At 37.5% G+C, this 60,948-nt stretch overlaps 2 long non-coding RNA genes across 4 annotated transcripts; one reads left to right on the forward strand and one right to left on the reverse strand.

Annotated features, from left to right (window-relative positions):
- The first annotated feature begins 9,610 nt into the window (after positions 1-9,610).
- Positions 9,611-12,671, forward strand: LOC138921832 (uncharacterized). Its single transcript, XR_011434720.1, has 2 exons — positions 9,611-9,754; positions 11,002-12,671. It is a non-coding gene; the product is annotated as an uncharacterized lncRNA (long non-coding RNA).
- Positions 12,672-25,925: 13,254 nt separating this feature from the next.
- Positions 25,926-58,236, reverse strand: LOC111771467 (uncharacterized). Of its 3 annotated transcripts, XR_011434719.1 has the most exons (3): positions 58,092-58,236; positions 46,436-46,541; positions 25,926-26,628 (listed from the first exon to the last, which is right to left on the reverse strand). It is a non-coding gene; the product is annotated as an uncharacterized lncRNA (long non-coding RNA). The 3 variants fall into 3 exon arrangements; XR_002805331.2 differs by lacking the exon at positions 58,092-58,236 and having other exon boundaries at positions 46,436-51,480; XR_011434718.1 differs by lacking the exons at positions 46,436-46,541; positions 58,092-58,236 and adding an exon at positions 31,126-36,209.
- Between the last annotated feature and the right edge of the window lie 2,712 nt (positions 58,237-60,948).

Here is a 60,948-nt window from a genome sequence, read left to right on the forward strand (position 1 = left end):
TTCCAGTTTCCAGTCCAACACTGAAGAAGCTTGAGGTTGTCATTTCTGTCCTCACAACAAGAAAAAGTCTGAACTGAAAATCAAAAATTCTTAGATCCATCAGAGAACTGAGGTCACAGGGCAAACCACTACCCCTAAAATTGGAGAGACAGGCAAATACAGAGAACCACAGCTTAATGGAGCAGAAGCCCACCATTACAGCCAGTACCAGGTTCCTTTTACCCAGTATATCATGTCCAGCTTTTAACAAAAAGCTACAAATCATACTAAAAGACAAAACACAGTTTGAAAGTAAAAAGACAAAACAGTGTGAAGAAACAGAGCAAGCATTAAAATCTAAGATATGGCAGAGATTCTGGAATTATTAGACTAGGAATTTAAAATAACTATGACTAATACGCTAAGGGCTCTAACGGAAAAAGTGGATAACATGCAAGAACAGATGAATGATGTAAGCAGAGAGAGGGAAACTCTAAAAAAATCAAAAGGAAATAGTAGAAATCATAAACACTGCAAGAGAAATAAAGGATGACTTTTTGAGGGGCTGGCTCATCAATAAACTGGACACAGCTGAGGAAAGAATCAGTGGGCTTGATGGTATATTAGTAGAAACTCCCCAAACTGAAACACAAAGAGAAAAAAGAATAAAAAAGATAAAACAGAAAATCCATGAACTGTAGAACAATTACAAAAAGTGTAACATATGCATAATGGAAATACCAAAAAGAGAAGAAAGAGATAAAGGAACAGAAGAAATATTTGAAGTAATAATGGCTGAGAATTTCCCAAAATTAATGAGAGATACCAAACCATATACCCAGGAAGATACTGTAAAGAGAATGAAAAAAAAGCCACAGGTTGGGAGAAAACATTTGTAAAATAAATCTGATAAAGGGCTTGTATCCAAAATATACAAAGAACTCTTACAACTCAACAATAAGAAAACAAGCAACCCAATTAAAAATTGGACAAAAGATCTGAACAGACAACTCATCAAGGAAGACATACAGATGGCAAATAAATATATAAAAATATGCTCAACACCCTATGTCATTATATGTCATTAGGGAATTACACATTAAAATACAAAAAACACGAACTCTCATTCATTGCTGGTGGGAATGTAAAATGGTACAGCCACTTTGGAGGACAGTTTGGCAATTTCTTACCAAATTAAACATACTCTTACCATACAACCCAGAAATTGTGTTTCTTGGTATTTACCCAAATGTGTTAAAAACCTATGTTTATGCAAAAACATGCACACAAATATTTATGGCAGCTTTATTCATGATTGCCAAAATTCAGAAGCAACCAAGATGCCCCTCAGTAGGTGAATGGATAAACCCTGGTATGTCCACAGAATGGAATGCTATGCGTCAAAAAAAAGAAAGGAGCTCTCAAGCCACAAAAAGACATGAAGGAATCTTAAATACATATTGCTAAGTGAAAGAAGCCTCTGAGAAGGCTACATACTGTATGATTCCAACTATATGATATTCTGGAAAAAGCAAAACTATGGAGACAGTAAAAAGATCAACGGTCGCCAAGATTTTGAGGGGAGAGAAGGCAGGATGTATAGGTGAAGCACATGGGATCTGGGGACAGTGAAAACATTTTGAATGATGCTGTTATGGTTGATACATCTTGTACATTTATCAAAACCCACAGAATATATAATACAAAGAGTAAACCCCATTGTAATCTATAGAGTTCAGCTAAAAATAATGTATCATTATTGGTTCAATTCTAAGAAATACACCACACTAATGCAAGATGTTAATGATAGGGGAAACTGGTGGGGAGTGAGGAGTTGGAGTATATGAGAACCCTCTATATCTTCCACTCAATTCTTCTGTAAACCTCAAACTGCTTTACAAAAAAGCCTATTAATTTTAAAATAATAAATAGTAATATAAGCATGTTATATAGAAATATAGACATAATATGTGGGGTAGCAGCTAGAACTGGGATTGTTGACTTTGGAGGGAAGGATGGGGATGTGGAATGGTAGGAAGAAGGCTGGGTTTTTTAATTATGAGCCTTTAATACTGTAGTAATTACTCATAAATAATATAATTGACTTTTTAAAAGACAAACAAAATCATAGAATGGCCATCACTTCTAATTTCCTAGTAAATTCCACTGTAGTTTATTTAAATGGTCAACTTGGATTAAACACTATGTGCTAACATCTCCACATTTATGATTAGTGGTGTTTATTCTCACAGATACCCAGAGTATATAAAATCCCTCGGAAACCATCAAATGCAGCAAAGAAGCACGGAAGGCGGGGGACGGGTGACTGCACTAACTGGAGTCCTCTAATATTAGCACATCTTCAGTCTTGAATGGTCAGGGACTTCCTAAAACAGTTTGGAAAATGCATGGGCTCCCAACAAAGTTCACATGTAAGAAAACCACAAACCAATCTTACTAATATTGGTACAAAACAAATAAAATATTAACAAGTAGAATCCAGTAGTAAGTTGAAAGACTGAAAAATGTGGCGTAAGTGCAAGAATTACTCAATATTAGGAAGTATATATAATTCACGATGTTAATAGGCCAAGTGAGAAAACTCACATGATCATCTCAATACATGTCCAAAAAATGCATTTAACAAAATTCAACATTTATGCCTGATTTAGTTATCTAGGAATGGATACTTGATTGACAATTTTTATAATATGTGCTTCTAACCAAAAGCCAGTATCATGCTGAAATGTGAGAATTTCCACTAAATTTAGGGAAAAGGTACACATCCCCATTATCAACATTAGAACTGTTCTCTAAAGCACTACCTAATACAATTAGAAGAGAATTAAATGAGGCATAAACCCTGGACAGCTAGGAGCAAAATAATCTCTATTGTTGACAACATAGCTGTATAACTTGAAAATCTGAGGAAAACCCATTAGAAACAATAATAAGATTTAGTAAAGTACTGGTAATTGCCTTCCCACAGGAACCAGTTCAAAAAGATAAGGGAAAAAATATCCCTTCACAATAGCAACCAAAAATAAGAATAAACCCAAACTGGAATATATAGAACACAGAATATATGGAATATAAAGAAAACTTTAAAATTCGATGAAGCAACATAAAAGACTTGAACAAATAGAAATCCCTACCTTGTTCTGCAATAGAAAGATTCAATACTATAATGACATTCATTTTCTCTAAATTAACCTATAAACTCAACACAATCCTTATCAAAATATCAATATAGGTTATTTTGGATTTTTTTACCTTGAGAAAACGATGTTAAGGTTCACCTGGAAGGATAAATATGTAAGAATAGGCAGAAATTTTCTGAAAAAGATAACGAGAGAGGCATTGCCCCATAAGATATGAAAATATATTATGAAGTTACATTCGTGAAAATGGGATGGCACTGGTGCAGGCATAGACATTCAGATCAATGGAACAGAACAGGAAGTGCAGAAATAAACCCAAGCACATGTGAAAACTTCATATATGATAAAAGTGACATTAAAAATCAATGGATCAAAAATTATTATTCAACAGATTGTACTGAGACAGCTGACAGCATTTGAGAGGAAAAGAAGGCTAGATCCCTGTCATAAACCCTCCCCTAAAATTAACACCAGACACATCAAAGATTTAACTCTAAAACTGCAACCATGAAAGTACTAGCAGAAAACATAGATGAACCATGTTTAACATATAATTTGGGAGTGGGGAAGGTCTTTGTAAAGCAGAAAACAAAACACAGAGGCCATAAAAGAAATGATTGATAAATTTGACCATATAAGTTTAAACAAAATTTCTCTTTGTATATATCACAAGCAAAGTCAAAATACAACAAATGGGTGTGGGGAACATTTGAGCAAATACACATATAATATTTATTTATCTCCACATTACTTCTTATAATAACAAAAAATTGGAGAAAACAGTCATTAAGAGGGGCCTAGTTAAAAAAATTTCATACAATGCAATACTATGAATTTGGTTTTTTAAATAAAGTAATTATGTACTGACATGGGAAGATGTTAATGATAAATTATGTGAAAAAAGTAACTTGCAGAACTTCCATTGGTGTAACACAAAAGAATATATGCATATTTATCTTTATATATAAAGAGAGATGTCTGTATATGCATAGAAAATGTCTGGGAAGATGTAGACCAGTTTGGTAACAGTTAGTGTTTCTGGGAATTGGTACTGGGAAAGAAGAGGGTTGGATACGGACTTCTTTTTTTAGTTTATACATTCACTCATTCAACAAATACTGATTGAACTTCTGTTATATGGCAGCAGTGTTTTAGGTCCTGGGAACACAGATGGGGCCTCTGCCCTCAGTGTTGAAGTAGAGCCAGACAATAAACAGTGACATAAATGAATGGCACAATTTCAGACGCAATGTCAACACAGTAAGGTCTATGCAGAAAAACAAACGAGGTGACAGAGAGAAGTAGGGGGAAAGAGTTGGGTGGGCTATTTGACACTGTGTGGTCAGGCAGGGCCTCTCTGAGGAGGTGACAATTGAGCTGGGACCTAAACGACAAGAAGGAGCCAGCCACCAGAAAATCACAAAGAAAAGCATTCCAAGGAGAAGGAACACTCAGTGCAAAGGCTCAAAGACAAGAACAACCGTGGTGTGTTCCAGAAACAGCCAAGTGTAGCTGGAGCTTAATAAGTGCAGGGGAGAGAGAGGAGCTGACTGAGGGTCAGACGCACCATGCCTGTATCGTTTTGCTTTTATCGTTTTTTATAACAAGTTTATGGTAATTTTTAAAAATAACAACATATTAATGTTTTAAAAAGAGAGTAAGAGAGGGGGTCTGGCCCCGTGGCCGAGTGGTTGAGTGCGCGCTCCGCTTCGGTGGCCCACAGTTTCGCCAGTTCAGATCCTGGGCGCAGACATGGCACTGCTCATCAGGCCATACTGAGGTGGCATCCCACATAGCACAACCAGAGGCACTCACAACTAGAATATAAAACTATGTACTGGGGGGCTCTGGGGAGAAGAAGAAAAACAAGAAACAAAAAAGAAGATTGGCAACAGATGTTAGCTCAGGTGCCAATCTTTAAAAAAAAAGAGAGAGAGAGAGATATGCTCCTAGAAGAGCTACAGATAGGAGCTCTCAGAAACAGAAAATAAAAAAAGAGTAAGAGAATCAGATAAACTAGCTCCATCACCTGCTGGCCGTGTTTGTTGCCTTAGTCAAGTTAATCTCACTAAGCCTCAGTTTCTTCATTTGTAAAATGAGGAAAAGGACACTCACCTCAGAGGGCCAAAGTGCAAACCTATGTAGAGGGCTGTTTTGTTTAGGGCTCTTTTGGACGCAAGGAACAGAAACCCAGTCGACCTAGATCACGAATCAGAAATCCAAGGACAAGAAGTCAAGTACGGTTAGAGCTCATTAGGCCTGGAGCTGCAGGAAAATTCTGGATGAGGCACGGAACTCTGCTCTAGAGCTTTGCCATTAACGTGACTCATCTACACTACATGTCCCTTCTCTCTGCATATTTCCCCCATGCTCCTCGCTCAACTAAGAATTTCAGCTGGCACTTGACCTGGTCCATAATACCTGCCCCCAACAGCATCCTGGTCTATTAGTTCGCTCAACTCCCCACAACTAATTGGCAACACTCCTCTGGATCTCTTATTTCACATTCCCAAAAGAGCAATCTTATTGGCCCACCTCATCTTTTCAAGCTGGGCCATAAAACTCACATGTTGTAGGGCTAGCCTTGGATCAGGTGCAATGAGCTGTACCCTGAGGGTGGGGAGGATATAGTACATAGTTAGCCCTCACCTGGCCATTCAGCAGGAGCTGTAAGTAAAACAGATTCTCACAAATGGGGGTGTAAGGATGGCAGACAAGCAGGAGCATTTCTGATGCGTGTGTGTAGCAGAGCGATGGGCACATGGTAAGTGTTCAACAAATGATCATGATTATTAACAGTAACTTTATGCCACCTCTTATAGGAAGCCTTCCCAGAACTCTCAAGCTTCCCAAACTTTTTCCCCCAGAATAAAACCCCTACTGTAGGAATCATCCAATTAAGAAATCAATGACATTCCTTCATTCAGACACACTTTTAAGGCCTCCTAGGAGTAAAGCACTGCGCTGGGCACTGGGAGGAAGGATACACAAATAAATCAGGCCCTTAACCTGGCCTCAAGGAGCTCCCAGGGCAGTGCAAGGGAAAAGGCAACCTGAGCCATGAGAGATCCACAGATAGAAAGCTCTAGCAGTTCAGAGAAGGGCAAAGACTGTTGTTTATCCATATGTATGCCTGTCTCCTAGATACCACCCCTTAGATGTCCCAAAGGCACCTCGAACTAAACATGTTTAAAACTGATCTCATCTGCCCCCTCCCAAACCTGTCGCTCTTCTCAGACTCCCTGTCTCGGTGAGGCAAATTCATCTACCCCAGTTGCCCAAGCTTGAAACCTGAGCAGCACCCGCTCACAATGACAGCTGTTGCAGTTGCTAAAGTTGTCCCTGAACCTTTGGTGTGTGTTTGTCTTGCCCCAAAGGTCAGAACTAATAATAAACTTGAGCAGTGCTGCAGGAGGGAGAAATTAAAACCAGCCTGGAGACAGACAAGACCTGGAGCTCACAAGGGTTGATTTCGGATTTGGCCCCTGGTGTCAAAGGGTACAATCCCTTTTAGGAAGACGGGTCGACGAGAGCCTAAAATACGTTCATGCCATTTTCCCAGTAATTCTGCTCAAATCAATATCCACCCACCCCCCACTCCCAAACAGGAAAAGCTCTAAGCACAAAACTATTATTTGCAGGGCTGTTTTCTGATGGTCAAACATACAGAAGTAGTCTTAATACCTAACAAGAAGGGAAGGGTTAAGTGAATCGTGGCACAGATGTCTGATGGAACATTCTACAACCATTACCAAGGAATGACGGCTGTGGAGATTCCATAGCAACAGGGAAAAATTATTATGCTGTAACTAAGGATACAGGGTTATATGTACACTTCCATTGCAACAACGTAAAAACCGCGTGGGCTCAGGGTCTGCTGGTGGACACTTAAAATGTCTTCTCTATGAAAAAAAAGGCCCAAACTTTCTTTACATAAACTATGAACATCTCTGAGCCTTTCTTTTTTTTGGGGGGGGGGGGGTCATTTCCTTCAATCAGTCAACCATCTTAATTATGCGCCTTTTTTGTACCAGGCCCTCCGTTAGGCGTTAGGGATTCAAAGGTGAATCACCTACGGTCCTTGTTCTCTGGAAAGTTAGGGCAGAAGAGGAAAGAGATACAAAAATAAGTGGTTTCAAAACACATGGGCCAGTATGTGTGGGCCCACTTGAGGACGTGTGCAGGCACGGTCACCCCCTGGCGGCCACGCGACTACCTGCTCTAACCTCCTCCTGAGCAGCGGCTTCGACCGTCGGAAGCCCAGCCCTGGCCTAGTTCTCAGAGCGTCCAAGACTCCACACCCCCCAGCCCCCCACCCCCGCCCCACTTCTGGGGCTCTCCAGCTCTTAGCAGGCGCTTCCGCCCAGGCTTGGCCCAGACTTACCCCACCCTAATACTCTCACCCGAGCTCCTCCCTCCCCAAAAGCCTCGCTCCAGCTCGATGTGCTAGATTACGTCATTCTCACTGGTTCAAGTGCACCCCCACCACTGGCCAATTGGCGCGCCTCTGTTGTAAGCGGCGCGGAGCTTCGGGCTCCAGAGTTCTCTCTTTTCCCTTTTCCAATGCTTTAAAAAGTGGCAACGCCCTACTCTGAAGAGAGAAATGCAGGTAAATTCGTGGTTCTGAGAGGCAGCGGAATCTAAGAATAGCTTACAACCCCAAAGTTCACTACTCTTTGCTCCGCCTTTGTCCCACCCACTCCCGAGACAGATACCGCCCCTTCCTGACTCCTTTCGCCTCCCTCCTCCAAGGGTGGGAATCGAAGCCCCGCCCCGTGCGCGGCTCGTCCCGAGATACCCAGCAGCGCTTGCGTGTGCACGTACACCGGGGGGGGACAATCAGGAGGCTGATGCAATCGAGCCAAGGCGGGCGGGGCACCTCGGATGAGAGCGGGAGCTGGGATTGAAGAGGGATGTTCCGGCCCGCTCAGTAAGGCTGTTTAAAGTGAGACCTTCGTATGTAAGCGGAAGTTCCTGGGATTTTTTGGATGGCTGTTTCACAGTGTCTCTTAAAATTTAGAAATGTATACATCCTATTGGCTTAGCAATCCCATTTCTATGTATACACCCAAGACTCCTAGAGCAGTGCATCAGAATCACCTAGTGAGCTTGTTAAAACGCGGGTTGTTGAGACCCACCATCAGAGTTTCTGATTCAATAGGTTTCGAATGGAGCCTGAGAATTTCCATTTCTAACACGTTTCAGGTAACGCTGATGCTAACTGGTTCCAGGACCACACTTTAAGAACCTTTGATCTAGAGCAAAGAAAAAAAAAAACTTTGCAAAGATTAAGTATGAACAAGTATAAACCTTGCTAATTTCTTTGCAATAATGAAAAAGTGAAAGCATCGCTGGGGGTGAAGGGTGATTTTATCAGTTAAAAATGGGCTATATCTTTATACACTAATGTGGAAAGATACTGAGGAGGAGGGTGGTGGTGATAATAGCTAACATTTATTGCCCACTTACACTGTCTCAGTCACTGTGCTAAGGACTTTATACAGGAACTCTCACTGGTATGGACCATGACTAATTCACTCTATATTTCCAGTCCAGAACATGTTCTGGCACCATGTACCTTGTCAGTAAATGTTTGTGGCCTCATTTAATCAGACCCACCCCCAGTCTGGTGGAGGAGACAAAAATACAGGCAAAGGCAAGCTGTAGGAGCACAGAGGGATGGATCAGGCAGGGTTCCAGGAAGAGATAGAACCTGAAACGTAGGTAAGAGTTTGCCAAAAGGGAGGAAAAGGCCATCTCAGACAAAATGAGTGAGTGGCAAAACATCCCATCCCTGGATTTTTTGGACTTCAAAGTCCAAACAACATTTCAAAACATTATGAGGTGACATTAAATGCAGGTGAGAATGTGGAGCAACAGGAGATCCCATTCATTGCTGGTAGGAATGAAAAATGGTACACACAGTTTGGAAGACAGTTTGGCAGTTTCTTACAAAACTAAACATACTCTTACCAAATGATCCAGCAATCACATTCCTTAGTATTTACCCAAAGGAGTTGAAAACTCATGTCCACTGACAAAGATTCTTTGCTTGACCAAACTTTAGTCAGGCTCCCCTGAACATTCTCCCCAGTAAGGCCCATCCGTGTGCTCCTTGTAGCACGCAGTTTTAACAAGAATCCTAAGTCAGTTTAGTAAGAATTCCCCACCCTTGATATCTGATCAAACTCCTCATCCTCACTGCCCCCGAGGTGATTCCTGATCACCCTGGCCTGCCTTCAGCAAGAATCCTGTTAGGTCAGTTCAGCCAAGATCCTCCCAAACTTGATGTCTCCTCTTAGTAATTTTGTATCCACCAATGTCCTCCCTCAACTTGCTCCTTGCCTATAAATCCCCACTTGTTCTGGTTGTATTCTGAATTAAGCCCCATTCTATACTGCAGACTCTCTTCCTCTATTGCAGTAATTTATTGAATAAAATCTATTTTCACCTCTTTAACATGTGTACAGCTCTGGTTTTCTTTGACAGTTTTTGGTGCCATAACTTAGATCTGGATCAGAGCCACCATCAGACCCTCGGACAGGACAACCAGGCCTTCCAGCTCTCACCAGAACCTTTGTCTCCAGTCTGCTTGCTTGTTTGGGTATCCGGTGGTGAGTCTGACTTCAGCCAAAGTCCAGTGCTCTAGATAAGTGTCCATTGAAGTGCAGTGAGGATAAATTTTGATTCTTAAGATTCTGAGTATACTCTTGAAGCAGGGTTAGAGTGCTGGATTCCTCTGTTTGTAACCAGCTGGGTTAGAGTCCCAGGCAAGCAGCAGTTTCTAAGTAGCCTTGTTAGAGTCCCAGGTAGACAAAGGCTGGGTTGGAGTCCTAGGCTTTTCTGTTCGTAAGAGGCTAGTCTCTGTAAGGAATAGAGGCTGCGTTGGAGTCTCAAGTTTTTCTGTTCATAAGTGTAGAGGTGCCTTTAGTCAATAACATGGGAGCTTCTCAATCGCTGACTACGTGCTTTGCCGTTATGGCCCTAATACTGTCCGTTTTTGTTCTTATTGGCAAAACTTTGCTAAAAACTCTCTTGAGCTCCCATGGCCCCTCTTGGGCCCCTGGGATATGCCTGAATTAGTCCACATATGAGGAGCGCTAGAGCAAAAAGGAACAAGAATCTCAGATGCACAATGGTCTGCTTTTTTCTCTTGGTATGAAGAAGCTGAAAAAGGCTAAATAATTCAAACTTCATTCAAACTATTGAGGTTCTTAAACAATGTCTTCAGAAAACTTTTTCTGACCCAGTAACCCCCCTAGCATCCTCCACAACACCCTCATATTCCCCTCCCAGTTCTCTTTTATATCTTCCTCTCCCGGAATATGCTCCACCAATGGCACCTCCAGCCCCTCAACTCCCTATAACTATAAGGTTCACTGGGTCCCCATCTCTTATAGATGAAGCCCAAGGTGCAGCCAATACTCATTCTCAAGTGAGGCCAACAGAAGAGACAACATTTAAATCTTGGTCTTGGTCCAAATTATATGCCATCGTCAAGGACTTTCCTGACCCCTAGAAAGAAAGGAAAAGATTTATTGAATTTGGGATTGTTCTGGAAGCATACTCTTTCAGATTCTCTGGTTTATATCAACTTATCCATCAATTGGTTGCCCTGGATTTGCCTCCTTTTGGTTTGAAAAGGCCAAATGGAACACCATTTCTGAAGACTTTCAAGGGTCTCAGACTACATGCTGATTACCATTAGAAACTGAAGGAAGTAAGAAAAAATTCCTAGGAGCCATCCCTCAGGTCTATCCCACCAAAATTAATTGGTCATGATTCAGAATTGTAAGCAACAAAGAGATGAAACTGTGACTAACTATCACCATCTTCTTTTTTTTTTTTTTTGGTAAGGAAGATTGGCTCTGAGCTAACATCCATTGCCACTTCTCCTCTTTTTGCTTGAAGAAGATTGTCCCTGCCATCTGTGCCAGTCTTCTCTATTTTGTATATGGGACGCTACCACAGCATGGCTTGATGAGTGATGTGTAGGTCCATGCCTGGGATCGGAACCTGCAAACCCTGGTCCACTGAAGCAGATCGTGTGAACTTAACCACTATGCCACCAGGCCAGCCCTCACCATCTATTAAAAACAACATGGAAAGAGCATTCGGATCTGGAACTGACTTTCCAAACAGCCTCTCTTCTGACCACAAGCTTTGTAAATAGTCTCAGACTGGAGCTCCATGACACAATACAGAGAAATCATATTAACTGGCAAAATGCAAACATATCTGAGCTCCAGACATTAGCCCAGCATTATGAATACAGTATTTCAAAAAAATTGGAAAATACACAACACAAGGTTATGGTATTGCAATTAAAACAACTAGAAAGACCTAAAATTTTTAATCTACAGCAAGCTCCAAAATCATGTTCTCCCATTGATGGGGACACTTGCCAAAATTGTAAGAAAAAAGGACACTGGGTCCAGGAGGGCCTAGACCTTCAGAGGAGGAAAAAAGCCCAAGCCCCCTCATCGCCAGAAAATTATTGACTCTCCTATGCCCAAGGCAACACATTCTACTTTTAACACCTCCTCATTTCCTGCTACCCTTCCTTGGAGTCACCAAACTTTACCAGTGGTGGGTTTTGATAATTTACTTCATGAGTTTCCTCTTTCCTCAGCTCCTTAATATTTCTATGGGACATCTTAAAGCTCAACACAACTTTCTTCTCAGTTCTGCCACTCTGGTAAGCCTGTTAGGAAGGGATCTTCTGATGAATTGGAATATAAAAATTCACTGTGCCCCCAAAGGTCTCCTTCTCCAGGCACCCAACTCCTCTCTTTCATATCCATGTTCCCTAGTGGCTTTGTCTGACTTCCCTGAGTTCCTTGGCACTCTTAAATCTAACACCTATTTCACTGAAGATTTAAATCAACCATTAAACAGAATTCCCACCAAGACAAAAAATAACAAATGTTGGAGAGGTCGTGGAGAAAAAGGAACCCTCATACTCTGCTGGTGGGAATGCAAACTGGTGCAGCCACTATGGAAGACAGTATGTAGATTTCTCAAAAAATTAAAAATAGAAATACCATATGACCAAGCCATCCCACTACTGGGTATCTATCCAAGAACTTTAAATCAGCAATTCAAAGAGACTCATGTACCCCTATGTTCATTACAGCATTATTCACAATGGCCAAGACATGGAAGCAATGTAAGTGCCTATCAACTAATGACAAGAAGATATGGTATATGTATACAGTAGAATACTACTCAGCCATGAAAAATGACAAAATTCTCCCATTCACAACAACATGGATGGACCTTGAGGGTATTATGTTAAGTGAAATAAGCCAGATAGAGAAAGACAAACTCTGTATAATTCCACTCATGTGGAAGATAAACACATGGACAAAGAGAATAGATTAATGGTTACTGGGGGGAAGGGAGGTGGGGGTGGTCACAAAGGATGACGGGGCACAGCTGTAAGATGACTGACAAATAATAATGTACAACTGTAATTTCACAATGTTGTAAACTATCATAACTTCAATAAAAATTTTTTTAAAATAAAAACAGAATTCCTTCTTCTTTATGGGCAAAAAACTCCATTGATGTTGGATGCATATGCGATGCAGAACCCCTAAAGGTAGAAATAGATCATTCCATGGCCCTCCCCAGGATTCCCCCATATCATTTAAAGCCAGAAGGAGTTGAGAGACTCTGCCTGATAATCCAAGTTTTATTAGACAAAATCTTCTAGTTCCCACTTCACTTCATGCAATACTCCCATTTTGGCCATCAAAAAAACAACTGGGAAAGGATCTCAGTTAGTCCAAGATCCAAGATCTAGCAATAAAATTGTCAAACCCAGATTTCCCTTGGTTCCTAATCCTAACACTCTCCCATCTGCCATCCCTTCCAACATCCAATATTTCAGTCATCTATTTGTGTTCCACCTTTTTTAGTATTCCCCTTCATAAGGAATCCCAATACTTATATCCCAATACTTATTTACCTTCACTTGCAATAACCAACAATATACCTAGACTGTTACGCCCCAAGGATTTACTAAGGCTCATACCTACATCTTGTGTACCCTAAATGCCAATTTGAGGAACTTAAAATTCCCAGGAGACTCTACTGTAATCCAATATGTAGATGACTTCCTTCTACGTTCTGACAGTTATGACAATGTCCTTTTGGACACTGAATACTTTTTTAAGGCATTAGCAGGAAAGGGCCACAAGGTGGCCAGAGACAAAATTCAGTTACGCTCTCTGTGTATCTGATGTCTGGATCATGATATTTCAGCCACAGGTAAAACTATCTTCACAGACGAAGACTTTACTTACATCATTTTCCTCTCCCTGAAATAAAACAACTGAGAGGTGTTTTGGGTCTTATGGGCTATTGTAGGATATGGATACTTAATTTCTCTATTGTTGCCTCACCTCTCTATGCCATGACTAGGGTATCATCCCCAGACCCATTGGTCTGGAAGCCCCTGTTCAAACATGATTTTGAGAACCTTAAGGGCCCTCTACTTTCACCTCCCACCCTTGGACATCCCAATGACTGTAAGGGGTTAGAGGGGAAGTAAGGATAAATAGGCAGAGCACAGAAGATTTCTAGGGAAGTGAATATACTCTGCATAACACCAAGAGTGAACCCTAATGAAAACTATGGACTTTGGGTGATAATGATGTGTCAGTGTAGGTTCATTAATTGCAATGTGTACCACTCTGGTGTGGGATGTTGATAATGAGGGAGGCTATGTATTTGCAGGAGCAGGAGGTATATAGGAAATCTCTGTACCTTCCTTTCAATTTCGTTGTGAACCTAAAACTGCTCTTAAAAAATAAAGTCTTTAGAAAAGTATGAGTCAGATAAAACATTGCCAAGGAAGGACACTAAAAACAACTTCCTCCCTTCTCCATCATTTCCAAAAAGAAAGGACAATTACTGACATATAATCTCAGAGTTAAGGACCAACCTTTTTATTAAACTATTATAATTCAAAAAATCTAACATATATGAAAGTAGAATAACAGCTAATGAACCTCCATGTACCCATCACCCAGCTTAACAATTATCAATTCATGGCCAATCTTCTCACATCTATACCCCCAACGCACTTCTCATCCCAGATTACTTTGAAGCAAATCTCAGACATCATTTATTCCAGAAATATTTAAATTCATATCTTTAAAATATAAGGACTCTTTTTAATAAATAATAACCACAATGCCATAGACTATCTAAAAGTTTTAACAATAATTTCTTAATATCATCAAATATCCAAACAGTATTTAAATTTCCCCAATTTTTACATAATTTTTTACAATTTTTGCACAAATTAGCAACTAAATAAAGGACATACCTTTAAATCAAATATATTTTGTTCATCAAAAGTTTACTACAGTGTCCTTTTGGACTAGGATACTACAGTATCATAGTGAGGGGAATAAATAATAAGTCAACAAATCCAAAAATAAATCCAGAATATAATGTCAGGGTCATGGTAAGTACAATGAAAAACATGAATAAAGCAGATTGAGACAATAAGAAGTGATGGAGGAAGGACGTCAGCAAAATGGTGAAGTAGGCAGCTCCAAGCTCTTGTTCTCCTACAGAAAAACTGAAAACCGAGCAAAAACTGGCAGAATCAACTTCCAGCAGAACTCTGGAAAACAGTCAAAGGTTTACAGCAACCAAGTAAATGCAACTCCAAAATGACAGGAAAGCTTTGTGGTGTTTTTACTTGCTTTTACCCAACCCCCTCCCCAGTGTAGTGGCGGTCTTAAATAAGGAAGCCCACATTCTCATGTGGGACCCTGGTTGATGGTTCTGGAAGGAACAGAGCAGACTTTATGTACAAATAATTGTGTATGTATATTCCAACCTGCCTGGGAGCTACATGAATGACTGACACAAGCCATTCATCTCTGCTTCATCTAACTCAGAACTCAGGCTGGAAAAGCAGCAGACATTGTTCAAAATCAATGCAAGAAAAACTAGCAACATGCAGATGCCTTGGGGAAAAGATTATGGTCAAAACATAGACTAGACCATAAGCAAGGAAGCAAAAGCTAGGGAGAGATTCATTTAGAAATTAGGACATTCAAAAGCAGGTGTATATATGGGAGAATTGAGAAAACCAAGTACATGCCCCATGCAAAAGACATGCTTAGAAAGGACCTGAGAAGACCCTAAACTTTCACCTCAGGATGATCCCTAGGTTCAGTGCAAGCCTAGCTAAGAGTTGAAGGAGTGCTCAAGAACAGAGCAATTCTACAAAGATGGGGAGGTGGGGGGTTTTGTTTGTTTGTTTTTTGGCTTTGGGGTTTTGTTTTTGTTTTTTGTTTTAGCTCCTGACATTCAAGAAAATCTCTGTCAAAACACTAGCTGAACACTAACTAAGGAACAGAGATTTCAGTGAATACAGTATTTGCAAAAAATAGCTTGGGAAAGTCACTAAACAAATGAACTACTACAGCCTTCAAAAATAAAATATAATAAACAGCAAACCCAGGAGAAGAAGAAGAATCTAATTTACAGAGTCAACATTGTATGATATTTAAATGTACAGTTTTCAACCAAAAATTGCAATGTATGCAAAGAAACATGAAAATATATTCCATTCAAAGGAACAAAATAAATTAACATAAACCATCCCTAAGTAAGTCCAGACATAAAATTTACTAGCCAATCACTTTAAAACACTGCCTTAAATGTGCTTACAGAACCAAAGAAAAATGATGTATTAGCAAGAGTGAGAATATCAATAAAAAGATAGAAAGCATAAAAATAAACCAATGAGAAATTTTGGAGCTGAAAATTGTAACAACTGAAATGAAAAATTCACTAAAGGAATTAAACAGCAGATCCAAGAAGGCAGAAGAATCACTGAACTTGAAGATAGGACTATTGAAATTATCAAATCTGAGGAATAGAAAGGAAAAAAAGAAAATTAAACAGAGCTTAAGGGCCATCAAGCTGACCCACATACTCACAGGAGTCCCAGAAGGAGAAGAAAGATAGAAATAATATTTGAAGGAATAATGGCCAAAAACTTCCCAAACATCAGGAAAGACATGAATTTACAAATCCAAGAAGCTCTACTAATTCTAACAGGACACATTGAGAGAGATCCACACCAAAACACATTACAATAAAATTGAAAGACAACAAGAATCTTGAAAGCAGGGAGAGAAGTAACTAGTCACATAAAATCTATACTCGATAAGATTAACAGCTGATTTCTCACCAGAAACCATGGAGACCAAAACACACTAGGACAACATATTTAAAATGCTGAAAGAAAAAATTGTCAACCAAAAGTTTTATATACAGAAAAACTGTCCAAAAAACTGAGGGACAAATTAAGACATTCCCAGATAAATAAAAGCCAAGGGGGGATGCTTAATGCTAGAATCACCCCTCAAGAAATGCTAAAGGGAGGGCGTCCTTCAGATTGAAATGAAAGGACAATAGACAGTAACTCAAAGCCATATGAAGAAATAAAGATCTTCAGTAAAGGAAAATGCATCAGAAAGTATAAAAGTGAGCACTGTTGTAATTTGGGTTTGTAACTCCACTGTTTATTTCTTATAAGATTTAAAAGACAAATACATAAAATAATTATGTCTATGTAATTGGGCACATAGTGTATAAAGATGTAATCTGTGACAAGAACAACATAAAGGGGGAGGACAGAGCTGTATAGGAGCAGAGTTTTGTATGTTATTGAAGTTAAGTTGGTATCAATTTGAACTAGATTGTTATAAACCATAAAGAAAATTTTGAAAAATTACACAAGAAAAATGAGAAGGGAATCAAAACAGTTAACAAAAACATCAACTAAACCCAAAATAAGGCAGAAATGTAGGAAATTAGGGATAAAAACTTTTTGAGACACACAGAAAACAAATAGCAAAATGACAGATGTAAATCATTCCTTACAAGTAATCACTTTAAATGTGTGTGGATTAAACTCTCCAAAAAGCATAAATAGACATAATAGATCTAAAAAACATGACCCAACTATATGTGTTCTACAAGAGACTCACTTTAGATCTATAGATATAAATAACTTGAAAGTGAAAAGATGGAAAAATATATTCTATGCAAATAGTAAACAAAAGAAAGGAAGATGGCTGTGCTAATATAAGACAAAACTGACATTAACTCAAAAACTGCTACAAGAGACAGGGAAGGACATTATATATTGATAAAAAATAAATTTATCATGAAGATATAACGATTATAAACATAAATGCACCTAACAACAGAGCCTCAAAGTATATGAAGCAAACATTGACAGAATTGAAAAGAGAAATAGGCAGCTCTACAATAATAGTTGGATACTTCAATATAACACTTTCAATACTGGATAGAACCTCTAAACAGAAGATTAATAAGGAAATAGAGGACTTGACAAACACTTTAAACCAACTAGAGCTAACAGATAAATATAGAGCACTCACCCAAGAACAATAGAATCCACATTCTTCTTAAAGGCACATGGAACACTCTACACGATAAACCATATGTTAGGCCACAAAACAAGACTCAGTAGCTTTAAAAAGACGTAAGTCACATAAAGTATCTTTTCTGACCACAATGAAATGAAGCTAGAAGTCAATAACAGAAGGAAAACTGGAAAATTCACAAATATGTGGAAATTTTAAAACACACAGTTAACAACCAATAGGTCAAAGAAAAGAATCACAAATGAAATTAGAAAGTATTTATAAACAAATGAAAATGAAAGCATAACACACAAAAACTTATGAGATGTTGTGAGGGCAGGGCTCAGAGGGAAATTTATAGCTATAAATGCCTACGTTAAAAAAGAAGAAAGCTCCCAAATCAATAACCTAACTTTACACCTTGAGGAACTACAAAAGAAAAGAAAATTAAACCCAAAGCTGGCAGAAGGAAGTAAATAGTAAAAATTAGAGTGGAGATGAATAAAATAGAGAATAGAAAACAATAGAGAGAATCAACCAAACCAATAGTTGGTTTTTTGAAAGAAACAAAATCGAAAAACATTTAGCTAGACTGACCAAGAAAAAAAGAAAGAAGACATAAATAATTAAAATCAGAAATGAATGTGGGAAATTACTGCTGACCTTACAAAAATAAAAATAATTATAGAAGAATACTATGAACAATTGTATACTAACAAATTAGATAACCTAGATGAAATGAAAAATTCCTAGAAACATGGAAATTACCTAAACTAACTGAAAAAGAAACAGAAAATCTCAACAGGCCTATGACAATAGAAAGATTAAATGATTAATCAAAAACCCCCAACAAATAAAAGTACAGGAGCAGATGGTTTCATTGGTGAATTCTACCAAACATTTAGGGTAAAATTAATACCAATCCTTTCTTAAACTCTTCCAAAAAATAGAAGAGGAGGGAACACTTTCTAAGTCATTCTATGAGGCTAGCATTATCCTGATACCAAGGCCAGATAAAGACTCACAAGAAAGAAATTTACAGACCAATATCCCTTATGAACATAAATGTAAAAATCCTCAACAAAATACTATCAAACCAAATCCAACAGCATATTAAGAAGATTATACACAGTGCCCAAGTGGAATCTATCCCAGGAATGCAAGGGAGATTGAACATAAGAAAATCAATCGCTTTAATCCACCACATTAATAGAACAAAGCAATAAAAAAGATCATTTCAATTGATACAGAAAAGGCCTTTCACAAAATCCAACACCTTTTCATGATTAAAAAAAAAAACCACTCAGCAAACTAGCAATAAAAGGAAACTTCCTCAACATGGTAAACGGCATTTATGAAAAACCCAGAGCTAACACCAGACTCAGTGGTGAAAGACTGAGAGCTTTTCCGTAAGATAAATAAAAAGATAAGAATGCCCTCTTTCACTACTACATTATACTGAAAGTTCTAGTTAGGGCAATTTGACAACGACTAGAAATAAAAGGCATTTAAATAGGAAAGTGTTTGGGGCTGAATTGTGTCCCACCAAAATTCATATGTTGAAGACCTAAACTCTAGCACCTCAAAATGTCACTGTATTTGTAGATAGGGTCTTTAAAGAAGTAAGTAATTAAGTTAAAATGAGGTCATTAGAGTGGACCATAATATATTATGACTGGTGTGTTTATCAGAAGAGTTGATTAGGACACAGACACACATAGAGGGAAGAAAATGTTCAGACACGGGAAGAAAATAGCCATCTACAAGACAAGGAAAGAGGCCTCAGAAGAAACCAAACCTGCCAACACATTGATCTCAGATTTCTAACCTCCAGTATTGTGAAAAAATAAATTTTTGTTGTTTAAGCCACTCAGTCTGTGATACTTTGTTATAGAGCCCTAGCCAACTATACAGAAAAAAAGAAGTAAAACTATCTCTATTCACAGATGACACAATCCTATAGAAAATTCCAGAGTCCACAAGAAAGCTACTAGAGCAAATAAACAAATTCATCAAAGTTGCAGAGTACGAGATAAACACACACAAAGATCATTTGTGTTTTTATACACCTGTAATGAACAATCCAAAATGGAAGTTAAAGCCATTCTATTTACAAGAGCACCTAAAAGAATAAAATACCCAGGGATACATTTAACCAAGGAGGTTAAAGACATACACTGAAAACTACAAAGCATTACTGAAAGAAATGAAAAGACATCCCATGTTAATGGGCAGGAAGACTTAATATTGTTATGATGTCCATACTACCCAAAAGTATCTACAGATTCAACACAATCCCTATCAAAATTCCAACAGCCTGTTTTGCAGAAATGGAAAAGCCCATCTTCAAATTCACACAGAATTGCAAGGAGCCCTAGCAGCCAAAATAATTTTGAAAAAGAACAATGTTGGAGGACTCACACTTTCTTATTTAAAAACTTACTACAAAGTCAACGTAATCCAAATAGTGTGGTATTGGCATAAAGATAGAAATATAGACCACTAAAATAGAATTGAGAGTCCAAAAATAAACCCATACATGTCTGGCCAAATGATTTTTAACAAGGATGCCAGATCCGATTCAATGGGTAAAGAACAGTCTCTTCAACAAATGGTGCTGGGACAACTGGATTTCCAGATACAAAAAAATGAAGTTGGACCCCCTACCTCATGCCATATACAAAAATTAACTCAAAATGAATCAATGATTTAAATATGAGAGCTAAAACCATAAAACTTGTAGAAGAAAACATAGGGATAAATCCTTATGATCTTCGATTTGGCAATAGATTCTTTGATACAATACCAAAAGCATGAGCAACAAAAGAAAAAATGGATAAATTAGACTTCATCAAAATTTTAAAAATTTGTACAGTTTTTGTAAAAGAATGTACACCAACAATGTGAAAAGACAACCCACAGAATGGAAGAAAATATTTGTAAATCATATATCTGATAGGGGTTTTATATTCATAATATATTAAAAACTCCTACAACTCTACAACAAAAAGACAATCAAATTTTTAAATGGAAAAAGGACTTGAGTAGATATTTCTCCAAAAAAGACATACAAATGCCCAATAAGCATGTGAAAAGATGCTCAGCATTATTAGCCATTAGGAAAATGCAAATCAAAACCACAATGAGATACCACTTCACACCTATCAAAATAGCCATAATAAAAAAAAAAGGAAAATAACAAGTGTTGGTGAGGACGCAGAGAAATTGGAACCCTCGTACATCGCTGGTGAGAATGTAAAATAGTGCAGCTGCTGTAGAAAACAGTTTGGCAGTTCCTCAGAAAGCTAAACATAGAATTACCATATGACCCAGCAATTCCACTCCTAGGCATATATAGATAAGAATTGAAAATAGAGACTCCAACACATACTTGTATGCCAGTGTTCCCTGAAACATTATTCACAACAGCCAAAAGATGGAAACCACCCAAGTGTCCATCAACAGATGAATGGAAAAACAAAATATGATACATATATATAAAATGATGTATTATTCAGCCATAAAAAAGAATGGAATTTTGATGCATACTACAACATGAATGAACCTTTAAAACTTTATGCTAAGTGAAATAAACCAGATACAAAAGGGTAAATTTTTTATGATTCTACTTATATGAAAGATCTAGAATAGAAAAATTCCTAGAGACAGAAAGTAGATTAGAAGTTACTAGGGGCTGTGGGGAGGAAGGAATGAGTGGTTTGTTTGGGATGATGAAAAAGTTTTGGAAATAGAGAGTGGTGATGGTGGTACAATATTTTGAATGTAATTAATGCCATTGAATTGTACACTTAAAAATGGTTAGAATGGCAAATTTTATTATATATAATTATATATGTATATATATATATACATATCCACAATATTTTTAAATTTAAAAAAAGTAGTGGAGCAGCATAGCTGTTATGGACCAGTTTCAGAGAAATCCTCTCAATGAATAGCTTTTGAGCAGAGACAAGAATTAGCTGTTCCACTAGGGAAAGGGCATTCTAGTCAGACAGAGCAAAGGCCAAGGGGTAGGAGTAGGTCTGGCCTGTTCCAGGAACTGTGAGGAGGCCAGGTAGCTGGAACAAGGAAAGGGGATAGGAGGAGAGGTCAAAGAGGTCACAAAGGGGCCAAATCATGCAAAAGTTTGTGAGTTGTGATAAGGATTTTAGATTTTAAGTTGATTGAAGTGGGAGCAGTGGAAAGGTTTTGAAGAGGAAGGGTGGGTTTTAATAGGATCTCTCTGGATATTTTTAAGAAGAACAGACTTTGAGGGTGAAGAGGAGAGAGCAAGAAAGACAAGTGAAGAGGCTACTGCAGTAATCCAGGTGAGAGATGATGGGACCTTGACCAAAGTAGTAGTGGGCAATGTGGTAAGAAGTGGTCAGATTTGGGATGTTTTTAAAAACCAAGGCTGCAGGTAGTTGAGTGCCTCTGATTTTGGGGCAAAGGTGGAGGAGAGGTGAGAGATGATGCTGGAGAAGTTGACAGGTACCAGGTCATGACAGGATTTAAATTCCAGGCCCAGAAGCTTGGCCTTTATCTTGTAGGCAATAGGGAGTCACAAAATTCTAAGCATGGGAGGGACCCAGTTATATCTGAGTGTTAGATCTCCCTGACAACTAGTGTGAAGGATGGACTGGAGATCCAAGTTACAGATAAAGGACATAGCCTGAGCTGGGCAGGGATATGAAGATGAATGAAAGGGGAGCAATTGGAAAGCTCTTTAGAAGACAGAATGGGCCAGACTTGGTGATAGACGGATGTGATTTGTCCTTTCTTCATTCAGCAAAGACATTCATTCAAATATTCTACCTAAAATAGCACACATCACCTTCTATCCTTTTACCCCACTTTATTTTTCTCCATAGCATTCATCACTGCCTGACACTACGTTATACTTCTGATGAATATATTATATATATATACTTATTTGTTTAGTCACTATTACCCCACTAGATTCCACAAGGATAGGCAGTCTGTCTATTTTGTTCATCATTTTATTCTCAGAAGAGTGACGTCAGCATCATGGCAGAGTGAGTTTTTCCAGTATTCTTTCCCCTCCAATATACAACAAAAAGGACATTCATACTACAACAGAGGACATCCAAACACAACACAAAAAACGTCAGAGAGACCCACACAGCCATACCACGGAGGGCAGAGAGGCTGGAGTGCCCCTGGGAGGAGGTGGAATGGGATAAGTGAAAACTTCACTCTCTCCCCTAAAGAATGCGATCTGGGACCGTGGGCGGCCTCCAAGAGGGAAGGAATGGGGGAGGAGACGTTCATTCACAGGAACATCAAGGAATCCTCAGGGTCCTTGCAGCCTAGAGGGAAGCCCTCTATTGGGGCAGAAGCTTTTGCAAGGGGTGACCTTATTAAGCCAGCACCCCAGGAGAGTAGATAGAGAGCAGAGGGAGAAAACCCTGCGAGCACCCAGGAGAAAGCAACCCTCCCCCCACCCACTCTATGGCTGCTCCAGCCCCTTGGATTTCAGCTGAAGGCAGAGGGCTCAGAATACATGGCTCTTGAACCCCCCCCCCACCTAGTGGCGATAGGTGGTAACTGCAACCAAACAACACCAGGATACGAAAAAAACGGAGCCACTCCCTCTAGCAATATCAAACATTATATTAGATCTCCAGACCAGAGAGAAAATGACAAGTACCCAAAATTCAGTCCTAAAGACACAGAAATATGAAATCTAAATGACAAAGAATTCAAAACAGCTATCATCAAAAAAACTCAACTGGGTAAAAGAGAATGTAGAGAAACAATTCAACGAGTTCAGGAGCTACGTCACAAAAGAGATTGAAACTATAAAGAAGAATCAATCAGAAATATTAGAGATGAAAGACACAATGGAAGAAATAAAACAAAATATGGATTCCATGAATGCTCAAGCAAACACCATAGAGAAGCATATCAGCATAATTGAAGATAGACATGTTGAAATGCTCCAGATAGAGGATGAGAGAGAACTAAGACTAAAAAGAAATGAAGAAAGTCTCTGAGAAATATCCGACTCAATTAGGAAATGTAACATAAGAATTATAGGTATTCCAGAAGAAGAGAAGGAGAATGGAGTAGAAAGCTTGTTCGAAGAAATAATAGCAGAGAACTTTTCAAACCCAGGGAAGGAAATCCATGTGGAAGAAGCTGCTGGATCTCCTAAATATGTCAATGTAAAAAGACCTATTGCAAGGCATATAGTAGTCAAATTGGCAAAACTGAATGACAAAGAGGGGCTGGCCCAGTGGCGCAGTGGTTAAGTGCACACATTCCACTTTGTTGGCCCAGGGTTCACTGGTTCGGATCCCAGGTGCAGACATGGCACCACTTGGCAGGCCATGCTGTGGTAGACATCCCACTTATAAAGTGGAGGAAGATGGGCACAGATGTTAGCTGAGGGCCAGTATTCCTCAGAAAAAAGAGGAGGATTGGCAGCAGTGAGCTCAGGGCTAATCTTCCTTTAAAAAAAAAAAGGGCAGCAAGGCAGAAGAAAATAACCTACAAAGGAACCCCCATCAGGCTTTCAGTGACTTTCTCTGAAGAAGCCTTACAGGCTAGGAGAAACTGAAATGACATATTCAAATCTTTGAAGTACAAAAACTTTCAGCCAGGGATACTCTAGCCAGCAAAAATATCCTTCAGATATGATGGAGAAACCATTTTATTCTCAGAATTAAGAATAGTGCCTAGCCGATAGGAAGCACTAGAGATGACCTTACCTTTTGGCTTCAGTCTCAGTCTTTGGAAGGCTGAACAGCCAAATGAAGACATCAGCATCATGTCTGGCTTCCCTGAACCTGTGAGTGATCAGTGGCCATGTGATTAATCAACATAACAATGTCAGTAATACAAGCCAGCAGGTCAGTCAGTTTCAAATATTGGTGAGCATTCTGAAAGTAAACTGAAATAAAAATCTCCTTCTGTGCTTTATATGCTGAAATTCTGTCAGTAATTTGAAGTATAAATGTATTTGTATGCTCACAAGAGAAACTGCTGGAAAAGGAACCAAACAAGAATGCAAGAATTTCTTACATGGTTACTGTCATTCTGTAATTGGTATGCATGTGATGAAAACTGAGATGTGAGTGGAAATCCACAATTTTCCGACAATTTTCTCTTGAAGGCTAATTACACTGCTCCATTGCCACATTTCTAGATCCAAGGTTTGAAGACAAATTTTTCTCAACTGATTGTATGAAACAGCCAGTGTACACAAAAACATTACAAATAAAAATATAAATGAGTGCAACAATCTTCAGTCTGCTCCTGAAAATCTTCAGAGAGCATCTTCTTCAAGAAGTACTCAAAGTCTCAGTGTGTGGCCTTGCTTTAAAAAAATTGTATCATCACCTTTGACCAAATCTTCAAGTCAAGGATTTTAAGATGTGATAAATCTCTAATTGTTTTTCCATTAGAGAGGAAGAATATTTTCATAATTTGGTGGCATCATCTTCATCAGAAGTCATCTATACTGGCAGAGCTAGCCATAACTATCTGTCAGGCATGAGGCCCAGGAGATGGAATGATCAGCCAAGGAGCAGCAGTTAGCCTTCAATAAACTCTTGAGCCTCATGACCTCTTTGGTAGACAATGTTTGTCACCTTACCAACAGCTTTTTCCTTCTTCCTTGGTAACAGAACCCTGATTTTGTTAGTCTCCAATCTCCCAGCCATGCCCTTCAGGGAGGTGGGTCACAGTCCCACTCTCAAAGAGTGAGTACTGATTGGACTCAGTTAATGATGGTTGTCCTATTCCCTATGCTAGTGATTGGCCCCCAGTGATGTGAGCAATTTCTGGCCAATGAAATATGAAGAGATTTCCATTGGGGGCTTGCTGGATAGCTTCGATTTGTCCCTCTACATCCACTCTCCACCCTTCTTGGTCCTGCCTTGTTCCCTGGGAGACCCATCCACATGGAATGCATAAACAAGCTCCCTTAAATTCTAGCTTCTGGATTTGGCTGATGGGAAGTACTAACAGGAAATCAGAGGAAAGAAGAGACTGAGGTCAGGGTACTTTTCCCCCTACTCTTTCTCTGCCAAGTCACCATGGGTCAGATTCTTCCCTCTACCTAAGGCCAGAACCTGTGTCAGGTAGTGTTCTCCTACAGCTACTCCTTCTGGGTTCCTATAACTGCTCCCTCACCTTTCCCCTTTAGTCCTAAGACTGTTAGCTACTTTCCACTATTACTACTGCTGAGGTAATGCACATCTTTTGTTGGCTTCATTAACCTTGTCCATACCTTGTCCATGCTCTCTTCATTAAACTCTCCTTAGCTATCTTGTTTGAGTATGAGTTCCAATTAATAGAGATGTGTAACAAATTACCCAAAAACATAGTGGCTTAAAACAACTACTTTATTTTTCTCACAACTTTTGGGTCGGGAATTTGGAAAGGGCTCAGCTGAATAATGTTTTCTTTGGGTCTCTTGGTTGTAGTTAAATGTCAACTGGGGCTGCAGTCATCTGAAGGCTTAACTGTGCAGGATATTTAAGATGGCTCAATCAACATGCCTGACAGTTGATGCTTGCTCAGTTGAGCTGTTGACCAGAGTTCATACATTTGGTCTCTATGGCATGGTTGTCTCAGTTGGAGTTCTTACATGGTGGCTCAGGGCTGCAAGCGTGAGTGTTACAGTGAATCAGGCAGAAGCTGCATCATTTTATATGACAGCCTCAAAAGTCACACAGCATTATTTCTGCTATACTCTAATGATTGATATACTCACAAGCCTACTCATATTCGAGGGGAGGATAATTTGACTCCACCTCTTAATAGAGGAGTTGCAGGGTCACATGGTAGAAAAGCAAATTGGGATAGGAGAGGTTGCTGCAGACATCTTTGGAAAATATAATCTGTCACTTTGTGCATTCTGTTTTCTACCAGGACTCTAACTGATACAAGAGCCTTCTAGAAAAGTTTTCCTTGATCTTTAAAATAAATGCAGAGAAAAGAAGGTCCACTTTGTACTTCTGGATGTAGCTTTCTTCATGTGCCACCTGGAACTGTAGCAGTCATTGTGAGACCATGAGGAAGCCCACCTAAAAACAAGGCAGACACAGTCCAGCTCATCAAGTGGAAAGGTGAAAAGAACCTTGGGCCTCAATGGCATGATTAAGCTTCTAATTGAACGAATCCTGAAAGTACACTGCCTCAGATTTCTTGTTTTGTACGACAATGTCCTTATTGTTAAACAGAGCTGTGTTGGGGTTTTCAACTTCCACCAGCATCCCAAATAATCCAGCCCTTGTACCAGAAATAAGATTTACACACTATTGTGAAACTTTCTCCTTTTGCTTAATAAATTGTCGCCATCTTTCCATGTCATGATATATAGATACCTTATTTTTTTATGACAGCTTACAGTAATCTTTTATTTGTACATATTGTTACATTTTTAACAATTCCATTGTTGATAGACATTTAGGTTGTTTCCATTTATTCACTATTATGCACAATGAGGTAACAAATGTCCTTGTAAATATAACTTTGTATACTTGCTTAAGTATTTCTGTGGGATAAAATCTAAAAGTGCATCAAAGGGTGTATATACACTTAAAGTTTTCATAGATGCTGCCAAATTGCCTCCAAAACGTTCTGCTGGTTTCCACTCCCACCATCTGTGTGTGAGTGTCCATTTCCCTTCACCAACACTAAGTTTTAGCAAATATTACAGATGAAAATTAGTATCTTGTGGTTTAAATTTGTATTTTAATTATAAGTGAAGTTTATCACTTTATCACATTTATTGACCATTTGTGGTTTTTTCTGTTCATGTTCTTTGTGTCTGTGTTTTTCTCTTGTGATCTAGTGCATATTCCTGAACATGGACGTTATGTAATCAGAGCTACATTTCAAGGATGTCAATCTTATTGTAAGGAAAATGACTAGAGGCAAGGATATCAAGTCACTTAGAGCATGGATCTATTGAAAAGAGAGGATTGACAAGACCTGAAAGGAAAGGGCAGAGTCTAGGCTGATGCTCAAGTTTTTGTTTGGATGACTGGGCAGATAGAGGGGCTATCTGCAGAGTTGGGAAAGCCAAGAGAAGGAGCAAGTTTGGAAGGACAAGAGGATGAAGATGACAAATAGAGTTTAAGATATGTTGAGTTTTAGATACCTGTGAGGCTACCAAGGGCAGATAATCAGGAGGCCATTGAATATACATGTCTAGAGCTCAAGAAGGAAGAATGGGCAAGAGAGAGATCTGGGAGCCATCAGCAAACAGATGCTAACTGAAGCCAGTTTTTATGTGTGGCCTTTCCAACATGGGGAAGCCAGGGGAAATAAATGAGATTTTTGGCAAATGAGATTAATAGCAAAAATTTTAAAAACAGTCAAATTTAGAGAATATGGGGGGAAAGAGTATACAAAAGAGACTAAGAAATACCCGTGAAAAAGACTGAAAGGTACCCATCAGAGAAATAGGAGAACCAGCAAAGTTTCTCAAAAGCCAACATTTCTAGGGAGAAAAATGGCAAACAAAGCTTAGTGTGGTGAGAGATCGAGGAGAGAGAAAACATAGTGAAAAGCCATTGGATTTAACAAGTAAAAGGTAGTGTTACTGAGCAAAAAGGGGCTCATTCTGCTCACCACAATCTGGTGCCAATCAATTGCAAACAAGCTGGTGGTTGAGAAAGGAAAATTTGTACAATTAGCTAGCATAATCAGAAGATGGCAGACTAGTGTCCTGAAGAACCATCTTAAAATCATACAGAATCTTGAGGCAGTTATATACGGGAAATGAGCAGGGAAGAAGAGTGGTTAGGGATGTCAACCATCCGGTGTGATGAGCTTCAAGACACCACATTGTCTCTTTTTTCTGTCATTTGTGATGGGTACCAATGCAGAATTTTTCTTTCTGGAGGACATCATGCTCCTGGAGAACTCAGAGAACAAAGCTGTCTTATCACAGCTGGGATATATATGTAAGCAAGAGTCATACAACTAGCAGATCATGTATTTTGCAAAACCAAGAGGTGCTTAATCATCTAGGCTATGAACAGGATAGAATGTATTCACAGAGACTAGTGAGTCAAGGTCATAGTTACCATAACATTTCTTTGCCCTAAGATGGCTTCCTTCATGTTAACTTAAGATCTAGCTGTTACAATTTCCCCACTGTCAGTTATAACTTCATAATCATATGAAGTACTCGGGAATAAGCCTGTGGACATCTTCTGGCTACTTCCTGCTGGTGAAGGGCACCACAATGGGGAAGAATCAGGAAGCTTAAAACTGACACTGTGGATCCAAGCAAGCTTTTTAAATTGCCTCACTCTTTCTTGGAAGTGAGGGTTAGTTCTGACCTTTATTAAGGCTATTTGGTCTCCTGATTGTTCTGATGGGGACCAACAACATCAGCAGAGACATGAGCAATAACATTTTCTACATTTACAACAAAGGAGGAAAAGGAAAATGGTGGCACATACCAGGACAGTTTTTCCAATGGGGGTAGATAGCGAAGTTGAGAGAGCAGAGAAAAAGCACGTCATGCCACCTGTGAATCCTGTACATTGATGTTCATATTTGTTGACCAACTGGACAATTTTCTCTCCCCTATTGTATACTGTGATCCGTACTTTATGTTATACTTGACTAATTTGGTTTAGGGTCTGCATTAATCCTTCATTAAGGAAAGCTAATTCCTCTTTTGGCCAAGCAGTTTCTAAGACCTGTACTGCAGAGTCAGGTCTAAGTTCTAGCTCCTACGTCAAATAAGATTTTATAACATTGTTGTCCAATTTTAGTTTTCAGGGCTTCAGCAAAAAGGGTGGTTTTAGTTTTCAATGATTCTAAATGAAAAGGACAGAAAAAAATTGAAAACACTAATTTGGAGATCTGTACCAGAAATTGTAGGAAACTAGAAGAATTCAGAATGCAGTCCAGTTTACAGACAGAAAACAAAAACTTCAAGGACAATTAACAGAACTAATATCCAACATCCACAAATGTGTATTATAGTTTCTGTTGAAATATAATTTTTCTCTCTAAAATCACCCTCATTTTGGAGGGACATCAGCATTATGGCAGAGTGAGCTCTTCCCTTGAAATCTCCCCTCTAAAATACAACCAAAAGGACATTCATATACCAACAGAGGACATTCACACAACACAAAAGTTGTCTGAGAGACCCGCACAACCATACGTCTGAAGGTGGTGGTGGGGCTGGATCCTCTGGAGGAAGTGGAAGCTTATCAGCAGGAGCTCTGTAGAGAGAGGCCATGGCTGGGGGAGACGTGCAGGTGAGGAAAGGTGCCCCTTCCCAGCCTGGCACTCCAGCCCCATGATCACCCAGAGCAGAGCATAGAGAGTGAGGTGGTGGCAGCTGTGGGAGGTGCACAAGGGAGGAAAGGTGCCCCATCCCCACCTGGCACTCCAGCCCCACAATCGCCCAGAGCATAGGGTGGAGAGAGAGGTAGTGGCTGCTGGGGGAAGTGCACAGCCCCATGAACACCCAGAGCACTGTGCAGAGAGAGGAAGCAGCTGGTGGAGCTCTGTGATTGCCCAGAGAGCCACGCAGAGAGAGAGACAGTGGTTGAGGGAGGCACTCAGGTGTAAGAAAGTGCCCCTTCCCATGCCTGGCACCCTAGTCCTGCAATCACCTAAAGCACCACACAGGGAGAGAAGCAGAGGCTGGGGAAGGGCAGTTGAAAGAAAGCACCCTCCCCCTGCCTGGTGCTCCAGATCTGCCATCAGTCAGAGCATTGCAGAGAAAGAAAAGCAGTCAGTGGCCAGAGCTGGGGAGCCCCTGATCATACTGGGTCCAGAATACACAGCACCTGATCCCCACCCAGTGGTGGCATATGGCAGCTGTGGCCAGATAATAACACTATGTGGAGGCAAAATCCACACCATCAAGCAGTATGAAAACATATATTACATCTCCAGACCAGAAGGAAAGTGACAAGTACCCAGAAACCAACCCTGAACGCACAGAAATCCATAAGCTAAATGACAAAGAATTCAAAATAGCTATCATAAAAAAAAAACTCAAAGAATTACAAGAAAATACAGAAAGTCAAATTAACGAATTCAGGAGCTTCTTCAAAAAAGAGATTGAAACCATTAAGAAGAACCAATCAGAATTATTGGAGATGAAAAACACAATGGATGAGATAAAGAAAAACCTGGATTCCCTAAAAAACAGAGCTGACAATATGAAAGACCGAATTAACAAGTTAGAGGACAGTACAATATACATGCTTAAGAGGGAGAAGAATAGAGAACAAAGACTAAAAACAAATGAAGAAACTCTCATAGAAACATCTGACTCCATTAGGAAATGCAACATCAGGATTATAGGTATTCCAGAGGGAGAAGAGGAGAACAGAACAGAAAGCTTGATCAAAGAAATAATAGCAGAGAATTCATAAAACCTGGGGAATAGGATGGACATCCACATGAAAGAAACTATCAGCTCTCCTAAATATATCAATGTAAAAACACCTACTGCAAGGCATATACTAGTAAAGCTGGCAATAAACAGTGACAAAGAAAAAATAAAAAGGGCAGCAAGGCAGAAGAAAATAACTTACAAAGGAACCCTTATCAGGCATTCAGCAGGTTCCTCAGCAGAAACTTTACAGGTTAGGAGAGAGTGGAATGGTATATTCAAAATCCTGAAAGATAAAAACTGTCAGCCAAGAATACTCTATCCAGTGAAAATCTCCTTCAGCTATGACAGATAAATAAAAATTTCCCAGATAAACAAAAGCTAAGGGAGTTCATCACCACAAGACCCCTCCTACAAGAAATCCTCAAGAAGACCCTCATACCTTAAAAAAAAATAGGAAGGAAGCTACAAAGCCCTGAGCAAAGAGGTGAATAGGTAGGCAGTAATCAGAAAATGGCAGCTCTCTATGAGATCAGGTTAGTAAACACTTAACTTTAACATTAAGGATAAAGAAAAGGAAAACACCAAAATAAAAATAATCTAATCATTTTAACCACAAACTCACAACACAAGATGGAATAAGATGTGACAAAAACAACACAGGAGGGGAAGAGGTGGGGGAATTAATTGGTTTAGTCTAAGGAAATAAGAAGCCATCAGAAAATGGACTATCTTATCTATGAGATTTTGCATATAAACCTCATGGTAACCACTAAACAAAAAAGCAGGAGACAGACACAAATAATAAATAAGGAGAAAAATAAGAAGCCCAACATAAAAAACTACATAACTCAATTGGTACACCAAAATACATGAGACAAGAAACAAAGGAAATGCAGGAGAACCGGGAAATGAGTGATAAAATGGCAGCATTAAGCCCTCATATATCAATAATGACCTTAAATGTAAATTGATTGAATTCTCCAACAAAAAGATACAGAGGTGAGATGAATTGAAGAACAAGACCCAACAATATACTGCCTCCATGAAACACATCTCAGCTCCAAAGTCATCACAAGCTCAGAGTAAAGGGATGGAAGACAACACTCCAAGCTAATGGCAAACAACAGAAAGTAGGTGTTGCCATACTTATAGCAGACAAAGTGAACTTCAAGATAAGACAGGCAAAGAGAGACAGAGAGGGGAAATATATACTGATCAAAGGGACAATCCACCATGAAAACATAACACTTATAAATATCTACGCACCTAACAGAGTAGCTCCAAAGTACATAAAGAAACTATTAACAAACATAAAAGAAGATATTAATAATAACACAATAAGAGTAGGAGACCTCAACACTCCATTCACATCAAAGGATAGATCATCCAGACAGAAAATCAGCAAGGAAACAATGGACTTAAATTAAAACCTAGACCAGTTGGACTTAATAGATATATATAGAACACTCCTTACAAAAAAAGTGGAACACACATTCTTCTCAAGTGCACATGGAACATTCTGAAGGATAGACCATATGTTGAGAAACAAGGCAAGCCTCAATAAATTTAAGAAGATTGAAATCATATCAAGCATTTTGCTGTCCACAATGCTGTGAAACTAGAAATCAGCAACAAGAAAAAATCCTGGAAAGGGACAAAGATGTGGAGACTAAACAATATGCTATTGAAGAACCAATGGATCATTGAAGAAATTAAAGGAGAAATCAAAAAGTATCTGGACACAAATGAAAACGAAAACATACCATACCAACTCATATTGGATGCAGCAAAAGTGATACTAAAGAGGGAAATTCATTGCAATACAGGCTCACCTTAACAAACAAGAAAAATCCCAAATAAGCAATCTCAAATTACACCTAACTGAATTAGAAAAAGAACAAACACAGCCCAAAGTCAGCAGAAGGAGAGAAATAATAAAAATCAGAGCAGAAATAAATGTTATTGAAACAAAAAAGGCAGTAGAAAGGATCAATGAAACAAAAAGCTCCTTCTTTGAGAAGATAAATGAAACTGACAAGCCCCTAGCCATACTTACAGGGAATAAAAGAGAGAAAGGTAAAATAAGTAAAATTAGAAAAGAAAGAGGAGAAATTACAATGGATGCCACAGAAATACAAAGGGTTATAAGAGAATATTATGAAAAGCTATACACCAACAAAATGGACAATCTAGAAGAAATGGATAAATTCTTACTCTTACAACCTCCTAAATCTGAATCAAGAAGAAATAGAGAATCTGAATAAACCAAACACAAGTAAAGACATTGAAACAGTAATCAAAAACATCCCAAAAAATATAAGCCCAGGACCAGATGGCTTCCCTGGGGAATTCTATCAAACTTTCAAAGAGGATTTTATACCTATCCTTCTCAAGCTATTCCAAAAAATTAAGGAAGACAGAATGCTTCCCAACACATTCTACAAGGCCAAAATCACTCTGATACCAAAGCCTGACAAGGACAACACAAAAATGAAAACTACAGGCCAATATCTCTGATGAACATAGACACAAAAATCCTCAACAAAATATTGGCAACTCGAACACAGCAATACAATAAAAAGATCATACATCATGATCAAATGGGATTTATACCAGGGACACAGGGATAGCTCAACATCCACAAATCAATCAATGTAATACACCACATTAACAAAATGAGGAAGAAAAACCACATGATCATCTCAATAGGCACAAGAGAAAGCGTTTGACAAGATCCAACCGCCATTTATGATAAAAACTCTTAACAACATGGGGATAGAAGGAAATTACCTCAACATAATAAAGGCCATATATGACAAACCCACAGCCAACATCATACTCAATGGGGAAAAACTGAATTCCATCCCTCTGAGAACAGGAACAAGACAAGGGTGGCCACTCCCACCACTCTTATTGAACATAGTACTGGAGGTTTTGGCCTGAACAATTAAGTAAGAGAAAGGAAGAAAAGTAATCCAAATAGAGAGTGAAGAAGTGAAACTCTTGCTCTTTGCAGACGACATGATCTTATATATAGAAAACCCAAAAGAATCCATTGGAAAACTATTAGAGGAGCCGGCCCGGTGGCACAGAGGTTAAGTGCACACGTTCTGCTTTGACGGCCTGGGGTTCACTGGTTTGGATCTCGGATGCGGACATGGCACCGCTTGGCATGCCATGCTGCGGTAGGCGTCTCATGTATAAAGTGGAGGAAGAGGGGCATGGATGTTAGCTCAGGGCCAGTCTTCTTCAGCGAAAAGAGGAGGATTGGCAGCAGTTAGCTCAGGGATAATCTTCCTCAAAAAAAAAAAAAGAGGACAAGTCATATAATAAAGAAACAATGAAAACTAAAATTCCAAGATTATATTAAAAAAACTACTAGAAATAATCAAAAACTACATTAAAGTTGCAGGGTACAAAATCGACATACAAAAATCAGTTGCGTTTCTGGACTCTAATAATGAACTTACAGAAAGAGAACTCAGGAATACAACTCCATTTACAATCGCAACAAAAAGAATAAAATATCTAGGAATAAATTTAACCAAGGAGATGGAGAACTTATACAATGAAAACTATAAGACAGTATTGAAATAAATATATGGTGATAGAAAGAGATTCCACGCACATGGATCAGAAGAATAAACATAGTTAAAATGTCCATACTGCACAAAGCAATATACAGATTCAATGCAATCCCAATCAGAATCCCAATGACATTCTTCATGAAAATAGAACAAAGAATCCTAAAATTCATATGGGACAACCAAAGACCTTGAATAGCAAAAGCAACCCTGAGAAAAAGGAACAAAGCTGGAGCCATCACAATCCCTGACTTCAAAATGTACTACAAAGTCTTAGTAATCAAAACAGCATGTCACTGGTACAAAAACAGGCACACAGATCAATGGAACAGAACTGAAAGCCCAGAAATAAAACCACACATCTACAGACAGCTGATCTTTCACAAAGGTGCCAAGAACACACAATGGCGAAAACAGTCTCTTCAATAAGTAGTGTTGGGAAATCTGGACAACCACTTGCAAAAGAATGAAAGTAGACCATTATCTCATGCCATACACAGAAATAAACTCAAAATGGATCAAAGACTTGATGATAACTCCTGAAACCATAAAACTTCTGGGAGAAAATATAGGTAGTAGACACTTTGACATTGAAGTTTAAGGATCTTTTTGAATACCATGTCTTCTCAGACAAGAGAAACAAAAGAAAAAATAAATAAGTGGGAGTTCATCAGACTAAAGAGCTTCTGCAAGGCAAAAGAAACTAGGATCAAAACAAAAAAGCCCACCAATTAGGAGAAAATATTTGTGAATCATATATCCCATAAGGGGTTAATCTCCATTATATATAAGGAACTCACACAACTGAACAACAAAAAAACAAACAGCCTGATCAAAAATTGGACAGAGGATATGAACAGACATTTTTCCAAAGAAGATATACAGATGGCCATAAACACATGAAAAGATGTTCAACATCACTAATCATCAGGGAAATGCAAATCAAAACTACATTAAGAAACCACCTTTAGGTCTGTTAAAATGGTTATAGTAACTAAGACTAAAAATAACAAATGTTGGAGAGGGTGTGGAGCAAACGGAATGCTCACACACTGCCGGTGGGAATGCAAACTGGTGCAACCACTATGGAAAACAGTATAGAGGTTCCTCAAAAAACTAAAAATAGAACTACCATACGACCCAGCTATCCCACTACTGGGTATCTACCCAAACAACTTGAAATCAACAATCCAAAGTAGCGTATGCACCCCTATGTTCATTGCAGCACTATTCACAGTAGCCAAGACATGGAAGCAATCCAAGTGCCCATTGACCAATGGTTGGATAAAGAAGTTGTGGTATATATATACAATGGCATACTACTCAGCCATAAAAAAGACAAAATCATCCCATTTGCAACAACATGGATGGATCTAGAGGGTATTATGTTAAACAAAATAAGCCAGTCTTGGAAAGACAAACACCATATGACTTCACTCATACATGGAAGATAAACAAACACACAAAGAGAACAATTCAGTGGTTACCAGGAGAAAGGGTGTGGGGGTGGGCACAGGGGGTGAAGGAGAACACTTGCATGGTGATGGACAAGAAATAATGTACAACTGAAATTTCACATTGATGTAAACTATTATGAACTCAATTTAAAAAAACAGAAAAAAGCAAAACAAAAAAATAATTAAATTTTTTAAAGTGGTTTACATAAGACCTAGTCTCATAACAATACCCCAAATGTCCCACTTTTTATCAAAAATCACAAATCATACCAAGAACCAGAGAAATCTCAAACTAGATGAAAAAAGATAATTATTACATGCCAACACCAAAACGACAGATTTTATAATTCTCCGACAAAGATTCTAAATCAGCCATTGTAAAATTGCTTTATTAAGCCACTACCAATAAGCTTGAAACAATTGAAAAAATAGAAGTTCTCATCAAACAAATATAAAGTCTACAAAGAAATTGAAGATATGAAAAGGAAGCAAATTGAAATTTTATGACTGAAAAAAATACAGTAACCAATATTTTAAAAACCTCAATGGACGGTCTTAACAGAAGAATGGAGGAGATAGAGGAAAGAATCAATGAACTAAATCATAGACCAATAGAAATTATCCAATCTGAACAACAGAGAGAAAACTGACTGGGAAAAAATGAGCAGAGCTTTAGGGACCTATAGAACTATAACTAAATTTTCTCCTTCTATCTGGTTTTCTGTTGTTTGAATGTGACACATCCGGGAGTAAATATTTGGTATTATTTTGCTTGGTGTTCTCTGAGATTCCAGGATCTGATTCTTGGATTTGGTGTCTGTCATTAATTCTGGAAAGTTCTCAGCCATTACTGCTTCAATTTATTTATTCTACTCTATTCTCTCTTTTGGCTCCTTCTGGTATTCCAATTACATATATGTCACATCTTTTGAAATATTCCACGGTTATTGGATAATCCAGATTTTTCATTCTTTTTTCTCTTGGAATTTGTTTTGGAAGTGTCTATTTACATCACTTCAAGCTCACTAAGTACTACTTCAGCCATACTGAGTCTACTGATGAGCCTAAGACATTCTTCATTTCTATTATGGCATTATTGATCTTTAGGATTTCTTTTTGATCCTTTCTAAGAATTTACATCTCTGTAGTTGTATTACCTATCTGTTCTTTCACGTTTTCTAATTTTTCCATTAGAGACTTTAACATGTTATAGTTATTTTAAGTTTCTGTCTGATAATTTCAACATCTGTATCATATCTGTGTCTAATTATGATATTTGCTTTGTCTTTTCAGACTGAATTTTCTTACCTTTTGGAATCCCTTGTAATTTTTTGTTAAAAGTGGATATGTTTTACTGAGTTATACAAACTGAGGTAAAAAGTGTCTAGTATGAAGATTTATATTAACCTGGCTAGGAGCTGGGACTGATTTAATAGTTACTGTAGCTATTGGTGCCAAAGGCTTCAAATTCTTCAAGTGCCCTTGTTTTGTCTCCTCTCTTGAGTTTGGGCTTCCCTAAAAATTTCTTCTCAAAGAGATTTCATGTCAGAAAAAGAAAAACTAAGAGAATGTCTTTGCAGAGGAGTTCAGGAAAAAGAAAACAGAAAAAACAGAGAGAAGAAATAGAAAACAAAATAACTAAATGACAGACTTAAGATCCAATATATCAATAATTGCATAAGATGTAAATTGACTAGACCATTTAAAAGACAGAGATGGATTGAGTGGATTTGAAAACAGAACACAACCAAATGCTTCCTATAAAAGAACCACTTCAAAGATAATGTTATTAGCAGTTTGAAATTAAAAGTATAGGAAAAGAGGGGCCAGCCCCATGGCTGAGTGGTTAAAGTGCCATGTGCTCCACTTCAGGCATTCCAGGTTCACAGGATCAGACCCCGGTTGTGGACCTACTCCACTCATCAGCCATGCCACAGAGGCATCCCATATACAAAATAGAGGAAGATTGGGACAGATGTTAGCTCAGGGCCATTCTTCCTCAAGCAAAAAGAAAAAAAAGAGGAAGACTAGCAACAGATATCAGCTCAGGGTCAATCTTCCTCACAAAAAAAAAAGCATAGAAAAAGACATATCATTCAAACATTAATCAAAGAAAGCAGGAGTGGATATATTGATGTAAGACAAAGTAGAATTCAGAGGAAAAAACTTAACAGGGACAGAGAGGAATACTATGCAACATTAAAAAGGTCAATCCACCAAGAAGACATAATAATCCTAAATATGTATGCATTAAACAACAAAGCTGAAAAATATGTAAATCAACAACTGGTAGAACTCAAAAGAGAAATAGAAAAAATCCACAGTTACAGTTGGAAATTTCAATACCACTCTTTCAAGAATTGGTAGAATAACTAGACAGAAAATTAGTAATGATATAGAAGAACTCAATAACACACCATCAACTAACGGGTACTCATAAAGATTTATGGAACACTCCATCCAACAACAGTAAGCTATGCATTATTTTCAAGTACGCATCTACTAAGAAAGGCTATATCATGAGCTATGAAACAAAAAAAATTGAAATAATTGAAAACATATAGAGTGTGTTCTCCAACTAAAATGGAATCAAACTGCAAATAAGTATCAGAAGGACAACAAGAATATCCCGCAAGTACTAGGAAGCTAAACAAGACATTTCCAAATAATCCATGGGTCAGAAAAGTCTCAAGGCTATAAAAAATACATTGAAATGAAGGTTCAATAGCTACATTAAATGTCAATAAACTAAATGCCCCAATCAAAAGGCATAGGGTGGCCAATTGGATAAAAAAACAAGACCCATATATATAGTGCATACAAGAGACACAATTCAGACCTAAAGACACTCATAAACTGAAAGTGAAGGGATGGAAAAAGATACTCCATACAAATGGAAAAGAAAAGAAAGCTGGGGTAGCAATACTTATATCAGAAAAAAATAGACTTTAAAACAAAAACTGTAACAAGAGACAAAGAAGGGCACTACATCACAATAAAGGGAACAATCCAACAAGAAGATATAACACTTGTAAATATCTATGCACCTGACATAGGAGATTCTAAATATATAAAGCAATTATTAACAGACACAAAAGGAGAAATAGACAGTAACACAATAATAGCGAAGGGCCTTAACAGTCCACTTACACAAATGGATAGATCATCCAAACAGAAGACCAATGAGGAAAAATTGGCCTTAAATGAAATACCACACCAGGTGAACTTATTAGATATATACAGAACAGTCCATGAAAAACCTATAGAATAAACACTGTTTTCAAATGCACATGGAACATTCTCCAGTATTGATTACATATTAGGCCACAAAACGAGTCTCAATAAGTTTAAGAAAATTGAAATCATACAAAATATCTTTTCTGACCACAATAGGATGAAACCACAAATCAACTACAGGAAGAAAATCAGAAAAGTCACAAATACGTGGAGACGAAACAAAATGTTACTGAACAATGATTGGGTAAATGAAGAAACTAGAGGAGAAATCAAAAAACACCTTCAGACAAATGAAAATGAAAATACAGCATGCCAAAAATTATGGGATACAGCAAAAGCAGTTCTAAGAGGGAAGTGTATAGCAATACAGCCCTAAATCAACAAACAAGAAAAATCTCAAATACACAATCTAACAGTGCACCTAAAGGAACTGGAAAAAGAAGAACAAACAAACCCAAAATCAGTAGGAGGAAGGAAATAATATAAATCAGAGCAGTAACAAATGAAATTGAGAATAAAAAACAATAGAAAAAATCAATAAACTAAGACCCAGTTCTTAGAAAAGATAAACAAAATTGATATACCTTTACCTAGACTCACCAAGAAAGAAAGACAGAAGGCTCAAATAAATAAAATCAGAAATGAAAGAGAGAAATTACAATGGACACCTCGGAAATACAAAAGATTCTAAGAGAATACTATGAAAAGCTATACACCAACAAATTGGATAATCTAGAAGAAATGCATAAATCCTTAGAATCATACAACCTTCCAAACCTGAATCAAGAAGAAATAGAGAATTTGAATACATCAATCACCACTAAGGAGATTGAAACAGTAATCAAAACCTCCCAAAAAAATACAAATCCAAGACCAGACTACTTCCCTGAATTCTACCAAACATTCAAAGAAGACTTAATACCTATACTTCTCAAGCTCTTCCAAAAAATTGAAGAGGAGGGGAAGCTTCCCAACTCATTCTACGAAGACAACATTACCCTGATACCAAAACCAGACAAGGACAACACAAAAAAAGAAAATTACAGGCCAATATTAGTGATGAACATTGATGTAAAAGTCCTCAACAAAATACTAGCAAGTAGAATACAATACATTAAAAAGATCATACACCCTGATGAAGTGGAATTTATTCCAGGGAGGCAGGGATTGTGCAACATCCACAAATCAATCAACATGACACACCACATTAATGAAATGAAGAATAAAAACCATGTGATCATCTCAATTCATGCAGAGAAAGCATTTGACAAGATACAGCATCCATTTATGACAAAAACTCTGAATAAAATGGGTATAGAAGGAAACTACCTCAACATAATAAAGGCCATGTAGGATAAACCCACAGCTAATATCATTCTCAATGGAGAAAAACTGAAAGCTATCCCTCCAAGAACAGGAACCAGACAAGGATGCCCACTTTCACCACTCTTATTTAACATGGTATTGAAAATCCTAGCCAGAGAAATCAGGCAAGGAAAAGACATAAAAAGGATCCAAACTGGAAAGGGAGAAGTGAAAGTCACTACTTGCAGATGACACGATTTTATTTATAGAAATCACTAAAGAATCTACCAAATAACTTCTAGAAATAATAAATGTATATGGTAAAGCTTTAGGATAAAAAATCAACATACAAAAATCAGTTGCATTTCCACACACTGACAACAAAGTAGCAGAAAGAGAAATTAAGACTACAATCCCATTTACAATTGCAACAAAAAGAATTTAAAAACTAGGAATAAACTTAACCAAAGAGGTGAAAGACCTGTACACTGAAAACTGAAAACATTACTAAAAGAAATAGAGGACACAAAGAAATGGAAAAATACTCCATGCTCTTGGATTGCAAGAATTAATATAGTTGAAATGTCCAAACTTCCTAAAGCAATATAGAGGTTCAATGCAACCCCTATCAAAGTCCAATGACATTTTTCACATAAACAGAACAAAGAACCCCAAAATTTATATGGAACAACAAAAGACCCAGAATAGCCAAAGAAATCCTGAGAAAAACTAACAAAGCTGGAGGTATCACACTCCTTGATTTCAAAATATATTACAAAGCTATAGTAACAAAAACAGCATGCTTCTGGCACAAAAATAGACACATAGATCAATGTAACAGAATCGAGAGCCTAGAAATAAACTCACACATCTGTAGACACCTAATTTTCGACAAGGGAGCCAAGAACATACAATGGAGAAAGGAAAGTCTTTTTAATAAGTGGTGCTGGGAAAACTGGATAGCCACATGCAAAAGAATGAAAGTAGACAATTATCTTACACCATGCACAAAAAATAACTCAAAATGGATTAAAGACTTGAATGTAAGACCTGAAACCATGAAACTTCTAGAATAACACATAGGCAGTACGCTCTTCAACATCAGTCTTAGCAGCATATTTTCAAGTACCATGTCTGACCCGGCAAGGGAAACAATAGAAAAAATAAACAAATGGGACTACATAAAACTAAAATCTTCTACACAGCAAAGGAAACCATCAACAAAATTAAAGACAACCTTACAATTGGGAGAAGGTATTTTCAAACCTCATGTCTGATAAGGGGTTAATATCTAAAATATATAAAGAACTCATACATCTCAACAACAACAAAAAAAACTAACAACCCAATTAAAAATGGGCAAAAGATCTGAACAGACACTTCTTCAAAGAAGACAAACAGATGGCCAACAGGCACATGAAAAGATGTTCAACATCACTAATTATCAGGGAAATGAACATCAAAACTACAATAAGATATCACCTCAAGCCCTTCAGAATGGCTATAATTAACAAGACAGGAAACGTGTTGGAGAGGCTATGGGAAAAAGGACTCATACACTGCTGGTGGGACTGCAAACTGGTGCAGTCACTATGGAAAACAGCATGGAGATTCCTCAAAAAGTTAAGAATAGGTATGCCATAAGATCCAGCTATTCCACTTTTGGGTATTTATCCAAAGAACATGAAAACGCAAATGCGTAAAGATAGATGCACCCGTATGTTCATCGTGGCATTATTCACAATAGCCAAGACTTGGAAGCAACCTAGGTACCCATCAAGGGACAAATGGATAAAGATGTGGTGTATATATACACAATGGAATACTACTCAGCTATAAGAAATGATGAAATCCAGCCATTCGTGACAACATGGATGAACCTCGAAGGTGTAATGCTAAGTGAAATATGTAAGATGGAGAAATACCACATGATCTCACTCATAAGTAGAACATAAAAATGACAAACACATAGAGATTGGATGGGTGGTTACCAGAGGGGAAAGGGGTAAGGAGGAAGACAAAAGGAGTGATTAGGCACATGTGTTTGGTGGTGGATTGTAATTGGTCTTTGGGTGATGATCATGATGTAATCTACACAGAAATTGAAATATATAATGCTGTGCACCTGAAATTGTTATTGCAATAAAAAAAGAATAGAATACCATACTATCCAGTTATTCCACTGCTGGGTATTTATCCAAAGAACATGAAAACACGAGTGCATAAAGAGACATGCACCCCTATGTTCATTGTAGCATTATTCACAATAGCCAAGACTTGGAAGCAACCTAGGTGCCCATCAAGGGATGAATGGATAAAGATCTGGTATATTTACACAATGGAATACGACTCAGCCATAAGAAATGATGACATCTGGCCATTTGTGACAACATGGCCATCCATGTTGATGGTGCTGTGCTTAGTGAAATAAGTCAGAGGGAGAAAGTCAAATACTGTATGATCTCACTCATAAATAGAAGATAAAAACAACAACAAACAAACACATAGAGACAGAGATTGGATTGGTGGTTACCAGAGGTGAAGGGAGGAGGGGGGAAAGTGAAAAGGGTGATTAGGCACATGTGTATGGTGACAGATTGTAATTAGTCTTTGGGTGGTTAACGTGATGTAATCTACACAGAAATCAAAATATAATCATGTATACCCAACACTTATATAAAGTTATAAACCAATGTTACCACAATAAAATAAATAAAAATTTAAATTAAAAAAAACCTACCATATGATCCAGTAATCCCATTTCTGGGTATTTATCTATAAAAATTGAAATCAGGATCTCAAAAATTTATTAGAACTCCCAGGTTCATTGCAGTACTATCTATAATGGCCAAAACGTGGAAACAACCGAAATGTCCATCAATGGATAAATGGATAAAGAAAATGTGGTATACACATACAATGAAATATTATTCAGCCTTTTAAAAGAAGGAAATTATGCAATGTGTAACAACATGGATGAACCTTGAGGACTTTATGCCAAGTGAAATAAGCCAATCACAGAAGGACAAATATTGCATGGTTATACTTATAGGAGGTATCTAAAATAGTAAAATTCATAGAAGCAGAGAGTAGAATAGTTATTGCCAGCGGCTGGGGAGTCGGGGAAATGGGGAGTAAGGACTAACGGGTAGTTTTGGTGTGATGAAAAAATTCTGGAATGAGATTATCATGAGGGTTGTAGAACATTGTGAATGTACTTAGTGTCACTGAATTTTATACATTTTAAATAGCTAAAATGGTAAATTTTATGTTATGTGTTTTTTATCCCAATAAAAAAGTGAAGGAGAAATTAACAAGCTGAGTCTAAGTTCTTATAGAAATTTAAGAGACCTAGAATAGCCAAAAAAAAATCTTGAGGAGGATCAAAGGTGGAAGACTCAAACTTCCAGATTTCAAACCTTACTACAAAGCTACAATATGGGACCAGACCTGTGGATGAGTCATTAAGTTCACATGCTCGCTTTGGCAGCCCAGGGTTTGCTGGTACGGATCAAGCTATACTGTGGTGGCATCCCACATAGAAGAACTAGAATGACTTACGACTAGGACATACAACTATGTGCTGGGGCTTTGGGGAGGAAAAAAAAGAGGAAAATCGGCAACAGATGTTAGCTCAGGGCCTATCTTCCTCAAAAATAAAAAAAAAAGGTCAATTCATTTTAAAAAGTTACAGTAAACAATACAGTGTGATACTGGCATAAGTATACATATGTAGATAAATGGAATAGAATTGAGAGCCCGTAAATAAATTCTCACATTTATGGCTAATTGATTTTCAACAAGGGTGCCAAGATCATTCTATTGGGAAAGAGTAATCTTTTACAACAAATGTTTATGGAACAACTGGATAGCCACATGCAAAAGAATGAAGTTGGACCCCTACTTCACACCATATAAAAAATTAATTCAAAATCAAAGAAGCAAAATGTAAGAGCTAAAACTATACAGCCCTTAGAGAAAATATAGGCCTCAATCTTCATTAGCTTGGATTAGGCAGTGGATTCTTAGATATGACACTAAAATCACAAACAGCAAAATAAAAAATAGATAAATTGGACTTCTTCAAATTTAAAAAGGTTTGTGATTTAAAGGACACCATTAACAAAGTAAAAAGACAAACCACAGAAATATATTTGAATTATTTTAAATCATATATCTGATAAGGTACTTTTATCTAGAATATATAAATGACTCACACCTCAATGATAAAAAGACAAATAACCAAATTAACAAATGGGCAATGGATCTAAATAAATATTTTTCCCAAAAAAATATAGAAATTGCCAATAAGCATATGAAAAGATGTTCAACATCATTAGCCATGATGGAAATGCAAATCAAAACCTCAATGTGATCTCATTTCACACCGCTAGGATGGTTATAAGCAAAAAGATAGTCAATAATATGTATCTGTAAGGATGAGGTGTAATTGGAACCCTCATTCATTGTTGATGGGCATGTAAAATGGTGCAGCCACTTTGGAAAAACAGTCTGACAGTCCTCAAAATGACTAAGTATGGAATTACCATAGGATCCACCAACTCCAAACCTAAGCATATGCCCAAAAGAAATGTAAACATTTTGTTCACACAAAAACTTGAACACAAATTTTTATAGTAGTGCTATTCATAGTAGCCAAAAAGTGGAAATAATTCAAATGTCCATCAACCAATGACTGTATAAACAAAATGTATGTCCATACAATGGAATAGTATTCATGAATTAGTGGAAATGAAGTACTGATACATGCTACAACATGGTTGAATCTTGAAAACGTTATGCTAAGTGAAAAAAGCTAGTCACAAAAGACCACATATTGTATGACTCTCTATATATGAAATGTCCAGAATAGGCAAGTGTATACAGACAGAAAGTAAATTAGTGATTGCTTCAGTCTGGGTTAGTATTTGGGAGTAAGAGAAAGTGACTGGTAATGGGTCAGCTTTTCCTTTGGGGTTGATGATAATGTTCTAAAGTTCATTATGGGAATAGTTGTACAACCTTGTAAATATACTAAAAATCATTCAAATATACATTTTAAATAGGTGAATTGTGTGGTATGTGAATTATCCTCAATAAAGTTGTTATATGATAAATTTGAGGAGAAATAAGATATTCTAGGTAAACAAAAACTGAAAGAATTTAGTGACAGCAAATCTGCTCTACAAGAAATACAAAAGAGAGTGCTCCAGGCTGAAATGAAAGGACGTTAGACAGTAACTTGAATCCATATGAAGATATAAGGAACATTGGTAATGGTAACTACATAGATACAAATAAAAGAGAGTGTAAATGTGTAAATGTATTTTTTGTTTGTTACCCTTTTTTCCTCCTGTTGGATTTAAAAGACAACTGCAGGAATTAATAAATAGAAATTAGAAATCAATAACAAAAGAAAACTTGTGAAATTCACAAACTTGTGAAAATTCAAAAACACGTCCTAAATAACCAATGGATAAAAAAAAACCACGAGAAATTAGAAAATACTTTGAGTTGAATGATAACAATGAATAAAGGTGTAATTCATATGACAATAACAGTACAAAGGACAGGGGAGAGAACAGAGCATACGGGAGCAAAGATTTGTATACAGCTAAAATTAAGTTGGTATTAATCTGAACTAACTTGTTATAAATTAGGAAGTTAATTGTAATCTCCAGGGCAATCACTAAGAAAACAACTGAGAAAATATAATAAAACAAACTACAAGGGTATTAAAATGGAACACTGGAAAATACGTATTTAACACAATAGGGGAAGTAGTGGACAAATAAAGGAACGAAAATGATATAACATAGAAAATAAATAGCAAAATGACAGGAATAAACCCTGCCTTATCAGATATTACACTAAGTATAAAGGGATTAAACACTTTCATTAAAAAGAATACATTTTGAGGGCTGACCTGGAGACATGGTGGTTGAGTTTACACACTCCACTTTGGTGGCCCAGGGTTCACAGGTTCGAATCCTGGGCTGGCTGCAGACCTACACACCACTCAGCAAGGCATGCTGTGGCAGTGGCATCCCACATACAAAATAGAGAAAGACTGGCTCAGATGTTAGCTCAGGGCCAATCTTCCTCACCAAAAAAAAAGAATAAATTTTTTAATGATCCAACTATACAGTCTCTACAAGAGAAACATATTAGATTCAAATATACAAATAGGTTAAAAGTAAAAAGATGGAAAAATATATCACACCAACAGTAACAAAAAGAGAGCTAGAGTGGCTATATAAATATCACACAAAATAGGCTTCACAAAAATTATTACTAGATACAAGAAAGGACAATTTATAATGACAAAAGGCTTAATCTATGGAAAATATATAATAATTATAAATATATGTGCCCTTAACAACAAAGCCCCACAACACATAAAGCAAAAACTGTCAAACTTTAACTGAGAAGTAGACAGTTAAACAATAATATTGGAAACTTCAATGCCCCTACTTTTTAATAGGTACAGAATTTGCTTTTGGGGAGATGAAAATGTTTTGGAACTAGATAGACGTGATGGTTGCACAACATTGTAAATATACTAAATACCACTGAATTGCACAAATTAAAATGGTTAATTTTATGTTATGTAAACGTTACATCAATAAATGAAATTTGACAATAGTCTCACACTGTATCCAAAATGGATCCAAACTTAAATCAAAATGTAAAACTATAAAACTCATAGGAAAAAACAAGGAAAATCTGAGGATCTAGCACTAAACAGAGTTCTTAGAATTGACATCAAAAGCACATTTTATAAAGAAAAAAGTCAAATTAATAGAACCTCATCAAATTAAAAAACTTCTGCCCTGTGAAAGACTCTATTAGGAGGATGAAAAGACAAGCTACAGACTGGGAGAAAATATTTACAAACCACATATTAGACAAAGGACCAATATCTAGAAAATATAAAGAATTCTGAAGACTCAAGAGTAAATGGGAAAAAGATGTGAATAGACATTTCACTGAAGAGAATACATACACAGGTGTTAAATAAACACATGAAAATATGTTCAACCTCACTAGCCAGTAGAGAAATGCAAATTAGGACCACAATTCACAGCGAAGTATTACTACAAAACTATCACAATGGCTAAAACAAAAAATAGTGATAACACTAAATACCCAACAGAGTGTCAAACATAACTTACGGGATGGAAGAAAATATTTGCAAATCATATATCTGATAAGGGGTTAATATGCAAAATATATAAGGAACTCATTCAGCTCAAAAGCAAAAAAATGACTTGATTTTAAAATGGGCATAGGACCTGAATAGACATTTCTCAAAAGAAGACATATAAATAATCAATAGGTATGTGGAAAGGTGCTCAACATCATCAATCATTAGGAAAATGCAAATCAAAACTACAATGAGATATCACCTCAAACCTTATAGGATGGCTATTATTACAAAGATAAAAGATAATGGGTTAGCAAGGATGTGGAGAAAAGGGAACTCTTGTGCACTGTTGGTGGGAATGTACATTGATACAGCCATTATGGAAAAGAGTATGGAGGTTTCTCAAAAAACTAAAAATAGAACTACCATATGATCCAGCAATCCCACTTCTGGATACATATCCAAAAGAATTGAAATTAGTATCTCAAAGAGATATCTGCACTCCCATGTTCATTGCAGCATTATTCACAATAGCCAAGATATGGAAACAACCTAAATGTGCAGCAACAAATGAATGGGTAAAGAAAATGCAGCATGCATTTATAGAATGGAATATTATTAATCCCTAAAAAATAAATAAATCCTGCCACTTGTGACAATATTGATGAACCTGGAGGACACTATGCTAAGTGAAATAAGCCAGAAACAGAAAGACAAATACTACATGATCTCACTTATATGTGGAATCTAAAAGAGTCAAACTTATAGAAGCAGACAGTAGAATGCTGGTTGCCAAGGAAGGGCTGGGGCAAGGTGGTAATGGGGTAACGTTCGTCAAAGAATATAAGATTTTATTATGAAAGATCAATACGTTCTGGAGATCTAATGTACAGTATGATAACTATAGTATACTTGAAATTTACTAAGAGGGTATATCTTAAGTGTTCTCATCACAAAAAAAGAAGAAAATAGTAACAATGTGAGGTGATGCATATGTTAAATAGCTTGATTGAGGTGATCATTTTACAATGTGTTTTGTGTCAAAACATCAAGATGTACACCTTGAACATTATCAACCAACTTGACATTAATGACATCTTTGGAACACTCCATACAACAAAAGCTGAATATACACTTTTCTCAAAAGCACATGGGACATTCTCCAGGATAAAGAAATATTCAAGGCCATGAAATAAGACTTAATACGTTTTAAAAGTTTGAAATCTTAGAAAGTAGTCTTATCTAGAGAAATTAAATTAAAAATTACAAATCAACAACAGAAGGAAATTGGGAAATTTCAGAAATATTTGGAATTAAACAACATACTTCTAAATAAGACATGGACCAAAGAAGAAATTACAAGGAAAATTTAAAATATTTTGAGCTGGGTAAAATAAATGGAACAAATCTATATTAAAAAAGAAGAAATATCTCATGCCAATAACTTAAGCTTCCACTTCAATAAATAAGAAAAAGAGTACAATGAACTCAAATCAATCCAAAAGAAGGAAATAGTAAAAATTAGAGCAGGAATCTATGAAATAGAAAAATGATAGCAAAAAGAATAATGAAACCAAAAGTTGGTTCTTCAAAACGAGCAACAAAATTGACCAAACTTTAGGTAGACTGACCATGAAACAAAGAAAAGACATACATTATCAAAATCAGGAATGAAAGAAGGGACATCATTACAGACCTTATAGGAAGAAATTAAGAGAATTATAAGCAAATCCTATGAATAATTTTGTGCCAAGAAAATAGACAACTTGGAAAACATACAAATTCCTAGAAAAACACAATTACCAAAATAGGAAGATAAATATAAAATCTCAATAGACCTATAACAAGTAAAGATACTGAACCATAAGTCCTGCCAGGAAGAAAAGCCCAGGCCCGATTGCTTCACTGGTGAATTCTAACAAACATTTAAAGAAGAAATAAGAACAATCTTTCACAAATTCTTCCAAAAAATATAAGAGGAGGTAACATGTCTCAACTTATTCTATAAGACTAGTGTTACTCTGCTACAAAAGACAGAGACATCACAAGAAAAGAAAACTATAGACAAATATTTATTGAATATAGATGCAAAATTTTTCAAGAAAATAGTAGCAAAGTGAACCCAGTAACATATGAAATGTGTTATACACCATGTCCAAGTGGCATTTATTACAGGGACACAAGGTTGATTTAACACCCAAAAATCAATACATAATACACCATATTAATAAAGGACAAAAAACTACACGATCATCTCAATAGGTGCAGAAAATCATATGACAAAGGCAACGTCCAATCATGATAAAAATCTCTCAACAAACTAGGAATACAATGGAAATTCCTCAACCTGATAAAGTGCATCTACACAAAACCTACAACTGACATCATACTTAATGGTGAGAGACTGAACGTTTTCCCTCTATGGTTGGGAGCAAAACAAGGATGTCTTCTGTTCAAATTGTCCTAGCTAGTGCAGTGAGGCAAGAAAAATATTTAAAATGCAGAGATTTGAAAAGAAGATATAAAAAGATATAAGATATATAAGAAAAATTATTTGAAGAAATAGTGGCCAAAACTTTGCAAATGTGATAAAAACCATAAACTTGCATATCCAAGAAACTCAACAGACTCCAAGCACAAAAACATAAAGAAATAAACTACTATAATCAAACTGCTCAAAAATGATAAAGGGAGGGGCTGGCCCCGTGGCCGAGTGGTTAAGTCCGTGTGCTCCACTGCAGGGGGCCCAGTGTTTCGTTGGTTCGAATCCTGGGCACGGACATGGCACTGCTCATCAAACCATGCTGAGGCAGCATCCCACATGCTACAACTAGAAGGACCCACAACGAAGAATATACAACTATGTACTGGGGGGCTTTGGGGAGAAAAAGGAAAAAATAAAATCTTTAAAAAAAATGATAAAGGGAAAATCTAAAAAGCAATCAGAGAAAAGACACATTATGGATAGAGGGAAAACATAAGGAGGACATCAGATTTCTCATCGGAAACGATGTACATGAGAAGACAATGAAACAACATTTTTAAAGTACAGAAAGACAAAACCTATCCACTTCAATTCTATACTGGGAAAAATATCTTCCAAAGATGAAAACAAAATAAAGACTATTCTGACATACAGAAGCTGAATGAATTTATTGCCCAACAGACTCACAATACAAGAAATGTTAAAGCAAGTTCTTCAGGCAGAATAAAAAAAATGATACTTTATGGAAACCTGGAGATAAAGGAATGAAGAGCATCAGAAATGATAACTGCATGAATAAGTATATAATTCTTTTCACTATTTAAATCTCTTTAAAAGAGAATTTAAAGTATACAAATATAATAATATTCTAGAGTTTACAACATCTGTAAGAGCAAAATTTATGACAATAGCATAAAAGCCAGGAGGGGAGAAATGGAAGCATGTTGTTAGGGTTTTGTACTATGTGTAAAGGGGTAAAATATCACTTGCAGGGAGACTGGAATGAGTTAAAAATATATACTATCAACTGGAGAGCAACCACTAAAAGTACAAAACAATGAATTATAGCTAATAAGCCAAAGAAAGATAACAAACGGAATCATAAAAAAATAATCTAAAAGAAGGAAGAAAAAGAGGGAAAGGGGAACAAAGTTCACATGGGGCAAATAAAAAGCAAATATTAAGACGATGGACTCAAAATTAAACATACCAATAATATTAAATGTAAGCAGTCTAAACACCAACTAAAAGGTAGAAACTGTCAGATTGGATTAAAAAATCAAGAACCAATTATATGCTGCCTATAAGAAATGCACTTTAAGTATAAACACACAAATAGGTGAAAAGTAAAAGGATGAAAAAGATATACCATACTAAAACTAGTCAAAAGAAAGCTGCAGTGGCTATATTTATATCAGAAAAAAATACATTTCAGAACAAAGAATATAAAATTCATTTCAGAATGATAAAGGGGTTAATTACTCTAGAGGACATGACAACCCTAAATGTTTATGCACAACATATAAGAGATTCAAAACACACACCACAAAAACTGATAGAACTACAAAGAGTACCAGACAAATCCACAATTATGGTCAGAGACTTCAAAACTCCTTGCTCAATAATTGATAGAACAAGTAGACATAAAAGCAGCATAGACATAGTAAACGTGAACAACACTATCAACCAACTTGACATGATTGACCTTTCTGGAACACTCCAGTCAAAGACAGAAAAATACATATTCTTCTCTAGTACACACGAAAGATTTTACCAATATAGACCACATTCTGGGCCATTACAGAATCTTGATAAATTTTAAAGTATTCAAGTCATATAAAGCATGTTCCCTTACCACGATGGAATAAATTAGAAACCAAAACCAGAAAGATCTCTGGAAAATTTCCAAATATTTTGAAGCTAAATAGCACACTTTTAAATGATCCATAAATCATAGAAGAAATCAAAAGGGAAATTAGAAAGTATTTTGAACATAATGAAAATTAAAACACATATCAGAATTTGTGGGATGCTGCTAAAGAACTACTTAGGAGAAAATTTATAGCACTAGATGCCTATATGAGAAAAGAAGAAAGGTCTCAAATCAATACCCTCAGCGTCCTCCTTGAGAAATTAGAAAATGAATAGCAAATTAAATTCAAAGTAAAAGTAAGGACAAGAAAGGAAACAATAAAGATCAAAGCAGAAATCAATGAATTAGAAAACAGAAAAAGAATACAGAAAATCAATTAAAGCAAAATGTTGTTCTTAGAGACAATCAATAAAATTGATAAACTTTTAGCTAGCCTGATCAAAAAAAAAAAAAGACACAAATTACCAAAGTGGGGAATGAGAAAGGTGACATCATATTCTGTTAGTTAGTCCTTCAATTTTGTTCTTTTTGCAGAGTTGTTTTGACTATATTCTAAGTCCTTTGCATTTCTGTATGAATTTTAGAATCAGCTCAACAATTTATACAAAAATATAATAAAAGACATTATGAACAAGTTTATGGAAATTAATTTTACAAATTACATAAAATGAAGAAATTCTATGAAAAAACTAACAACCAATTCTCATGTAAGAAAAAATTCATTTTAAAAATGAAATTGTAGTCTTAAACCTTCCCACAAATAAAACTCCATCTCAGATGGCATCACTGGTGAATTCTAACAAACATTTAAGGAAGAAATGAAACCAATTGTACACAAACTCTCCTCAAAAAATGAAGACAAAGAAACAGTTCCCAACTCATTCTATGAGACCAGCAATACTCTGATACCAAAGACAAAGACATTTAACAAAAGAAAAGAGGAGAGGTGTCAAGATGGCAGCCTTGGTGGACTCTGAACTCACCTCCTCCCATGGACACAACGAATTTACAACAATTTACAGAGAACTGAAAACTGGATAAACAGAATGCTCACAACAACGGACAGTCCTGATTGAGGTGGAAGAGGAAGAAAATCCTTTCTGGAGAAAAAAACACCACCTTTGCAAGCCATGTCACTTGATGGCTGGCCAGGAGCAATCCTAAGGTATGCAGCCTTCTCTGGAAGAGTGTGGGACCTGAGCAGGGGAGCATTACCACTACAAGCATCCTTTGGACTCAGCACAACCAAGATGAGTCTCATAATATCTGGCTTTGCTGGCTACTAATAACAATGAGGAATACACCCAGAAAAGCTATCAGACATAAGGCGGGGGGAAAGCCAGCACATAAAGGGCCCGTGCACAAATTCATCCATTTTGGAAAGTAACCTAAAATAACCAGAAAGAAAGGTACATAGTCCTTTGGTGAAAAGTGACTCACCTGATAGTCTCTGGGTGTGACTCAGTAAGAGGTGAGACCTCTCCAGGGACTGAGACATTGGCAGCAGCCATTAGTGTGGCCTAGTACAGGCATGCTGACACAGACACTGGCAGATTCCATTGGAGTTCTGCACCTGGCCTGTTAGCCCAGGGTCTGTCCAACCCACTAGACCACTGATTTAATCCAGCTCAGCCAGGGCAGGCAGGTGGCCTTTGGGACTGGACTCATACAACATCAAGCCCTCAGGCAATTTGTGGGCCTGCATAGGATGGGTGTCTGGACCCTCTGAAGCCAGGAAACTGTGTCCACCTCTGTGGGGTAGGGCATGCATGAGGAGTGTGTGAGGCATTGGTAGAGTGTGTGGGGCTTCTGCAGTGGGGCAACTGCATCCACTTCAGTGGGTCAGGGTGTGAGCAACGGGCAGGACTGTGTTGACAGTGTGTGTGGCCCTGTGGGTGGTAAGACTTGTCAGTTGCAAAAGACCTGAGCTTCTGAAAAAGCCACAGAGGGGCTGACCCACGTAATACATAGACATAAGCACATAAAAATGAGGAGGCAAAGGAATATGTTCTAAGTAAAGGAAGAGGACAAAACCCCAGAAAAAGAACTAATTGAAACAGAAATAATCTAACTGACAAAGAGTTCAAACAAAAAGTCATAAGGATACTCACTGATCTTGGGGAAAGAATGTATGAACTCAGTGAGATGTCAACAAAGAATTGTAAAAAAAAAAAAAAAAAGACCCAATCATAAATGAAGAATACAATGCTGGAAATGAAAAATTCACTAGAGGGGCCCAATAGCAGCACAGATGATACACAAGAACGGATCAGCAAGCTGGGCAAAAGACTAGAGGAAATGACCCAAGCTGAATAGTTAAAAGAAAAAAGAATTAAAAAGAATAGGAATATTCTAAGGGACCTCTGGGACAACATCAAGAGCTCTAACATTGGTAGTATAGGTTTCCCAGAAGAGAGAGACAAAGGGGCAGAGAATCTACTGGAAGACATAATAGCTGAAAACTTTCCTAACCTAAGGAAGGAACACATCCAGATACAGGAAGCACAGACAGCACCAAACAATATGAACCCAAAGAGGCCCACACCAAGACACATTATAATTAAAATGTCAAAAATTAAAGATAAAGAGAGAATCCTAAAAGCCAGAAGAAAAAGGCAACAAGTGACATACAAAGGAAACCCCATAAGGCTATCAGCTGACTTCTCAGCAGAAAGCTTACAGGCTAGAGGGGAGTGGCATGATATATTTAAAGTGCTGAAAGGAGAAAACCTACAGCAAAGAATGTTCTACCCAGCAAGGTAATCATTCAGAACGGAAGGAGAGAGAAAAAGTTTCCCAGACAAGCAAAAATTAAAGGAGTTTATCACCAAGAAACCAGTTTTGCAAGAAATGCTAAACAGAATTATTTAACTGGGAAAGAGAAGACCACAAATAGGAATAAGAAAATAAGCCAACAAAAAGGCAATAAAATCACTAGTAAAGGCAAAAATGCAGTAAAGATAGCAGATCAACCAACTACAAAGATAATATGAAGGTCAAAAGACACAAGAACTAAAATTACCTCTTTCAATGGGTAACAGATACATACCAAAAAAAAGAGGTTAGATTTGATATGAAAAACATAAAATGTGGGAGGAGAGGTGTAAAACAGTAGAGCTTTTAGGAGGGGTCAAACTAAAGAGACCATCAACTTAATATAGATTGGTATATACGCAGGTTATTACACATGAACCTCATGGTAATCACAAGCCAGAAACCTATAATAAATACATAAAAAAATAAGAGAAAGGAACCAAAAAATAATACTAAAGAAAGCCATCAAACCACAAGGGAAGAGAGCAAGAGAAGAGAGGAACAGAGAAGAACTACTAAAACACTGAGAAAAAAAAGTAACAAAACAGCAATAAGTACTAACTTATCAATAGCTACTTTAAATGTCAATGGACTAAGGGCTCCAATCAAAAGGCATAGGGTGGCCGACTGGATAAAAAAACAAGGCCTATATATACTCTGCATACAAGAGACACACTTCAGACCTAAAGACACTCACAAAGTGAAAGTGAAGGGATACTTCATGGAAGTAAAAGACACTCCATGGAAACGGAAATCAAAAGAAAGCTGGAATAGCAATACTTATATGAGACAAAATAGACTTTAAAACAAAACCTGTAACAAGAGGCAAAGAAGGGTAGTACATCATGATAAAGGAAACAATCCAACAGAGGGTAAACACTTATAAATATACATGCACCCAATACAGGAGCACCTAAACATATAAAGCAATTATTAACAGACATAAAGGGAGAAATAGACAGTAACACAATAATAGTAGGGGGCTTTAACACTCCTCTTGCCCCAACAGATAGATCATCCAAACAGAAGATGAATAAGGAAACATTGGCATTAAATGACATATTAGACCAGATAGACTTGGGTAGATATATACAGAACAGCCCACCCCAAAACTGCAGAATACACATTCTTTTCAAACGCACATGGAATATTCTCCAGGGTTGATCAAATATTAGGCCACAAAACATGTCTCAATAAATTAAAGAAGATTGAAATAATACCAAGCATCTTTTCCGACCACAAAGGTATGAAACTAGATATAAACTGCAGGAGGAAAATCAGAAAAGTCACAAATATGTGGAGATGAAACAAAATGTTACTGAACAATGATTTGGTCAACGAAGAAATCAAAGGAGAAATCAAAAATATCTGCAGACATATGAAAATGAAAATACAACATGCCAAAATATATGAGATAGAGCAAAAGCAGTTCTAAGAGGGAGATTTATAGAACTATAGGCCTACTTCAACAAACAAGAAAACTCTCTAATAAACAATCTAACAGTGTACCTAAAGGAACTGGAAAAAGAAGAACAAATAAAGCCAAAAATCAGTAGAAGGAAAGAAATAACAAAAATCTGAGCAGAAATAAATGCAATGGAGACCAAAAAAAAAAAGAAAAGAAAGAAAACCATAGAAAAAATCAATGAAACCAAGAGCTGCTTCTTTGAAAAGATAAACAAAATTGACAAACCTTTAGCTAGACTCACCAAGAAAAAAGGAGAGAAGGCTGGAATAAATATAATTAGAAATGAAAGAGAAGAAATTACAAGAGACACCTGAGAAATACAAAGCATTATAAGAGAATACTATGAAAAGCTATATGCCAACAAATTGGATAATCTAGAAGAAATGGATAAATTCTTAGAATCATACAACCTTCCATACCGAATCAAGAAGAAACAGAGAATTTGAATAGACCAATCATCAGTAAGGAGATGGAAACAGCAATCAAAAATCTCCCAAAAATTTAAAGTCCAGGGGATGTCAGCAACATGGCAGAATGAGCTGTTCCCTTTGACTCTCCCCCTTTTGTACTACAACTAAATGGACATTCATTGACCAACGGAGGAAGCCCACACAGCACAAGAGGAAGCCTGAGAGTCACACACAGCTATACATCTGAGGGTGGATAAACTGGCCCCCTGGGAAGTGGCTCCCAAGGGGGTCATTGGAGTGAGCACTCCCTGCTCTCCTGATAGCCCTGTGCATACACACGAATACTTTCCACCCTGATGTAGGGACCCCAGAAGTGGAAACACATATTGAGGCAATGGCAGAAGTCATCAGCAGCAGCCTTTAGCCCACTTGTGGTCACTTTCCTGGTGGGGAGGGGGAGCCCATTGTGCACATGTGGCACCAAGGTCTGCCCCTTGCTCAGTCTCAGCAAGGAAGCCCCTCCCACCAAGGACAGCAGCCTGCAAGTAGAAGCCACAGAAGATCTGCATGCTGGGGCAAGTACACTCCAGGCCTGAACAGACACAGTGCTGCTGAGCCCTGAAGGAGGGAGCATGTCCCAGGGCAGCTGAAGGAAGAGGCAGTGGCATCATTTGGCCCACTTGTGATTGCCTTCCTAGTGGGGAGGGGGAGCCCACAGTGTCCCTGCAGCACCAAGGAGCAGCCCTAGCTCAGTCCTGGCCAGGAAGTGGGCTTAGCTCAGTCCTGGCCAGACAGCCCCACCCACCAAGCACAGGGACCCTGTGGACTGCAAGCAGAGACAACAGCTTATCTCCACACTGGAACAAGCACACTCCAGGCCCACACAAGCACCCATAGTGGCATTGTACCTCACACATAGTGCCACTGAGCCCCAAAAGAGGGAACGTGTGCCAGGGCAGCTTTGGGAAGAGGCAGTGAGAGCCCTTAGCCCACTGGTGATTGCTTTCCCAGTGCGGGGAGGAGACAACAGTGCATCAGTGGCACCAAGGAGTGGCCCAACTCAGTCCAGCAAGGAAGCCCCTTATGCCAGGCACAGTCTACACAAGCGGCTGAATGCACCCCAGGCCAGGGCAGGTGCCCATACTCCCCCCACAGGTTCCAGCAGACCGGATGGGACCAGAAACTCTGTTCCTGCTTCCACCTACCAGTAACAGCCGGAATCTGTGACCTAATACTACCACAAATGCCATGACAAAAGACTGGTTCATCAACCACCATGAGAAACTCTGGCAACAATTCAGACCAGAAAGAAAATTACAACTCTCCAGAAACCAACATTGAAGGCACAGAAACATATAACCTAAATGAGAGAGAATTCAAAATACCTGTCGTAAACTTAACAAAGGGCCAGCCTGGTGGTGCAGCAGTTAAGTGCACACATTCTGCTTCAGTGGCCCGAGGTTCACCAGTTTGAATCCTGGGTGCAGATATGGCACCACTTGGCAAGCCATGCTGTGGTAGGCGTCCCACCTATAAAGTAGAGGAAGATGGGCACAGATATTAGTTCAGGGCCAGTCTTCCTCAGCAAAAAGAGGAGGATTGGCAGCAGATGTTAGCTCAGGGCTAATCTTCCTCAAAAAAAAGAAAGAAAGAAACAATGATTTACAGGAGAACTCGGAAAGACAATTTAATGAGCTCAGAAATTAGATTAATCTCTTCACTAAAGAGATTGAAACTATAAAAAAAATCAAGCAGAAACCCTAGATATTTCACAACCATTCTCCATGTCTGTATAAAATATTATAAAAGTTTTAAAAAAAGAAATCCTAGATATGAAAAACACAATTAATGAAATAAACAACTATCTAGAAACCTTAAAAAATAGAGCTGAGGTTATGGAGGAAAGAATTAGTGATTTAGAGCATAAAAATACAGAAATTCTACACGTGGAGGGGGAGACAACTAAGATTTTGTAAAAGTGAAGGACTTCTTCAAGAAATATCCAACTCAATTAGGAAAACAACATAAGGATTATACTTATTCTGGAGGGAGAAGAGAGGGAGAAAGGAGCAGAGACCTTGTTCAGAGAAATAATAACTGAGAACTTCCCAAACCTGGATTTACAAATGCACAAAGCTAATAGAATGCCTAATCACATCACTGCTAAAAGACCTTCTCCAAGGCATATAATAGTAAAAATGGCAAAAGTCAATGACAAATAAAATATATTAAGAGCAGCAAGGCAGAAGAAAATAACCCACAAAGGAAACCCTATCAGGCTTTCAGTGGATTTCTCAGCAGAAATCCTGCAGGCTAGGAGAGAATGTAATGGTATATTCAAAATAGTGAAAGACAAAAACTTTCAGCCAAGAATACTCTATCCAGTAAAACTTTCCTTCAGATATTATGGAGAAATAAAAGACTTCCAAGATAAACAAAAGCTGAGGGAGTTCATTGCCACTAGGCCTCCCCTACAAGAAATAATTAAAGATGCCCTCACACCAGAAACAAAAAGGCAAGTCTACAAAGCTCTGAGCAAGGAGATGAATAGAAAGACATAATCAGAAAATTGCAGCTCTCTATCAGAACAGGGAGGCAAAGACTCAATTACAACTTAAAAGATGAAGGGAAAGAAAGCATCAAAAGTAATGATAAATACTTCAACTTAGTCAAAAACTCACATCATAAAAAACAGAACAATTTGTAACAGCCATAACTCAGAAGGGGAGAGGAAAGGGAAACAACCTACTTAGGTCAATGAAGATAAGAAGCTATGAGAAAATGGACTATCTCATTTACAAGGTCTTTTATACAATCCTCATGATAACCACTAACCAAAAATCAGAGCAGAACCACAATTCACAAAAAAAGAGAAAATGGAGAAAACTTCCTCAGAAAATGACCAAAATGAAATGGCAGTCAGAAATACAAAGGAAGAGAAAAAATGGAAACAGAGAACAACCAGAAAACAAGAGATAAAATGACAGTCTTAAGCCCTCATATATCAATAATCACCCTTAAATATAAATAGATTGAATTCTCCAATCAAAAGACCAAGAGTAGCTGGATGGATTAAAAAACAGACTTAACAATGTGCTGCCTCCAGGAAATACATCTCAGCTCTGAAGACAAACATAGGCTTAGAGTGAATGGATGGAAGACAAGATTCCAAGCTAATGACAAACAAAAGAAAGCAGGTGTTGCTATACTTATATCAGACATAGCAGACTTCAAGTTAAAAAAGACAATAAGAGGGGATGGCCCCGTGGCCGAGTGGTTAAGTTCGCGCGCTCCGCTGCAGGAGGCCCAGTGTTTCGTTAGTTCGAATCCTGGGCGCGGACATGGCACTGCTCATCAGACCACGCTGAGGCAGCGTCCCACATGCCACAACTAGAAGAACCCACAACGAAGAATACACAACTATGTACCGGGGGACTTGGGGGAGAAAAAGGAAAAAATAAAATAAAAAAAAATAAAAAAAATAAAAAGACAATAAGAGACTAAGAGGGGCAGTATATAATGATAAAAGGGACATTCCACCAAGGGGACATAACATTTATTAATATATATATGCACCTAACACAGGGGCACCAAAGTACATAAAGCAATTATTAACAGACCTAAAGGGAGAAATTAACAGCAACACAATAATAGTAGGGGACCTCAACACCCCACTTACATCAATGGACAGATCATCTAGAGAAAAAGTCAACAAGGAAATAGTAGATTTAAGTGAAACACTTGATAAGATAGACTTAACAGATATATAGAGAGCATTCCATCCAAAACAGCAGAATACACATTCTTCTGAAGTGCACATGGATCATTCTCAAAGATAGACCATATGTTGGGAAACAAGGCAAGCCACAATAGACTTAAGAAGATTGAAATCATCCCAACCATCTTTTCCAACCACAATGCTATGAAGCTAGAAATCAACTACAAGAAAAAAACTGGGAAAATCAGAAATATGTGAAGACTACACAATATGCTATTGAACAACCAATGGATCAATAAATAAAAGGGGAAATTAAAAAATACTTAGAGACAAAGGGAAATGAAAATACAACATAGCAACTCTTCTGGGACAAAGCAAAAGTGGTCAGAAAGGGGAAATTCATAGCAATACAGGCCCATCTTAACAAGCAAGAAAAATCTCAAATAATCTTAAAATGCACATAACAGAACTAGAAAAAGAAGAACAACGAAAGCCCAAAGTCAGCAGAAGGAGGGAAATAATAA

Source organism: Equus caballus, chromosome X (assembly GCF_041296265.1).
Source record: "Equus caballus isolate H_3958 breed thoroughbred chromosome X, TB-T2T, whole genome shotgun sequence".
NCBI lineage: Eukaryota > Metazoa > Chordata > Mammalia > Perissodactyla > Equidae > Equus > Equus caballus.